The 60,948-nt window shown below is 44.2% G+C and overlaps 2 protein-coding genes across 3 annotated transcripts; both read right to left on the minus strand.

The window, feature by feature from the left end:
- Positions 1-11,854: 11,854 nt before the first annotated feature.
- Positions 11,855-56,039, minus strand: LOC137638710 (uncharacterized). 2 transcript variants are annotated; one of them, XM_068371030.1, is made up of 3 exons: positions 55,768-56,039; positions 44,444-44,560; positions 11,855-13,646 (listed from the first exon to the last, which is right to left on the minus strand). In XM_068371030.1, the coding sequence occupies exons 1-3, from the start codon at positions 55,958-55,960 to the stop codon at positions 12,442-12,444; spliced, it is 1,515 nt and encodes a 504-aa protein (XP_068227131.1). In that variant the 5' UTR covers positions 55,961-56,039; the 3' UTR covers positions 11,855-12,441. The 2 variants fall into 2 exon arrangements, with proteins under 2 accessions (XP_068227131.1, XP_068227130.1); XM_068371029.1 differs by lacking the exon at positions 11,855-13,646 and adding an exon at positions 25,819-27,311 and having other exon boundaries at positions 55,768-56,037.
- Positions 29,791-33,361, minus strand: LOC137637971 (uncharacterized). Its single transcript, XM_068370075.1, has 2 exons — positions 32,160-33,361; positions 29,791-32,050 (listed from the first exon to the last, which is right to left on the minus strand). Exon 2 carries the CDS (start codon positions 31,469-31,471, stop codon positions 30,050-30,052), a length of 1,422 nt encoding a protein of 473 aa, XP_068226176.1. The 5' UTR covers positions 31,472-32,050; positions 32,160-33,361; the 3' UTR covers positions 29,791-30,049.
- Positions 56,040-60,948: the final 4,909 nt, after the last annotated feature.

The following is a 60,948-nucleotide window of genomic DNA, read 5'->3' on the forward strand; positions in this document are numbered from 1 at the left end:
TTCAATTCCGAAAGCTTGTGCCAGACTGAAACCGGTTACTCGTCCTACCCCGGTGACCTGGTTCCTTAATGACGTACTCAAATTGGCTTCTGATACCATTAACAGTTCTTGTGATTACATGCCCCTTTTCAGGAAAACACTTTTCCTGGTGAGCTTGGCTTCCGGGGCAAGAATTTCTGAATTGGCAGCCTTGTCGAGAGACCCGGGTCATATTGACTTTCTGCCTTCAGGAGAGGTCCTTCTTTCTCCTAACAAATTCTTTTTGGCTAAGAATGAAGACCCTCAAAACAGATGGACCTCCTGGAAAATTGTTCCCCTCACGCAAGATCCGTCTCTGTGCCCTGTCACTACTCTTAGGTCTTATTTATCCCGGACCTCCTCTAACTCCTCGGGGCCTCTATTCGTTAGAAAACAAGGCGGTACCATTACTATTAAAGGGATCAGGCAACAAATTTTGTATTTTATTAAACAAGTTAACCCTGACTCTTTTCCTCTTGCACATGATATCAGGGCGGTTGCTACCTCGGTGAACTTCTTTCACCACATGAATTTTACAGACCTTTCCAGGTATACAGGGTGGAAATCACCGTCAGTGTTCAAGAAACACTACCTTAAACATTTGGAAGCCCTAAAATTTTCTACAGTAGCCGCAGGGAGCGTAGTTACTCCCAAGTAACTCACAGGTTAATGCCTTGACTCTTTATCTCTCCCTCTTACCTGCCTCATTTATACCCTATTGTATTCGTTGGTCTCGCACCTGAATACTGTTATTATATTTGTAAATTTTATGCTCCTGAGTATCTGTATATATTATCACTCACGGCATTATTATACCTACCTTATTGGATTTATGTTCATATTTAAGATACCCTTATAATTGTTTTTTGGCACTCATCTCTGATTAAAAGCATCCTGTATTTCCCTTACGCTTATGTTTTTTCCTTTATTTTGCAAGTTTGGTGACATTTTTCTCTTGTATAGATTCACTGGGCGGCACAGGTTCGAGCCCAGAAAAGGGATTATGACGTAGGAAAAATCTATTTCTGGGCGAAGGACCTGTGCCGCCCAGTGAACCCTCCCAGCTCCTCTCCCTTGGAGTCCCCAAACTTTGGGTGCTAAGGAGTTGGGTTCTGAGCGGATGCATTGTTAGTAGTACCGAGTGAGGTTGAACGGCTCTCCTCTATTGGGGTTTTCTGTCGTGGATTAATCTAAATAGTGCGGGACCTCTGGAATATACGCCCAATTTTATACCGACACCAATAGGTGAGCGAGCTAGTTAACCTAGCACTCCTTTACATTTTTTCTCTGGTATATTTAGCAGTAAATTACCTAAGAATAAGTGCTAAATGGAGCTTATTCACTGGGCGGCACAGGTCCTTCGCCCAGAAATAGATTTTTCCTACGTCAAAATCCCTTTTATACAACCCCTACCTCTTCTAAAACCACCCTGTATTTCCAAGATTGCATTCTCTGTTTTATCCTTGATCTTATTAATCAATACTCTACCATACACTTTTCCAACTACGCTTAACAAACTAATACCTCTTGAATTACAACACTCATGCACATCTCCCTTACCCTTATATAGTGGTACAATACATGCACAAACCCAATCTACTGGTACCATTGACAACACAAAACACATATTAAACAATCTCACCAACCATTCAAGTACAGTCACATCCCCCTCCTTCAACATCTCAGCTCTCACACCATCCATACCCGATGCTTTTCCTACTTTCGTTTCATCTGGTGCTCTCCTCACTTCATCTATTGTAATCTCTCTCTCATTCTCATCTCCCATCACTGGCACCTCAACACCTGGAACAGCAATTATATCTGCCTCCCTATTATCCTCAACATTCAGTAAACTTTCAAAATATTCCGCCCATCTTTTCCTTGCCTCCTCTCCTTTTAACAACCTTCCATTTCCATCTTTCACTGTCTCTTCCATTCTTGAGCCAGCCTTCCTTACTCTCTTCACTTCTTTCCAAAACTTCTTCTTATTCTCTTCATATGAATGACCTAATCCCTGACCCCAACTCAGGTCAGCTGCCCTCTTTGCCTCACGTACCTTGCGCTTTACTTCCACATTTTTCTCTTTATATTTTTCATACTTCTCTATACTATTACTCTGCAGCCATTCTTCAAAAGCCCTCTTTTTCTCTTCCACTTTTACCTTCACTCCTTCATTCCACCATTCACTGCCCTTCCTCATGCTGCCTCCAACAACCTTCTTTCCACACACATCACTTGCAATCCTAACAAAATTTTCTTTTACTAACTTCCACTCCTCCTCTAAATTGCCAGTTTCTCTTACTTTCACTTCGTCATATATCATTTTCAACCTTTCCTGATATTTACTTTTTACCCCCGGTTTTATTAGCTCTTCAACCCTCACTACCTCCCTTTTACATCCACCTACTCTATTCCCCCACTCTTTTGCTACAACTAATTTTCCTTCCACCAAAAAATGATCAGACATACCGTTAGCCATACCCCTAAACACGTGCACGTCTTTCAATATTCCAAACATTCTTTTAGTTATCAACACATAATCCATTAATGCCCTTTCTACTACTCTTCCATTTGCCACTCTTACCCATGTATACTTATTTTTATCTTTCTTTTTGAAAAAGCTATTACTTATCACCATCTCTTGCTCAGCACACATATCTACCAGTCTCTCACCACTCTCATTTTCACCTGGTACGCCATACTTCCCAATGACACCTTCTACCTCTCCAGCGCCCACTCTAGCATTTAAGTCACCCATGACAACTACATAATTCCTTCTACCCAGTCCTTCTACACACCTACTTAATTCATTCCAGAACTCATTCCGCTCTTCTTCACTTTTCTCACTACCTGGCCCATACGCACTGACAAACGCCCAACATTCCCTACCCAACCTAACCCTTACCCACATTAACCTAGATGATATCTCCTTCCATTCCACTACTTTACCTGTCATCCATTCACTCAGCAATAAAGCCACACCCTCTCTCGCTCTTCCCCTTTCAATCCCAGACACTCTACCAGACATTTCACCAAACATCACTTCACCCTTTCCTTTTATCTTCGTCTCACACAAGGCTAATACATCCATCCTTCTATTCCTAAACATACTTCCAATTTCACATCTTTTACTCTCTATCGTACTACATCCACGCACATTCAAACACCCCAAAACTAGAGTGCGGGGAGCAGTCACTCTCCCCCCAGCTCCATCTCTTTGTCGATGTCTCACAGGATGTAGATACAGGAGAGGAGGTTCCTAGCCCCCTCGTCCCGTCCCTTTTAGTTGCCTCTTACGACACGCAGAGATAACGTTGGCACTATTCTTGTTTTTATGCCCCTGCGGCCAGTAAATTAGTAGCAGGAGTAATAAGCATTGAGGGACCAGTAAATTAGTAGCAGGAGAAATAAGCATTGATGGACAAGTAAATCAGTAGCAGGAGAATTCTACTTGATACTTTTGGACTTTTATAGAATTTGGGTTGGCCCAGTGCTGGAATACACATTGGCAATGTGATGTGTAATTTAAGAGGCTGGAGAGTACAATGGAAGAGAACAAGAACAGAGGTGAAATAAAATGTCAAAAAGTAGGCAGGGTTAAGAGCCAAAAGGATGCTGCAAAAACCTAAAGTAATGTCAACGGGGCACAGTAAGAAGAGATGCACTGATGGCATTGCTCTCTACATTGTCATTTTGAACAGCTAACATTAGTGTGTAACTAGGTCAAAGTTCCTATTCAAAAGAAGTGGCTCGCATATGAAGAGGGGAGCAGATGGAGGAGACAAGATTGTTAATTCTACTTGTGGATTTCCATACTACAGTGAACCCTCGCTACTTCGCGGTTCGACCATCGCGGATTCACCACTTCGCGGATTTTTTCCATAACCCATATATATACAGTAACATATATATATATATATATATATATATATATATATATATATATATATATATATGTATGTATGCATGTATTTATGTATATATGTAGGTATGTATATGTGTATACATATAAATATATATATATATATATATATATATATATATATATATATATATATATATATATATATATATATATATATATATATATATATATATATATATATATATATATATACACACACATATATATATATATATATATATATATATATATATATATATATATATATATACATACATATATATATATATATATATATATATATATATATATATATATATATATATATATATATATATATATATATATATATATATATATATATATATATATATATATATATATCTATCTAAAGTAGGAAGATGTGATGTAGTTCTAAGGGAATAGTATGGGAAATATGTCTGGGTAATAAGCAAAGCTCTACCTCCAGTTTGTTTCTTCATTATGATCAGAGATAAATGTAAACAAAACATTGGTTGCCATTTTTTAACGTGCTTTTTAGCGTGTTTAGGAAACGCATGATATAAAATTGCATTTAATATTTGTGCCTGTTTTAGTTTAGGGTACTGTAGTACATGCATTAAGTGTTCTGTACATTAAAGGGTAGTTTGTTAACAGTACTACGTACAAGGGAAGGTTTTAAAAGTCTGAATATTCATGTTGAATAAATAGGTAAATATGGTGTCACTACTTCGCGGATTTTCACCTATCGCGGCCGCGTATGGAACCTATCTACCGCGATAAACAAGGGTTCACTGTATAGAGTACATGTACTGTACAGTAATGCCTCGACATACAAGCTTTCCGGGATACAAGCCAGCCTCCAAATTTAGCATTGTGATACGAACAATTTTGAGATACAGTATGAGCACGTTTACAGAGCTAACGCTAAATGGGTGAGCGTTCGCTAAGCCCGCATCACTCGATCAGTTCACGTGGTCGTCAACTTCTGTACACATCTCCCATGTTGTAGTTCCATTATTTTCACTATTTGTCAACATTCTTTGTTATAACTGATAGGTCCTAAGAAAGCGAGTGGTAATGTTGGTAGTGAGAAGAAAAAACGTATGATGAGGACCAAGATGAAGTATGAAAAATGTTATTTTGATAATAAAATAAATTTTTGAATATACTTACCCAGTGATTATAATAGCTGCAACCCTGTTGCCCGACAGACAACTCTACGGTAAAAACTCGCCAGCGATCGCTAAACAGGTTGCGGGTGTGCCCAACAGCGCCATCTGTCGTCCAGATACCCAGTACTCAATGTAAACAAAGAACTCAATTTTCTCCTCGTTCCACTGCGTCTCTATTGGGGAGGAAGGGAGGGTCCTTTAATTTATAATCACCGGGTAAGTATATTCAAAAATTTATTTTATTATCAAAATAACATTTTTCAATATTTAACTTAGCCGGTGATTATAATAGCTGATTCACACCCAGGGGGGTGGGTAGAGACCAGCAATATATGTTTACACTTTTATGAGCTAAGAGTTTTTATTTCATTTTAGAAGTTATCAAAATAACAAAAACAAAATAAATAGGTACCTGGTAAGGAAGTCGACTTGAACAATTTCTCTGCCTTTTAAGTACGTCTTCCTTACGGAGCCTCGCGATCCTCTTAGGATGCTGATCGACCCCTAGGATCTGAAGTATCAAGGGTTGCAACCCATACAACAGGACCTCATCAAAACCCCTAATCTAGGCGTTCTCAAGAAATGACTTTGACCACCCGCCAAATCAACCAGGATGCGAAAGGCTTCTTAGCCTTCCGGACAACCCAAAAAACAACAATAAACATTTCAAGAGAAAGATTAAAAGGGTATGGAATTAGGGAATTGTAGTGGTTGAACCCTCCCCCACTACTGCACTCGCTGCTACGAATGGTCCCAGTGTGTAGCAGTTCTTGTAAAGAGACTGGACATCTTTCAAGTAAAATGACGCGAACACTGACTTGCTTCTCCAATAGGTTGCGTCCATTATACTTTGCAGAGATATATTTTGCTTAAAGGCCACGGAAGTTGTTACAGCTCTAACTTCGTGCGTCTTCACCTTAAGCAAGTTCGGTCTTCCTCACTCAGATGTGAATGAGCTTCTCGTATTAACAATCTGATAAAGTCTGACCAAGCATTCTTTGACAAAGGCAAGGATGGTTTCTTAACTGAACACCATAAAGCTTCAGATTGGCCTTGTAAATGTTTAGTACGCTTTAAATAGAACTTAAGAGCTCTAACAGGGCATAAGACTCTTTCTAGTTCATTGCCTACGATCTCCGATAAGCTGGGGATATCGAAAGATTTAGGCCAAGGCCGAGAAGGCAGCTCATTTTTGGCTAGAAAACCAAGTTGTAGCGAACAAGTGGCTTTTTCTGACGAAAATCCTATGTTCTTGCTGAAGGCATGAATCTCACTGACTCTTTTAGCCGAGGCTAAGCATACCAGGAAAAGAGTCTTAAGAGTGAGATCTTTCAGGGAGGCTGATTGTAACGGCTCCAACCTGTCTGACATGAAGAATCTTAGTACCACGTCTAAATTCCATCCAGGGGTAGCCAAACGACGCTCCTTGGTGGTCTCAAAAGACTAAAGGAGGTCTTACAGATCTTTATGTTTGGAAAGATCTAAGCCTCTATGCCGGAAGACCGATGCCAACATGCTTCTGTAGCCCTTGATAGTGGGAGCTGAAAGGGATCGTCCTTTTCTCAGGTATAAGAGAAAAACAGCTATTTGAGCTACAGAGGTACTGGTCAAGGATACAGAAACTGACTTGCACCAGTCTCGGAAGACTTCCCACTTCGATTGGTAGACTCTAATGGAAGAAGCTCTCCTTGCTCTAGCAATCGCACTGGTTGCTTCCTTCGAAAAGCCTCTAGCTCTCGAGAGTCTTTCGATAGACTGGAGGCAGTCAGACGAAGAGCGTGGAGGCTTTGGAGTACCTTCTTTACGTGTGGCTGACGTAGAAAGTCTACCCTTAGAGGAAGACTACTGGAAACGTCTACTAACCATCGAAGTATCTCGGTGAACCATTCTCTCGCGGGCCAGAGGGAAGCAACTAACGTCAACCTTGTCCCTTCGTGAGAGGCGAACTTCTGCAGTACCTTGTTGACAATCTTGAACGGTGGGAATGCGTAGAGATCCAGATGTGACCAATCTAGGAGGAAAGCATCTATATGTATTGCTGCTGGGTCCGGGACTGGAGAGCAATAGATTGGAAGCCTCTTGGTCAGCGAGGTTGCAAAGAGATCTATGGATGGTTTTACCCCAAGTGGCCCAAAGTCTCTTGCACACATCCTTGTGGAGGGTCCATTCGGTTGGAATTACTTGCCCTTTCCGACCTCGACAATCTGCTATGACGTTCAAGTCGCCTTGGATGAACCTCGTTACTAGGGAGATGTCTTGACCTTTTGACCAGATGAGCAGGTCCCTTGTGATCTCGTACAACGTCAGTGAGTGGGTACCTCCTTGTTTGGAGATGTACGCCAAGGCCGTGGTGATGTCCGAGTTAACTTCCACCACTTTGCCTCGAAGGAGAGACTTGAAGCTTTTCAAGGCCAGATGTACTGCCAACAGCTCCTTGCAGTTGATATGCATGCTCCTCTGACTCGAGTTCCACAGTCCTGAGCATTCCCGACCGTCTAGTGTCGCGCCCCAGCCCACGTCCGATGCGTCCGAGAAGAGAACGTGGTTGGGAGTCTGAACAGCCAGGGGAAGACCCTCTCTTAGGTTGATATTGTCCTTCCACCAAGTCAGACAAGACTTTATCTTTTCGGAAACCGGGATCGAGACCGCTTCTAGCGTCTTGTCCTTTTTCCAGTGAAAAGCTAGATGGTATTGAAGAGGACGGAGGTGTAGTCTTCCTAGTGACACAAATTGTTCCACGGATGACAGCGTCCCTACCAGACTCATCCACAGCCTGACTGAGCAGCGTTCCTTCTTCAGCATCTTCTGGATGGATAGCAGGGCTTGATCTATTCTGGGGGCTGATCGTCTTGTTGTTCAGCAACGTCCTCATCAGAGGGTTCCTCATCCGAAAACTGATGAGGAAACGGCAACGGAGTGGGCAACGTCTGGCTCGCTGAGTCCGGTCGCACTGGTGGATGCGTGACGGAGCCGGACGCAATATCATGGAACTGCTGCACAGTCTGTGAACTGTCAACAACCATGGGTGCGCGAGGAAGCACAGCGTCAACCTGAGACTGTCTAGACCGTCTGGGGTGCAGTCAACACCCTACTGGGTTGCTGAGGTTGACGCACTGCGTCAAAACAAGTCACCTCTGCTGGTTGTTGAACGTCCTGAACGTCAACAACCACCTCCGAGCGTCGCTTAACGTCAACGTGCGGCTGGCAACCCACACTGGGTCGCATCGGTGGAGGAACCACCTCAACTGGCAGACGCGAGTAGGTTACCTCAGCGTCAACAGGGCGCACAACCGACCGGTTGGAAGGTTGTTGGCCAGAAGGTTCGGTAGCAACCTTCTCCGCATTAAAGTCCTCTATCAAGGACGCAAGCTTGGACTGCATGTCTTGCAGCAAAGCCCATTTAGGGTCTACGGGAGCAGGTGTGGCAACAGACGGGGTTAGCGACTGAGGCGGTACCGTTTACCATCCCTGAAAGCCTTGTTATGCGTGACATAATTGTACAGCAAAACTTCAAAGGCTCGAAAACAGCTGTGAAGTTGACCTGTAAACAACTTGGAGCGTCTCCTGGCCAGGCGCCAGGGAGAGTCTACGAGAATTGAGAAGTCTATCTGGGCAGAGGCATGAACTCCCAAGCCGAGAACTTCTCTCGTGTCATATCAGACTCTCGCTCTATAAACAGTTTAAAAGAAGGGAAAGCAAAGGCTGTATCCCCCAAACTTCTCCTGGTGAAAAACCAGTCGCCTAGCCAACGTAAAGCTCTCTAGGAGAGCGAGAGAGCACTAGCTTAAAAACAACGGCTTCGAAGTAGCTAGGCCTAGTGTAAGTTCTGACGTTTAGGCGAACGAGGAGCAGCAGTTACAAAAAGATCCGGACAAAGATCCTTAAAAAAAACCATCATGATTTAATTAAAGTCCATAGGAGGCTAAGCAGCTTTAGGCTCCTCTCCATCTGACAGAGTCCTCAAGGGAATATCAGTAGGAGGGGGAACAGCAACTTCCTCATCTACAGGAACCTTGTCCGATAAAAGCTGAGTCTCAAGCAAGGGAGAGAGCTACCGTGGTGGCAATGCTTTACAAGCAGAGTCCACACTCACTGGTGCATTAGTAGCGGACCAGAACGCAATGTCATGTAACTGCTTGACAGTCTGTGAACTGTCAACAACTGAACTGTCAACCACAACAGGTGCGTGAGGACGCACAGCGTCCACTCGAGACTGTTTTGACTGCCTAGACTGAGCAGTCAAAACAACTCTAGAATGCGGAGGTTGACGCACAGCGTCAAAACATGTCAACTCCGATTGTTAGTGAACGTCTTGAACGTCAACAGGAGCATCAGCAAGTGGCCTAACGTCCAAATGCGGCTGAAAAACCACACGAGACCGCATCGAGTGTGGTTCTAAACAACCTGACTGACGTGACTAAGCTACGCCAACGTCAACAGTAAGCACAAAGGAACGTTAGGTTGGCTGAAAGCCAGGATATCAATGAGATAAACGGCTAGACTCAACGGACTAATCGGCAGAATAGTCTTCCATAAGGGAGGCAAGCATATACTGCATGTCTTGCCATACAACCCATAGAGGATCAACGGAAATGGTTGTGGTAAGAGACGAGGGTAACGTCTGTGACCGCAACACTTTGCCTACAAAAAAAAGACTCTCAGAGTCTGTGTTACGCTTTTGTTAGGCGGCGAGCAGTTATCCGATGACTGCATAGGGTCAGAGCTGTCCTAATGGTTGTAACCAGGACGCTGGACCTGTCCTGAAAGGACTGACTTTCGCTTAAGGGCTTCGAAACCTTGTGACAGGTTTCTTATGCGAAAAGCCTTCGGATGACGAGGAGAAACAACGTCTCTCTCGTCTTATGGTAGGGGAGATCTTGGTAAGATACACCCGATACCATAGAGGGAAAACGTCTGTTCGTTGGTCAAGGCCTCTCGAACCCATAAGTCGTTTGACATTACTTCTCCCCTGGGCTTGGGAGCATGTAAGAGGTCCCGGACTAGGTGAACGACAGGCACGAACAGACGAACCCTCGGACGCAACACTGTAACACTTTGCGCATATCACTTTATCACTTCGATTTTCTGTTTTGCACTTATTTCACTGAAATCGAAACTTTTACTGATTTCTACCTGAAACACGCAATTCTACCCTTCATTAAAAGGTAGTAATTGCGAAATCAGTCGTATAATGCAAGCTCATTAATACCAGCAAAAAACAGAAAACAAATTTTAAGATAAAAAAATCAGTGGCTGGGAAAGAGACTAAACACTAGTTCATATAACTACGTTTTCAATCTCTCACCGCACATAGCCTGGGGACGAGAATAAAAAACTAAAACGTTTTATCCTTCCTCCCCGTACAGCGACTAGGGACGAGAGTAACTCGAGAACAACGTTACCCGCTTGAACAGAACGTTTTCTCTACTCTCTCTCCCTCCGTCTCTATCTCTCTCTCTCTTTCTCTCTTGATTTCGCACCTAAGAGAAGAGCCCAATTATATTTCGTCAGAAAAACATGTTATTTGACTAAAGGAAAAAACTGAAAGGTTTTTCAAATAAAAAGTTCCTTTAAAATAGAATTTAAAACATTTAAGCTAAGAAAGAATGAACAAAACGTTAGAATCGATTTACTCTTACTGCAAAGTGAAACCGTGATACACTCTCTCTCTATCGTAACGATAGAGCGCATGTTGAACGTCCTGAACGTCAACAACTGCGTAGCATAAATAAACTAAACGTTAGTTCATCTTTGAAAACAGTACAAAGACTATCAAAGAAATTCTTTCATAAAATATTACCTTTAAAAAGTTTTAAATCCTTAGCTCTTTAAAAGCTAATTACGATATAAAGGGCTCAACGTTGATTAACTTCGGTTTCCAAGTTAGGACCGCCTACTCTCAGGAAAGGTCTATATAAACAAAACATTAAAATTATTTTTTATATGTTTATAATAAATGGAAAGTTAATCGAAGAGGCCTAATAAAGGCGGAGAGATATAAAATATATAGAGGAAAATCTATAACGTGATATAATTACTAAAAGCCTAAACACACTTCCGTCTAAGGGAAGGGTCGGCCATTTAAAAGTGAAAGAAAGTCCATACTCTCCTTGTCACCATAATTAAATCTATCCAAAACGAGTTCAAGATTTAAGATGAAGATAAAACACCTGCATAGCGAAAGCTCAAAACTAGAATAAAGTACTTCACCAATTAGTTGTGAAAAAACTCCAGTTTAGCACAGCGAGTAAGTACGTCTTGTCGATAGCTCGACAGAGAGAAAATTGAGTTCTTTGTTTACATTGAGTACTGGGTATCTGGACGACAGATGGCGCTGTTGGGCACACCCGCAACCTGTGTAGCGATCGCTGGCGAGTTTTTACCGTAGAGTTGTCTGTCGGGCAACAGAGTTGCAGCTATTATAATCACCGGCTAAGTTAAATATTGAAAATTATCGAGAAACAAGAGCATGGTGTCCGGGTGAACAAGTTGACACACCATCATGAGTGGAGTACATCGACGATCGAAAAAATTAATAAAAAGTCGAAAATAATAATAATAAAAAAAAAAGCCAATATTCACTTACTTTAATTTTAAGTTTAAGAGCTACACTGCTGTACAGTATGCGTAAGGAACATTATCAATACGGTACCGTCAACTCTCCTTCCCTTCCTCCCCCTCTGCACATACCAGTGTTAGCTGCTATCGTCTGTCTCGAAGGTAAGAACTCATAATAAAACCACATTCTATTTCATATCACAGTAATCATTTATTATACTGTATCATTGTGTGTGCGCGTGTGTGGACAGTATGTCTAAACAGTATAGCAATTAAAAACATTTTTTTTTCATTATTATTATCATTGATTTTGGTGTTTTTAGAGGGCCGGAACGGATTGAATATTTGTCCGTTATTTTATATGGGAAAAATTGAATTGCGATATGAGCAAATTGAATTACAGTACACATTCAAGCTTGGTCCAAGAAGAATATTCGTATCTCAAGGTATTATTGTATAGCACCAAAAGAATAAAATCCACTTGGAAATTAATTTTAATCAAATTATATGCTAAGGTAATGATAATAATAAAAGCACAGATGTATGAGTAAATAAAAACAAAACAGATTATATAACAATTTCATAAAAAAATTACCTAGTAAAAAACAGTACAGAAATATGTTTTTTTCAATATTTATAAAAATCAAATAATCTTTCGGTAACAATTTTTAAATTTGAATAAATTCATTTAAACATCTATTGACAGCTTGATAAAATTCAAAACCCAATGTAAGGTTAAAATTCAAGCCAAAAAATAAAGTGATATAATATTTTTGGAAATTAAAATTATTTGTCTTCTTTGACTACTGAAAGATATTCCTTATAGTTCCAAACTTTATTTGTCATGTTGTAAATGGCACACACAACCTGAAGTATCTTATCCCAAGTGCAAAATCCATCACTATCATTATCTCTGACCCAGTTTTGCAATATATTAGCTTCAATTATCTGAAAGGATCTCTTCATTGAAGAAACGACACTTCTCACACTAGCGAGAGTAGCACTATCACCTGTTATGTCCTTTGCTAATTCTAGAATAGCACCCTTCATATCCACTTCGTTTTCAATGGCATGCCCTCGCTCTGTCACTACAACGTCTTCAGGAGCAATATGACTGTAGAAACCACTATCAGCAGCTAAGACTTTTTCACTGACATCACCTGTTGCACCTTGAGAAATAAAAATGATTGTCCCTTGTGGTGCTACAGACATGAGAAACTTCCTCTTCCTTATGTCTATAAGACTGTTCGAAAAATATGTATCTAAATTATCTAACTTTTCCTTAACACTGTGTGACGTACAGCCCCGTACTTCAACGTCCAGCTCAAAGCAGTCGACAGAGTACAAACAGTTCTCACAATCTTCAAAATATGGTGGAATAAGAAATCTCAGGTCATCTCTTGATGGCCAAAAAACCAATAGAGGTACAATTTTCCTAAACAGTAAATCAATTGTAAACCTAAAGGCCCGTGATATAGTGGTAAGGCTAATATTGAATAAAATTCCTAAAAATGGCATTGGTAAGTTCAACTTAATTTTGATAAGTGTTATCATAAGTTGTTGGAATTTACTGAGCTTACCTTGCTCTCTTTGAAAAGGACTGATGTATTCACTAAGCACTTTTAACATGTCAAATGATGAGAGCCCTGTGAGGTATTTAACTTTCATATCACAGTTCTTAAACATATTTAATTCCATGTCCCTAAATATATCTTTTTCCTTTATCAAGGACAACTCATTCTTGAGCTTGTAATATTCATCTTCAAGGCTCTTCAAATAGCTGTCCAACAATAACGTTTGTGTATCTTGATCCTTAAAATCTTGGCTGTTGATATCCTTTGTATTCTCACAGAAGTAACCGTCCTCAGCTGATTCTTCATCACTATCTCTTTCTTTACATGTTCCATATTCTTCTGCTTCATCATCTCTATTTGTTTCTTCTACCAGTGAGAGCAAGGTTGTGGCAATATCAATTTTGCTGACCTTTTCAACTGAACAAAAAAAAGGGCATGATAGAAGTATTAACTTATAAACTGTACTACAATAATTTTTAAAGTAACATACATAAAGAATCAGAATTTAACATACATTATGTATCAAAATAAGTATACTACATGCACTGGGGATTATCAAATTTGGCATCAAAGTAATGCCTTTCAAGAAAAAAATAACTTCAAAAACCTTTCTATTTCTCTGAAAGGATTTAGAAGTTTATATATTATTTCATATTTCATATTGCTGGAAACATCCGCACAATAGAGAACCTTCATATTTTCATTTTTAACCCAACCATTTTTAGCACCATGGGGTCCTGGGAAAAAGCGAACAAAAGGTTTCAGAGTGATAACACTGGACACCAGAATTATTTGTGGAGGGATACTTTTTAGAGCTGAGGCCATCCACAGAATTTTTCCTCATTTGAAATAGCAGAGGTTATTAACAGTATCTGGGCTTTGCCATACAAATGAGGGGTACAATAAACATCAATTCTATTCATCATTTTTTTGGGGGGGGGAGGGAATAACAATAAAAATCAACACACAGAAATAAGATTATGGGAAAGAAAACATTAGACTGTCTGACATCCTTAAAAAGACCCCACTAGCCTTTCATGGAATTAATTCCTCTATTTACAACACCTGTGGGTGGATGGATGGTGTGAAGAAAGCTCTGGGTGATAGGAGGATAGATGTGAGAGAGGCAAGAGAGCGTGCTAGAAATAGGAATGAATGGCGAGCGATTGTGACGCAGTTCCGGTAGGCCCTGCTGCTTCCTCCGGTGCCTTAGATGACCGTGGAGGTAGCAGCAGTAGGGGATTCAGCATTATGAAGCTTCATCTGAGGTGGATAATGTGGGAGGTTGGGCTGTGGCACCCTAGCAGTACCAGCTGAACTCGGCTGAGTCCCTGGTTAGGCTGGAGGAACGTAGAGAGTAGAAGTCCCCTTTTTTGTTTTGTTTCATTGGTGATGTCGGCTACCCCCCAAAATTGGGGGAAGTGCCTTTGGTATATGGATGGACAACACCTGTGAGAGCTGACTCCCAAGGGACGGTACAACTATGATAAGAGGGGCTCAAGTATGAGCTGAACCTGCTTGATAGGACTGAGAGCATTTCCACTTTAATCATAGTGGAAGGCAAACTGAACAGCATGCTGAGAGTCCTATTTGTATGAAACCAGCCCATTCCTGGGATGCGATGGCAAAATTTCTGCACGAAAATAGTTCCACGTTCCAATTTGGTAATACTCAAACTCGTCTACTCCAAACATTACTGGGTAGTTCACAGGTCCACCGCACCACCTGCAGCTGATTTTAAAAAATACTTTAATCCTAGTAATGGTATCCCTTCATATAAATTTAGACAGTGAAAAGGGAACAGTTTTGACAAGGTTGGAGACATTATTATTATTATTATTATTATTATCATTATTATTACAACCTACAGTTTTGACAAGGTTGGAGACATTATTATTATTATTATTATTATCATTATTATTACAACCTAAGCTACAACCCTACTTGGAAAAGCAGGTTACTATAAGCCCAAGGGCTCCAACAGGGAAAAATGCCCCAATGAGGAAAGGAAATAAGGAAATCAATAAATAAAAAGAGATGTAATGAACAATTAATATAACACATTTTAAGATGAGAAACAACATTAAAATAGATCTTTCATAAATGAATTAAGAAAAAGATACTTATGTCAACCTGTTCAAACTGAAAACCTCCACTGCAAGTTTGAACATTTGAAGTTGATAAAATACGAAGGGGGTTGAGGTAATAATACATAATATAGAAAGTACGAGAGGAATTTTGAGTCAAACTGAGGAAAAAGTTACTCCTCAGTTCAAGAGCTCTCTTCCTTGTCACAAGGCTTCAACATGGAAATGATATTACGAGCTGAAGCCGTATAACTACATCAAGGCATGTTGTTAAGAGGGCCCTAGCATAGTAAATACTTCATTACTCTCAGGAGTCAGACCAGGAAACTTTTTCAACATATTAACCATTGCTTTTTGGGCAAATATCTTCAGAAACACTAATACCCGGATAATAAACTTACATTTTGCAATCCCTACATTCTTTAAAAAGTTCTATCAGGAGTTCTAACCCCTCTCCTTGCTGGTTGCCTTTAACACTAACCTTCTCAAGATCCGAGGCAACATATATGCTAATATATATACAGTATATATACATATATACATATATATATATATATATATATATATATATATATATATATATATATATATATATATATATATATATATATATATATATATATATATACATATATAAAATCATGAATGTTTACGATGTAAGACTTCAAGTGGGAATATTCACTAAGATGCTTTTTGATAGCTTATGGAGGGTGCTTCTTGGCTCATACAAGTTCTACCAAGAGCCACAAAGACCAAATGAATGACAAATACCAAAACTAATCTTCTTGTCAAAGTGTGGCAAATACTTTATTTGACAGATGTATTATTATTTTTGGGCTCAAGCCATGGCGTCCTGATGGAAGGTTCCTTTTTGGTAGCTTCCTTGGGTAAATAACTACTAAGATATTCCCAGAGAATTTAACCACAGGTTATCACAGAATTCTAACTTCTGGAGCGAGTATCCTAAAGGTTTCCCTTTTAAGACATCGTATATCAACAGGGGACGCATGTATTAACGCGCCACATAGCTATCTACACGCCGAACAGATCTAACACTTCGGTGTGTAAGAGCGGAGAATAGCTGGGAGCCGTTCCACAGCTAATTTCGTCCGTGGCTACTTTTGGTACTCGAGACGTAAACAAACGGGCGCCATTGCTAAATGACGTCACGTCCGTCCTCATCCTTCGCATAGTAGCTCGCCTTACTAAGACGGATTTTCCCTGTGCTTACTTTATCGACTTGCATCTTCATCATGTCGCTACCTTCGGCCTCGCCTTCTTCTGGAAAGTTGAGTACAAGGTTCCAGTATTGTTTAGTTAAGCTCTGACCGTAAAGTAAATTTTACTTTTCGAGATATTTGATGTTTTGTGGCAGAGCTGTGCCTCAACCGGACCCGCCATTTTATGGCGTCGTTGTTGTTCTGCATGCCTTATTTAGTTAGCCTCAACAACGCTTCCGGCCTTATTAACTAATTGATACTATTAGTTTATTTAGTCTTCATAGCTAGGAACTTTTATATCGTGTTTTGACGCTTTTTTATCGGTCATCGATTGACCCCATACCAGTTGGCTACTATAGCCCCCCGGCCAGAGCGCCTATATCAGTGTTCATGCATGATATTTATCAGTGATCCTAGGCTTATTTATGAAGATAGTGGCATTATTTTACAATACTATTGACTGTGATGCAAGTGTTTTCGCCTTCAGGGACCATATAGGGGACAGGTTAGATAGTGTGTCTTTCTAACCTAACCTACATGTAGGACCCCTATATGCTTCCTTCATCCCCCTGCCTTAGGGCATTCCCTCTGTGTAGCCTTGCTCCCCCTACCACATAAGGGGATCAAGCTCATATCAGAGTATTTTATCGCCTCTCTGTCCTCCCTAAGGGAATGATCCCCCCTTAGGGTTGCGCCCGAGAGTGAGGAACGGCTAGTCCTTCCTCTATTGCTAGGGCTAGGTCTCCGACTTTTCCTGCAATAGCGATATGTCTTCCATCCTTCCTAGTTCAGGACGTACATCCCTGCTCTAGGTTAGGTTTTGGAGGGGTTAATTCTGTTCCTTGCTGAAACTATACCCATGCACCGTTTTCAGTCAAGCTGCCTTACCTTAGGCTAGGGAGTGTCCTCCCTTCCTCAGTGGCCGCTCTGGTACAGAACCCCCTCCATGGAAGACCCTTCTCTTCTCCCCTCCCCACCTATCTCTTGTATGGCCTAGCCTATACTTAGGTTAGTCTATACCCATCTGTCCCCTGTCCTACAACTCCTCCTTAGGGTGGAGTGATAGGGCTACCTTGAGCTTCTGTGTGCAGTCCGCTCTGGTACATATACCCTTCATAGTGTCCTATGGGGTTAGCCACTGGATGTGTTCTGTATGCAGGGGTCTCCCCCCCCCTGCTCTTGGGTATCCCCTAGCCCTCCATTGGGCTACCTTAGCTCCCGGTCCTCTGCGGCCCCTGCTTCTGGGTGATAGAGTCAGCCTCTATCATGGGTACACCCTCTCAGGGGGGATGTCTGGGGGTCCGTGGCCGGACCCCTACATCCCTCCCTCTGTCTCTTTCACTATCCGGGTGCTGGTCCCTTGCCGCCTCCACTGTCGGTGATACCCACCTCCTACCTTGGTGACTCATCCCTTATCCTCTCGGCCGCCAGTCCTCCGTGTGCCGGGGGACTGCCGCCTGCTGCCGGCTTCCAGCCGATGGCTCTCCCTCCTTCCTCATAGCTTGGTCGTCCGCCGGCCGGCCGGCCCCCGGAGTGCCGGCATCCACTGCCGGCAGTCCGGTTCTGCTATAACCATCCTTGTTCCTGTCACCAAGCCGGGAACCTCCGGCTGCCGGAGTCGCCGCTCCCTCTGCCGGCGTGCCGCCGCTGTGCCGGCGGCCGCCACCCTGGTATTACTCTTGACTTCTATATTGTCTGTCCTAATGCCAGAAACTCTGCTGGAGCAGCCTCCGGCGTCCCGGCGGTCTGCCGGAACCTTCCGGAGGCGTCAAGGCGACTTGCACTCCCTTCTACTAGCTATCATCTGATATTGATAGCCCTACACTGCAACCAGATGGCTTGTTTACGTAAATGGATCAGTATCTTATTACTGTTCTATTGGTAATCATGCTGTCTTCTTGCATATCATAGATTTCCAGCATGCTGCGTGTATCTTAGCGCGGCTGGTTGCCGGAAGCCGTTACCCTATGGGATCTTTTAGTCCCCTAATTTGGAACAGAGTGGCCTCAGTCCCAACCTTATATCCTTGACAATTCCCATAGAATTCTATCTGCCCTATGGACTTCTACTTGAATTCTATCCTGTGCCTTCGGTCACCTCGGATTGTCCAAGGATGAAGGTTACGGTAACCAGCCGGGCGGGATGCACGAAGTATGTTCCTATCCTATCTCAACCCTTCCTCTGTGCATCACACCCTTTATCAAGTTAAAATTAATGATTAATATTAACTTAGTTGAAGAGTCATTCTTATGACTCCCCCCATACTCATTTTCTCTTTCTTTTACAGGAGGAGCAGATGAAGTGTGATTACGACTTCTGCGCTGTGAAACGCCCGCACTTCTACGGGCATACGGCGTGTAGGACTCACGCCCCTTGTGCCAACAAGAAAGGGGACTTGAAGTTCTGGGACCCGCAGAGCTGTATGGTCTGCCAGGATCGCCTAGTCGATGCCTTCCATAATCCTCCCTCAGCGGAGGTCAGGGACACTTCTCGGGATAAGCTACGCAAGTGGGTGCGTGGCTTCCAGAAGAATGCTACTGGACCATACCTGGCCACTGAAGAATTGAAGTCCCTTCTGTTCCCAAAGGCCTCCCCCGATTCTGTGGTGCCCAAAGAACTAATCCCCACTGTCCAAATTACGGTGGAACCAGACGTAGTCATGGCCCAGTCATTGCACGAGTGCCACCTGGATTCCGAGAACGACGAACATATGTCGGATATTTCGGAGGGCACGGAGAAGACCCTTATGGCCCAAGGTGCGGAAGATGAAGAGGACCAGGTGGAATACACCGAGTCGGAGAAAGAGGTCGCTCCTCCTTCCATCACCGCCCCTACTCCTATACCGACGGAAGTGTCTCTCCCGTCTACCTCCGCTACCCCGGAACCCATTCCATCCGCCCAAGAGATGTTCCGGATGATCAAAGCCATTATGGACGACAGGCTGAAAGAAACTCAAGAGTTCATCAGGTCCATGAAGGGGTCCAAAGAACTGAAGATCTCGGTTAAGGATCTCCCTGCATGCTCACATGCCAACCCCTGGAGGTATGCCGAGCATATGGTTATCGCGACCGGCAGGATCTTTGTCAGCGATAAGATCGGCACGGTCCCCCTGGAAGATGTGGAGTTCTTCCCAAACTTTGAGGCTTACCCGGACTGTTACGTCCGGCTTCGTTCTGAACCTGCCTCTAAAGAAGAGACCGAACCCAAGGAGGAGATAGTGTTCGATCTCTCGAAGGCCCAGGCTAAGCTAGCCACTGCATTTAAAAGTAGGGGTTTTACCTACTCTAAGCTTCCGGCCCTGAGCAAGAAGCACCCTACTTACGTCGCACCCGACGATGCAGTCCTTCCCTTCATGGAAAAGGCCTTCGCTGCGTGCCTCAAGGCTGTGGAAGAAGGAAAACCCTGCCCTGCACTGGAGGAGTGCAGACCCTTCTCCATAGTAACTCCCCCCGACGCTCGACACTGGAAGGATATCCAGCATACTTTCGTGGTGGGAAAGCTAGATCCTGACGTAGCCGGACGTCAGTTTAACGAAGACCTCCCGAAACTCAACGACCACCTCCTTCGTCGGGAACAAGATACGAAGGAGAGGCTTGCAGCATCCATGTCCCACCAGGTCCAACTTGACATCATGGCTTGTGACACCAGAGTCCCAGACCACTACATGGTACTCGCCAAATCCCACATGGCAACCCTGGTGAAGGATTTGTATCACTTCATGAAGGCTCGGAGAGCCTGTCGAGAATTCGTGTTCTCAGGTGCCACTGTGAAACACGAACCCCGGAGGCTGATTTCCTCCAACATCTGGGGTAAGCACCTCTTTCCCTTTAACCTCGTGAAAGAGATCACCGACAAGGCCGCCACGGAGAACAGGAACCTTCTCCACAAGTGGGGCATGTCAAAGAAGAGGAAATCCTCCCAGGACGACGGACCTCAACCTAAGAGGAAATTCCCCAAGCAGAAACCCCAGCAACGTCAACAGAGACGGCAGTTTCCGGGACCCGCTACTCCCCAAGTGGCAGCTCAATCACAGCAGACCTTTCAGCTGGTCACCCAACCGGTCTTGTCACAGTCACCGGTTTTCACCCCTGCTTTCGAGCAACAGACGACTACCTTTCGTCCCAAAGGTAGAGGCTCAAGCAGAGGTGCAGGCAGAGACGCGTCTCGCCGTCCCTCCAGAGGCAGAGGAGGAAAGGGAGCTAGCGGCCGAGGCAGTAAGCCCTCGGGACACCAGAAGCAATGAAGTGCTTCCGGTGGGAGGAAGACTCCGCCAATTCCAGGATCGTTGGACCTTCGATCCCTGGGCACACAGCATCGTCAAGAAGGGTCTAGGCTGGAGTTGGACTCAACCACCCCCAACCTTCCAGCAATTCTTCCAACAATCAACCCCCCTTCTGGAAGAATATGTCCTAGATCTCTTGAACAAGAAGGTGATAAGGAAGGTAAAGTCCACCAGGTTCCAAGGGAGACTGTTTTGTGTCCCCAAGAAAGACTCCGACAAACTCAGAGTCATTCTGGACTTATCCCCCCTCAACAAGTTCATAGCGAACGACAAGTTCAAGATGCTGACTCTTCAACAGATAAGGACCCTTCTGCCTCGAGGTTCTTACACGGTCTCCATAGACCTGGCGGATGCCTACTGGCACGTTCCAATGAACCATCACGCTTCCTCCTACCTAGGATTTCGACTCCAAAGGAAAAGCTACGCCTTCAGGGCCATGCCCTTCGGCCTCAATGTGGCCCCTCGGATCTTCACAAAGCTGGCGGACGCCATAGTACAACAGCTCCGCCTCCGAGACGTCCAGGTGATGGCCTACCTCGACGATTGGCTAGTCTGGGCTCCATCGCCCGAGGATTGTTTAAAATCCTGCAGCAAAGTCACCCAGTACCTAGAACACCTGGGATTCAAGATAAACGTGAAGAAATCTCGCCTCTCTCCAGCTCAGAAGTTCCAATGGCTAGGAATCCAATGGAACCTTCAGTCACACCGCCTTTCCATCCCCCAGAAGAAAAGGAAGGAAATAGCAGGGTCTGTCAAGCGACTACTGAAATCCAAGCGGATCTCAAGACGCCAGCAGGAACGAGTTCTAGGCTCTCTACAGTTCGCCTCAGTAACAAACCCGGTGCTTCGTGCACAGCTAAAGGATGCCGCGGGAGTCTGGAGACGTTCTGCATCCATCGCTCGAAGAGACCTCAAGAGACGGCTCCCAAACAGACTTCGACTTCTCCTCAAGCCGTGGTCGGAAGCAAAGGCCCTGAAAAGGTCCATTCCTCTTCAACACCCACCTCCATCACTCAACATCCACACGGACGCTTCGCTGGAGGGTTGGGGAGGTCACTCCCACCAAAAACAGGCTCAAGGCACATGGTCTCCCCTGTTCAAGACGTTTCACATCAACATCTTGGAGGCCATGGCGGTCCTTCTAACTCTGAAGAAACTCTCCCCGCCTCCCTCGATCCATATTCGTCTAACCCTAGACAACTCGGTGGTAGTTCGATGTCTCAATCGCCAAGGCTCAAGATCGCCCCAGATAAATCAGGTGCTTCTGACAATCTTCCGTCTGGCAGAGAGGAAGAAATGGCACCTGTCTGCAGTTCACCTACAAGGATTCCGCAACGTGACAGCGGACGCTCTATCTCGGACAAGCCCGATAGAGTCGGAATGGTCTCTAGACGCAAGATCATTCTCCTTCATCTCTCACCAAGTCCCAGAACTTCAGATCGATCTCTTCGCAACGAGCGACAACAATCAACTTCCTCGGTATGTGGCCCCGTACGAGGACCCCAAGGCAGAAGCAGTGGATGCCATGTCACTGGACTGGAACAGATGGTCCAAGATCTACCTGTTCCCTCCCACCAACCTTCTGCTGAAAGTCCTCTCCAAGCTGAGAACCTTCAAAGGGACAGCGGCCCTAGTGGCTCCCAAGTGGCCCCGGAGCAACTGGTACCCCCTGGTCCTGGAGCTGCAGCCCAAGCTGATCCCTCTCCCGGGCCCAGTTCTCTCCCAACAAGTACAGAAGTCGACTGTCTTCGCTTCATCATCGAAAATCAAGGACCTTCATCTCATGATTTTCTCTCCCTAGCCGCAAAGAAGAGGTTTGAGATCTCGAAGAAAAGTCTAGACTTCCTCGAGGAATACAAGACCGAATCCACAAGACGGCAATACGAATCATCTTGGAGAAAATGGGTCTCCTTCGTCAAGGCAAAAAATCCTAAAGAAATCACCATTGATTTCTGCATGTCCTTCTTCATTCACCTTCATGGACAGGGATTAGCAGCCAATACGATCTCGACTTGCAAATCGGCCTTGACTAGACCACTGTTGTATGCCTTCCAAATTGATCTGTCCAGCGACATCTTCAATAAACTGCCGAAAGCATGCGCTCGTCTACGCCCAGCACCCCCACCGAAACCGATCTCCTGGTCATTGGACAAGGTGCTCCATTTCGCCTCCAACTTGGATAATGATTCATGCCCTCTAAAGGATCTGACTCAGAAAGTTATATTTCTCTTTGCTCTTGCTTCAGGAGCCCGAGTCAGCGAAATAGTGGCATTGTCAAGAGAAGAGGGTCACATCCTGTTTACTGATTCAGGAGACATTACCCTCTCACCGGATCCGACGTTTCTCGCCAAAAACGAATTACCCACCAAAAGATGGGGCCCCTGGAGAATATGCCCCCTGAAGGAAGATGCCTCTCTATGCCCAGTAGAGAGCCTCAAGGTCTATCTTCGCAGAACTTCGAACTTTGGTGGAGGCCAACTCTTCAAAGGAGAAACATCGGGCAGCGACCTGTCACTAAAACAACTAAGAGCGAAAATCACCTACTTCATTCGCAGAGCGGATCCTGACAGTACACCCGCCGGTCACGATCCTAGAAAAGTTGCATCGTCTCTGAATTTCTTTCAGAGTATGGACTTCGAAAGCCTTAAAAGCTTCACAGGCTGGAAGTCCTCGCGTGTTTTCTTCAAACATTATGCGAAACAAGTGCACGAAGTCAAACATTTTGTGGTAGCCGCAGGTAGTGTTATGAAACCTGCACCTAACTCTGCATAGAACAGCGAGTTATTTGGGACTAACTCTTCGGGTGCCTATGTTGACCCTCGAGCGATACGTAGTGATGTCGAAAACACTTAGTGCTTTCTTATAACTGTTCTTATCCTAGGTGAAATGTCATAGTCGTCACACAAGTGCCGCATGCCTAGAGCATGATGTGTTTTAATTAAAGACTGACGTTCCTCGAGAACGAGTGCCTACTAATAAATTTGAAATTCCCTTTCAGATTCAAGAGCAAGTCTTTATTACTATGTACATTATAATTTACTGTAAATTAAATTTACTTATTACTGAAATTCATTTATTTTTCTGCAATTGTGAAATAAAATTCTTATTTTATTACTTGGGCGTCTCAATCCGCTCCTACTTATACTATGAAATACATGCCTGTCATAGTTTTATTATCCCTTCCCTATGGTTCATTGAGATACTAAGGTCCTAACCCTTATTATATATTCACCTTCGCAATGTAATATTCCAATACGAATACTTACTCTTCATACCCTAAAGACGAAACTCTCCTTCTCGACACACAGTGTCCAACCACCACTTGTCTGCCTTCGAGAATGTTCCGATACGAATGCCAACCATTCAGTCTCGTCTCCAAGTTCTTCAGGTTCTTCTAGCAAGGTGAATAGCCCTTCGATAACCACTTTGATCTCGGCATGGCCCGTGGGAACTTCACTGCCAAGGGGGGCAGGAAGATTCTTCCCTACGGTTCTTTTATTAAGATTACTATGCTACATTGTTCAAAGCCCATGGCACTTACCTAATAGGGGAAAATCTACCACGATACATTGATTCTCTGGTATTCTTCCATCAGGACGCCATGGCTTGAGCCCAAAAAACGGATTTTGAGCGAAGCGAAAAATCTATTTTTGGGTGAGATAGCCATGGCGTCCTGATGGACCCTCCCTGCTACTTCGTCCAGTTTTTAGGTCCCACCCTGCTCTGCTGTATCATGGTGATCGGCAAGCAACTGGCTTCAGGATGAGGACGGACGTGACGTCATTTAGCAATGGCGCCCGTTTGTTTACGTCTCGAGTACCAAAAGTAGCCACGGACGAAATTAGCTGTGGAACGGCTCCCAGCTATTCTCCGCTCTTACACACCGAAGTGTTAAATCTGTTCGGCGTGTAGATAGCTATGTGGCGCGTTAATACATGCGTCCCCTGTTGATATACGATGTCTTAAAAGGGAAACCTTTAGGATACTCGCTCCAGAAGTTAGAATTCTGTGATAACCTGTGGTTAAATTCTCTGGGAATATCTTAGTAGTTATTTACCCAAGGAAGCTACCAAAAAGGAACCTTCCATCAGGACGCCATGGCTATCTCACCCAAAAATAGATTTTTCGCTTCGCTCAAAATCCGTTTATCATTACTTCCTAAACTACAACCCAAGTTGGAAAAGCAGGTTGCTATTAGGCCAAGGTCTCCAACAGGGAAAAAATCCCAGTGAGGAAAGGAAATAAAGTAAACAGATAGAATAGTATGCCTGAGTGTACCCTCAAGCAAGAGAACTCAACTGAGGTATGATTGCATTAGCTTTTGCAGGAATTACTAATGTGATTTACAAAATTGTAATTGCACAATGTTATGAACAAAGTGTCTTGAAGGATACTATACAGAATGACCTCTTCACCTACTTTCTAAATAATTCATGTTTATTCATTCTACACATTTAGGTTAATCACAAAACAAATAAAAAAATATATTTTCATTACTGTAGAACAAGAGAAAATTATGAACATAAGGCCAAGCTATATAAGTAACTAGTCAGATAAATAAAATGCCTACTCTCTTTTTCCATCTGTATACAAAGCTGATCATGCCAAGTAATGTTTCTTATCAAAACCTTGGATTGCTGATTTTTCCCACCTACTGTATTTGCAACATTATACAGTATGATGATATGAGATTACAGAATTTTTCTTTCTCGTGTGTTTATGACCACTATTGGGGGAGATATATTTCTTTTATTGTGCAATTTCAACAAGTTACTAAATATCATACATTAGTTATCCTACTCTTGCTTTTTATTCATACTTTAGTTTTCTCCCTGACTCTATTTTCTAGCAATCACAGGTGAATTTTTCAAAATGCTTTGTAAAATTTTTCTTTATAAGATTTCATGTTTTTTTTTTTCCATTATTTTATACTGTATAATGATACAGTATCCACATCATCAATAATGATGATACTGTACAGTATAATGAGAAAAATTAAATGCATTGTGTTGTAAAATTTATTTGAATGAATTGACTAAGTAAACAGCAACTTACAAGTGTCAAACAAAGTTAATTAAAAAGTCAACATTGTATAAATACCTAAATATGTATGTATATATCAATAAAAAATGTTGTATTCATATATTACTACTATCATTCATTTAACACACACTTGCTTTACCAGATCAAAGAAATCTGTCAAAAGTCCATATTTTGTTTGTCATATTTAAGAGAGCACATGAAATATGAACTATTTTGTCTAGAGTTGTATAACACCCACTGTCAATACTGTCCATCCATTTCAAGGGAATTTCACCATCCAGAATTTGAAATTTCTGCTTCAAAGAATGAACTACCCACTTGATGCGTACCAACCCACGCGAACCATCCTCAATTTCACTCGCACCCTTGGATTTCACATTACTCGACATCTTAACCGACGCTCCTCTGACGTCTATTTCATCCTCTATATTCAGTTCTCTTTCTGTGATGAGTGCATCCCCCACTGCAATATTGACAAGAAATCCACTTTCAATAATAAGAGTTCTGTACTTGACATCCTTGTCTCTTCCTTTAGAAATGAATATAATTGACCCTTGAGGCGCCATTGCTGTAAAATATCGCCTGATACACAGGGCCCTATCGGAACCACATCTGTTCAAGCTATCACTGTCGTCGTTCTGAAATGCAGCATCATCGGTTGTTCCTATCACAGAGATTTCAAAGCAATCAACAACATATAAACAATTTTCACAGTCGATAAATTCTTCAGGGATAACTTTCTTCATCTCACTGGTGTTTGGCCAAGTAATCATACGTGGAACTACTTTGCTGAACAACAATTCAACTGTGCAAATAAAGAGTTTTTCCACTGCAGCTGCTTCGACATCAAATAAAATAGCGAGAAAAGGAATCGTCAAACCAAGTCTCATCTTCATTAAAGTCATGAGAAGTTGCTGGAAACCAGTCATCTTAAACATTTCACTCTGATAACATTCTACAGTGTCATTGAGAACTTTCAGCATTCTATAGGATTCTAAGCCAGTTAAATACCTTACTTTATCATCTGCATCCACAAGTTTCTCAATTGTTATATTCTTGAAAACATATTTACCCCGAAAATATGACATTTCACTTCTCAAATTACTACACTCCTGTTCCAGACTCTTAATATAATCATGCGGCAACAAAGTCTGGGTGCCTTTCTCATTTTTCAGCAACCTGATTTTCTTGGAATAGTTTGTAAGTATTTTTTCTATTTCCACTGATGACAAGATACCTCTCTCAGAATCAAGTTGTCTTCTTGGATCCACAAACTGTCCACCGACATATAAAACAGCTGGTTTGAGATCTAGGTCTTCGGTGTCGTTATCACTGTCCCCGATAAATTCACTGCACGTCTTCCCTCCTGCTTTAATGCCGCAATTAATCAATTCCTCCTTTACAATTGACAGCATACTGGTCGCAGTATTGATTTTCTTTGTTGTTTCAGCTAGGTAAAGAAAGATCATCATTACAATTGCAACGAAATAACAGAAATATTATGCTATAAAATTAAATTAATCATTTTTGTCACTTAATGACATCAACTTGGTCGAAAGCAAAAACCACTTACACTCACATGTCAGAGGAGCAATTTCATAGAAATGAAATCAAGAAAGTGTGATATCCCTTCACGAAAACCTTTTTCGAAAATGAATGGGAGTAATGGTATAAAATATGCTGCTGTTAGGACTTATAAACTACCCTATACCACTATACAAAAATCTCTGTACTGTAATCATCATCATCATCTCCTCCTCCACCTATTGGTGCAAAAGGGCCTCGGTTATATTTCGCCAGTCGTCTCTATCTTGAGCTTTTAAATCAATACTTCTCCATTCATCATCTCCTCCTTCACACTTCATAGTCCTCAGCCACGTAGGCATGGTCTTCTTACTCTTCTAGTGCCTTGTACAGCCAAGCTAAATTTTTGGTACTAATCTCTCTAGGGGAGTGGGAAGAGCATGCCCAAATCATCTCAATCAATCCCTCATCATGACCTCATCCACACATGGCACTTGAGTAATCTATCTTATAGTTTCATTTCTAATCCTGTCCTTCCATTTAACTCCCAATACAAAAATAAATTATATACATAAAAATGTAAACATTACAGTATTTACTTGTGTCTGAAAAGGCTGTTTGGCTGATCAACTTAGGTATTTGAAAGTCATGAAGCTCGAACAATTCAGTTTTTGACCAAAAACGAAAAATTTTTCGGTACTCGACCAGAGAGAGTAAAAGCCCACCAAGCTGAACACCATCAGTTACGCATTGGTCGTTGTTTTGGATGAACGTAAACAAATGTCTGCCTCATTTTCGGGTTACACTGTGCTATATGTATCTTTTTTTATGCATACTTTTCTATTATGATTCATTAGCACTTAAATATGGGTCCAAAGAAGAATAACAGAGAAAGTTGTCAAGTAAAAAGGAAAACAGTGCGAACAACTATTGAACCAAACAAAGAAATCATCGTAAGGCACGAAAATGGAATATCTGCTTTGAATTTTGCTCTCGAATACTCTATGACTAAGTCAACAATACTGACTATTTTAAAGAATACTGTAAATAAATAATAAAGGAAGCTAATGTTGCTAAAGGAGTGACTACTGTGATGAAGGAAAGGCCTCAAACACTTGAGAATGTGGAGAAGTTATTAGTTATTTTTATAAATGAGAAACAGTTACAAGGTGATAGCATTAGCAAGGCATTTATTTGTGAAAAGGCTCTAGAAATCTATGAAGATTTCGTGAAGAAAACCCCTGCTAAAAATACAAGTGATTTTGTATTCAAGGTTAGTAGGATGTAGTTTGAAAAGTTTAAGAACAAAAATGGAATACACAGTATAATAACGCATGGTGAGACAGCATGTTCAGATAAGGAAGCAGTCAACAAATTTATTGCCGAGTTTGGTAAACTTATATCTGTAGAAGGTTATACGCCCCAAAAGGTGTTCAACGCCGACAAAACTGGGTTGTTTTGGAAGAAAAAGCTGAAGAGAACCTGTATTACAAAACGAGAAAAAGCATTACTAGGGCACAAGCTAATGAAAGATAGGCTTACTCTTCTGCTATGCAACAATGCAAGAGGAGATTTTAAGGTTAAGTCATAAAGAATACATTGCCTGTTATGTGGCATGCTAATTCAAAGGCCTGGGTGACCTGGCAATTTTTTTTTACTGATTGGGTGTATGAAGTTTTTGCACAGTGTGTGAAAAGGGATTTTGACGAAGGAAAAATCTATTTCTGTGACGCCCGGTGAAAAGGTCCTTCTTTACACTTTTCTAATATAAATCTTCCAAATATACTAGAGAAAGATAAAAGCATGGAATGCAGAGGTTACTACCCTCGCGCGATCACCTTGTGGGTGTCGTGTATACAACAAGGGCGTGTGAAAACCACTATTCACAGGCTGTCTTCCATTTAGATAATCCCTTCATTAATGGGGAGGGCCGTGACAGGCCCTAGAGAACACAGTTGGACTACCCCACCGACACCTACCACGCGCGCCCTTCAGGACATCCTTCTGCAAGAACATATGGCTTGGCAAGGAAAAAAGGGGGTGGGTCCGTACCAAACAACCGGGAAGGGTTTCACCGGGCGTCACAGGCCTCTTCCCAGAAATAGATTTTTTCTTCGTCAAAATCCCTTTTCTGGGGCGGCCTGTGACGGCCGGTGAAAATGTACCAGAGAATGCCTTCCAAGCCCAATACAATAATAACATAATAAGGAGAAAACAAACACCATGTAAGCCAATAATATAATACTGTAAGTAAACATAAAATTACGAACTAGCCAAAGATCGATAGAGGTGGTGACGGCCCCACGGGGAAGTAAGGTCCGTACCTGAGAGATAGTCAACATCCGGAACCTGTCGCAGAGGATGTAAGAATTTAGCTTTGACAAGTCCAGGACCACTCTCAATACCGACGAGCCTTTCTTCGGAACTGTGAAACGGCGGTCTTGGAACTTCAGCGATCGAACCCGTTTGATTGCTTTTTTCTTTAGTAACTCTGTGGTGTACTCTCTCAGTATGGTAGTGGGTTTCTGGAAGAAGGCCACTGGTGGAGGAGGAGAACCTTGTGACCATTTCCACCCCAAACCTTTGGACACTATGCTGTGAGTCCACGGACTGAAGGTCCAATGGTCTCGAAAGTGGTAAAGTCTCCCCCCTACCGGGACTATATCATTGCGAGGGAGTGAGTCTAGGTCCTTTCCCTCCTCGAGAACCCCTTGTCCTAGGTCCGCCTCGTTGACGGAACTGTCCTCTACCCCTGTAGCTACCTCTATGGTGTCCACGAAAGGGACATGAGGGTTCGTAGCTAGGGTTGTATGCGGGTGAGGGCATCCAAACGGGGTTGGGTTGGGTACCTGGGGGAGCAGTGAGGTAGACCACCTGTTGAGGGTGCTTCGGTTGTAGAGTCGACGAAGCAGCGGGAGACTGTGATGACGAGTGGGTAACAGACGATTGATGGTAGTGACCTCGGCTCGTCTTGTAAGGGGCAAACCTCTGTTTCTTCCTGAAGAAGGTTTGCTTTTGAGCTTCAACCTTCCTTTTGGCAGCGAGGCCCCACCTCACTTGCAAATTTTGGTTTGCTCTCGCAGCGTCTTGTAGTACCTTGTTCACCTCCTCCTGAGGAAAAAGGTTCTTACCCCAGCAGGGGGAAGCTATCAGTCTGTTCGGTTCATGCCTGATCGAGGCCTCAGATAGAACGTGTTTCCTGCAACTAACCCGAGCCGAACAAAACTCGTGTAGGTCGATTTGGAAGGACAGAGACAGGTTCTTTGTGAATACCCGGAACAAGGTCTCAGTCGGATAAAGCGAGGCTAGAGACTCCACGGAGGTAATGGAGTGGAGAGACCTAGCTAACCTATTCCGTGCCTCAAACTCAGTCTTGAGAAGATTTTCTGGTAATTTGGGAAGCTTCTCGGAAAACAGATTAGAGGCGCAGTCTGGGTCTAACTTCCCTACTGTGAAAGTAGAGGAAGCATCGTCCCAGATAGTAGAGGTACTCGGGATGAGCATGGAGGTGGGGTCCGTCTCTTTAAGAGCCGGCATGGCAGATCCTTCTTTGACAGCCTGAAAAGTAAGACCTGCCACTTTATCCGTAATAGGTAAGGTAATAACTGGAGAAGCTGTAAATATGGTGTAGGCTCCTTTGTGTGGGGTGAGCTTGGAATTAGTGCACCCCCAGTCCGACAACGTCCTGGCCCAGAGAGCTTGGGCCTGCTCTTTAGGAAATATTACCGTTTCCTTCGGTACCTTGTCTAACCTAACCAAGGCATGTTCTTTCAATCGGATGAAGCCGTTGAATGGGAATTCTAGTCCCGGAGGGTAAAATTCTAGGTCCTCTAGAGGGCGGGTGCCTATGCCCTCCAGATTTATGGCACCATCTATATATGGAGCATGTAAGGCAAACCTCCATAGGTTGTTTTTATCGAAGGGGGGTAACTTCGATGCGTCTGGGGCTGAAGGAGGAGGCATCTGAGTTCCGGAACGGATCAGATTCGCCACCATATCTTTGAGCTCCATCATAGCTCCTTGGTTTGTCCTAGAATGTTGTTGTAGATGCTGTTGCATCTGCTCTTTCACAATATCCCTGACCATGGTAGCGGATAAGGCGGGCTCCCGAGCCCGATCCGCTGACGAAGCCCTGGACTTAGCGGACTTCGTCTTTTTAGTAGTCACGGTTTTAGGTACAGTAATATGAACATCAGGATCCTTTGAGGGTCCCGGGACCGGTGACACTGATAATGGTAAAGCTGAAGGCTTAAAGGTACGTAGTGGCTTCACCTTGGGTCATACAGGAACGGAGGGACCTCGAGGAGAAGCCGTAGGTTTATCAAAGCCGTGAAAGGAAGCAGTAGAGGAAGGAGTGCGGGGTGAAAGGGGGTCCACCAACTCATCACCACCTACCAGCTCATCCATGGGTTCGTCGTCCAGATCTAGAAAAGACGCGTCCTCCGTCAATAAAACCTCTTCCTCCGTTAGAATGGTTGCTCTAACCACCTCAATTAACGGGGCCGCTGTCTCCGGTGGAACTGCTGCAGTAGTAGAGCCTGGGAATAGGCGAGAAGCCATGTCTCCATCAAGGAGATAGGGTGCGCCAGACGGCGCATTCCTCCCAAAACCTGACACCCAAGGACGGAGAGTAGCTCTTGCCTCCCGGAGAGATTCATCATCAGCCTGAAAGAGGAGAGGGGATTAATGATGAAACAAAAACCGATTTAAGTTAATAAAGACCAATTAATTCCTCGCAAAGGATATTAACAGGAACAAACTAGAACCAACTTACCTCCTCGCTCAGGAGTAGGGATGACAGGTCATAGCAGAGCATGCATGACTCCGGGAACCATATCATGTAGGGGGCTTGTCCCGGTTCCCGAGAGAAGGATATGGCGCAATGGGCATGGGACCGGCATAGATCATGGCCCATGGGATCAGTAAAGGCAGTGGAGCAGCCCTTGGCAGCGCAGCGGACTTTCTGTAAAAGAAAGAAGACATAAGTCTGGATGTTCCTTGAGACTCTGGTCAGTGACATATGAATCCACAGAAAACAATTAATTTTAATTATGTGTGAGTAAAATATTAGCTAACAAATTAATATATTAAGAAAATATATTAATAACCAGTAACCACGTAACATGAAACTATAAACTTCATCGGTATCAAATTGTTAACTCCAGTTCTGATCGTCTGATTGATCTCTGTTTGTACCGGAGATCCGGTGACAAAGGTCCGTCATCGTGAAATCGTGAGTGACCCTCAGCGGTACGATAACATTAACCTCAATGCTGAATGTCTGTGTTATCTCCAGTGAAGCCGGAGATTCGATGAAAAAAGGACCGTAATAATGTAATTGTGATCAATCATGACAAAGGTTCGTGTGCAAAAGGCCGCAGCCGGAGTCTGAGTGCCGGATTTCACCGTTGCACTCCAAATATCTGACTAGTTCTCACCCAATGAGTATCCATTATAGCGGAGTATAACTCAAGGCGGAGCTAAGGGTGTCGGCATAAAGCGATCCCACCTAATGACTCATACACTAACGTAACCTATTAATAGTGCTAGCTATATTAACAGTAACCACATCAATAAAAGGTGAATATCATTAAACGTAATATCATCAACTCGGAGAATAAGAGGAGGCAGGAATAACTCGTGATCGTATAAAACGGAAAACGGGAAATCCACCTCCCTTACTCGAGCTTAATAAAGAAAACGAGAGAAGGGGTAACTCGTAACTGTAGAAACAGAAAACGAGCACTCTATGCTCACGCTCTCAAGGTTACATAATAAAGAACCAACATCACACAATAATATGATAAGAAAAATAATAAATTTGATTGCTTTTTTCTTAGTAATTGTAATAACCAAGAACGAAGAATAACGACAACGTAACAAATAAACATAAAGATATAGTCTAAAACGAGCACCTTCCTGAGGCGTGTACATAACTATAACAAAGACTAAATCGCTATTCTTCGTAGATCCAAATTGGACTTGCTAGCAAATAAATACCATAGTAAAAACCAATAATAAATAATGATAATAAAATTGGTCATAAAACGTAAGTGATATAACCTAGATGACAGAGTACGTACCACATGGGCAATATTAACTTGAAAAACTACCGAAGCGAACAAAACCCAAAATGGCTGCCGATACCGAGGCAGGCCAACCGCTTCCAAAACTAAAATCCACAAAACTGGAAAAAGAACAAATGCCCGGTACTGAAATAAACTGTCAAAACAAACTATGGTACTTAACATTGGTAAAGGTGAAGTAGCAACGTCAGTCATGATGAATTAACGACAATCATTTGTGAAAAACACCGAACAAAGCACTTATCGACTTAGCGGGCAAGTCCAAAACAGAAGGATGTCCTGGAGGGCGCGCGTGGTAGGTGTCGGTGGGGTAGTCCAACTGTGTTCTCTAGGGCCTGTCACGGCCCTCCCCATTGATGAAGGGATTATCTAAATGGAAGACAGCCTGTGAATAGTGGTTTTCACACGCCCTTGTTGTATACACGACACCCACAAGGTGATCGCGCGAGGGTAGTAACCTCTGCATTCCATGCTTTTATCTTTCTCTAGTATATTTGGAAGATTTATATTAGAAAAGTGTAAAGAAGGACCTTTTCACCGGCCGTCACAGGCCGCCCCAAAAAGCATATTTGCAAGAAAAGAATTTGCCCCTAAAATGCCTTCTCTTGTTACATAATGCTCCTGCTCACCCTCCAGACCTGGATGAGGATTTAGTCGATCAGTTAGGCTTTAATCAAGTTAAATATCTACCGCCTAACACAACTTCTCTGCTACAATCCATGGATAAACAGGTCATTTCTAATTCTAAGAAATTATATACTAAAGCCTTGTTTCAGAAGCGTTTTTGCAGTCATTAATGACACTCGGCTAACTTTGGAAGAGTTTTGGAAGAATTATTTTCACATTCTTAATTGCATTAACCCTACTGATAATGTGTGGAACCAAGTGACCTACCACACTATGAATAAAGCCTGGAGAAAACTCTGGCCTAATTGTGTACCAGAGCGAGATTTTGAGGGCTTCAGTACTAATGACGAAATTATGAATGAAATTGTTTCCCTAGGACGAAGCATGGGCATGGAGGTCAACAATGACGATGTCAATTAGTTATTGGAAGACCACAATAACGAGTTTATTTACAGGAGAGTTGGAACACCTTCAAAATGAACAACAAAAGACTTTGGCTAAGGATATGTCTTCTGGGGAGAAGGAAGGGAAGGTGGATACCCCAAGTTCAATTATTAAAGAAAGGTATGCAAAGTGGGAGGAAGTTCAAACTTTTGTTGAAGACACCCATCCTGATACCATAGTAACCAATAGGATTATAAAACTTCAATGATAATGTTGTCACATTACCGTAACATTCTGCAAAAAAGGCAAAAGCAACAAACATTGGATCAGTTTTTAATTAAAGAAAAACCTGCCCCAAAGCGACAGAAAAGGGAAGAATCCCCCTAACTTCAATTACCAGAGGTTTATATGAAAGGGGATTCCCTCTCCCGACAACAACTCCCTTCCTCTCCACACCACCATCCACTTACGTCATCACATCGCAACAAAAAAGGTAAGTTTTTTATGTTAATATCATTTTTAATGCCCTTATTTTTATTGAGAGTTTCACATGTGTTATTATTATTATTATTATTATTATTATTATTATTATTATTATTAATATTATTATTACTTGCTAAGCTACAACCCTAGTTGGAAAAGCAGGATGCTATAATCCCAGGGGCCCCAACAGGGAAAATAGCCCAGTGAGGAAAGGAAACAGGAAAAATAAGATAATCCAAGAAAAGCAACATCAAAACAATTATTTATATATAAACTATAAAAACTTCAACAAAACAAGTGGAAGAGAAACAAGACAGAACAGTGTGCCCGAATGTACCCTCAAGCAAGAGAACTCTAACCCAAGACAGTGGAAGACCATGGTATAGAGGCTATGGCACTACCCAAGACTAGAAAACACTCGTTTGATTTTGGAGTATCCTTCTCCTAGAAAAGCTGCTTACCATAGCTAAAGGGTCTCTTCTATCCTTACCAAGAAGAAAGTGGCCACTGAACAATAACAGAGCAGTAGTTAACCCCTTGATAGAAGAATTGTTTGGTAATCTCAGTGTTGTCAGGTGTATGAGGACAGAGGAAAATCTGTAATGAATATGCCAGACTATTCAGTGTATGTGTAGGCAAAGGAAAAATGAACCATAACCAGAGAGAAGGATCCAATGTAGCACTGTCTGGCCAGTTAAAGGACCCCATAACTCTCTAGTGGTTGTATCTCAACAGGTGGCTGGTGCCCTGGCCAACCTACTACCTGTATTTAAAGCTTGTGTAAAAAAATACATAACTGCATCACTTTTCTATGCTAATATATCATGCTACTAGCAAATAATCTGTGGCTTGGAATGTTTTTTTCACTTCTACATAAATTGAAAAAAAATTTAAGGGGTCAGTGTATTAATGCTCAAATTTTTTTATGATATATTTCTTTTGTAATTTACAAAAAAATTCAATCACATTGAAAAACTATGAACCCTCTTTATACAAAAATTTATTCAGGATCAAAATGGAAAAATTTTCAAATTAATATCAATTGTAATTTTTTTTACAAATATTTTTCTACACACGAGAAACATATTTTTGCCGCATATTTTTTTTCTTACACATATCTAAGAATTTATTATAGATAGACATAATGTCTTCTATTGGAATTCTGATTATTGTCATAAAAAAATAACCATTTAGAAAATAAATGAAACAAAAATTAATGTTATAGCTAAAAATGTTATTTTCATTAGTAAAATAAATTTTTGAATATACTTACCCGATAATCATGTAGCTGTCAACTCTGTTGCCGACAGAAATCTACGGTAGGGATACGCCAGCGATCGCTATACAGGTGGAGGTGAACACCACAGCGCCATCTGTGGTCAGGTACTCTAGTACTTCTTGTCAACACCACCTCAATTTTTTCCTCGGTCCACTGGTTCTCTATGGGGAGGAAGGGTGGGTCAATTAAATCATGATTATCGGGTAAGTATATTCAAAAATTTATTTTACTAATGAAAATAACATTTTTCAATATTAATCTTACCCGATAATCATGTAGCTGATTCACACCCAGGGTGGTGGGTGGAGACCAGCATACATGTTAACACAGAAGCTAAGTATCCCGTATTTTATTTTATTAGTTATTCAAAAATAACATAAAATAAATAAGTACCTGGTAAGGAAGACGACTTGAACCATTACTCTGCCTTTATTAAGTACGTCTTTCTTACTGAGCGTAGCGGTCCTCTTAGGATGCTGAACGACTCTTAGGTGCTGAAGTATAAAGGGCTGCAACCCATACTAAAGGACTTCATCACAACCTTTAACCTCGGCGCTTCTCAAGAAAGAATTGACCACCCGCCAAATCAACAAGGATGTGGAAGGCTTCTTAGCCAACCGTACAACCCATAAAAAGTATTCAAGAGAAAGGTTAAAAAGGTTATGGGATTATGGGAATGTAGTGGCTGAGCCCCCGCCTACTACTGCATTCGTTGCTACGAATGGTCCCAGGGTGTAGCAGTTCTCGTAAAGAGACTGGACATCTTTGAGATAGAATGATGCGAACACTGACTTGCTTCTCCAATAGGTTGCATCCATAACACTCTGCAGAGAACGGTTCTGTTTGAGGGCCACTGAAGTAGCCACAGCTCTCACTTCATGTGTCCTTACCTTCAGCAAAGCAAGGTCTTCTTCCTTCAGATGAGAATGTGCTTCCCTAATTAGGAGCCTGAATAGGTAAGAAACTGAGTTCTTAGACCTTGGAAGAGAAGGCTTCTTGATAGCCCACCATAAGGCTTCTGATTGTCCTCGTAAAGGTTATGACCTTTTTAGATAGTACCTAAGAGCTCTAACTGGGCAAAGTACTCTCTCCAGTTCGTCCCCCACCAAGTTGGACAGGCTTGGGATCTCGAACGACTTAGGCCAAGGACGTGAAGGAAGCTCGTTTTAGCAAAAAACCGAGCTGCAAGGAACATGTAGCCGTTTCAGATGTGAAAACTATGTTCCTGCTGAAGGCGTGGATCTCACTTACTCTTTTAGCTGTTGTCAAGCACACGAGGAAAAGAGTTTTTAATGTGAGGTCCTTAAAAGAGGCTGATTGGAGAGGTTCAAATCTTGATGACATAAGGAACCTTAGGACCACGTCTAGATTCCAGCCTGGAGTGGACAACCGACGTTCCTTTGAGGTCTTAAAAGACCTAAGGAGGTCCTGTAGATCTTTGTTGGTGGAAAGATCCAAGCCTCTGTGGCGGAAGACCGCTGCCAACATACTTCTGTAACCCTTAATCGTAGGAGCTGAAAGGGATCTTACGTTCCTTAGATGTAACAGGAAGTCAGCAATCTGGGTTACAGTGGTACTGGATGAGGAAACTGCATTGGCTTTGTACCAGCTTCGGAAGACTTCCCCTTTAGACTGATAGACTCTGAGAGTGGATGTCCTCCTTGCTCTGGCAATCGCTCTGGCTGCCTCCTTCGAAAAGCCCCTAGCTCTTGAGAGTCTTTCGAAAGTCTGAAGGCAGTCAGACGAAGAGCGTGGAGGTTTGGATGTACCTTCTTTACGTGAGGTAGACGTAGAAGGTCCACTCCTAGAGGAAGAGTCCTGGGAATGTCGACCAGCCATTGCAGTACCTCTATGAACCATTCTCTCGCGGGCCAGAGCGGAGCCAACCAACGTCAGCCGTGTCCCTTTGCGAGAGGCGAACTTCTGAAGTACCCTGTTGACAATCTTGAACGGCGGGAATGCATACAGGTCGAGATGGGACCAATCCAGCAGAAAAGCATCCACGTGAACTGCTGCTGGGTCTGGAATCGGAGAACAATACAACGGGAGCCTCTAGGTTATCGAGGTAGCGAACAGATCTATGGTTGGCTGACCCCACAGGGCCCAAAGTCTGCTGCAAACATTCTTGTGAAGGGTCCACTCTGTGGGGATGACCTGACCCTTCCGGCTAAGGCGATCTGCCATGACATTCATATCGCCCTGAATGAACCTCGTTACCAGCGTGAGCTTTCGATCTTTTAACCAGATGAGGAGGTCCCTTGCGATCTAGAACAACTTCCACGAATGAGTCCCTCCCTGCTTGGAGATGTAAGCCAAGGCTGTGGTGTTGTCAGAGTCCACCTCCACCACCTTGTTAAGCTGGAGGGACTTGAAGTTTATCAAGGTCAGATGAACCGCCAACAGCTCCTTGCAATAGATGTGAAGTGTCCTTAGCTCCTGATTCCATGTTCCCGAGCATTCCTGTCCGTCCAAAGTCGCACCCCAGCCCGTGTCTGATGCGTCAGAGAAGAGACGGCGGTCGGGTTTCTGAACAGCCAAAGGTAGACTTCCTTGAGAAGAAAGCTGTTCTTTCACCACGTGAGAGTAGACCTCCTCTCTTCGGAAACAGGAACTGAGATCGTCTCTAGCGTCATGTCCTTTATCCAGTGAGCCGCTAGATGATACTGAAGGGGGGGAGGTGGGGTCTCCCTAACTCGATGAACAGTGCCAGCGATGAAAGTGTCCCTGTTACTCATCCACTACCTGACTGAGCATCGGTTCCTTCTCAGCATGCTCTGGATGCAATCTAGGGCTTAGTATATCTTTGGGGTCGACGGAAAAGCCCGAAAAGCTCGACTCTGAAGATCCATACCCAGGTAGACAATGGTCTGGGATGGGACGAGCTGGGACTCCTCAAAATTGACCAGGAGGCCCAGTTCCTTGGTCAGATCCATAGTCCATCTGAGAATCTCCAGACAGCGACGACTTGTGGGAGCTCTTAAAAGCTAGTCGTCTGACGGAGCCGGACACAAGATCATGGTACTGCTGCACAGTCTGTGAACTGTCAACCATGGGGAAGCGAGGAAGTACAGTGACAACCCGAAGCTGTCTAGACTGTCTGGGTCGTACAGACAACTCCTTATCGGGTTGCTGAGGTTGCCGCACTGCGTCACAACAAGACACTTCTGCTGGTTGTTGAACGTCTTCCCAGTGACACACTGACTCCGTAAACAAAAAATCCTCTAACAAGGACTAAGCTTGGACTGCATGTCTTGCAACACAGCTCAAGGTCTATGGGAGCAGGTGTGGTAACAGACGGGGTTAGCGACTGAAGTGGAACCATTACCCTCCCTGGAAGCATGCTATGCTTAAATAAAAGTCCATAGGAGGCTAAGCAGCTAAAGGCTCCTCTCCAAATTACAGAGTCCTCAAGGGAAAATCAGAAGGAGGGAGAATAGCACTTTCTCATCTACAGGAACCATATCCGAGAAAAGCTAAGTTCTCTCAGTGAGGGTTTCACTGGTGCAAAAGCAGCAGACTAGAAGGCAACGTTATGAAACTGCTTGACAGTCTAGTGAGTTGGCAACAACCAAAGATGTGTGACTGAGAAGCATGCGGTAAGGTATGCAGAGCATGCTGTATGTAGAGCAGGCTGTAAGGTAAGCAGAGCATGTTGCATGGCGTGCGGCTTATGCTGCATGGGATGAGGCTCATGCTGCATGGGATGAGGCTCATGCTGCATGGTATGAGACTCATGCTGTATGGGATGAGGCTCAAGCTGCAAGGGATGAGGCTTATGCCGCAAGCGTTGAGGAGGATGCCGCATAGTATGAGGCTCCTGCCTCATGGGTTGAGGCGGTTGCCGCATAGCATGAGGCTTTTGCCTCATGGTTTGAGGAGGATGCCGCATAGCATGAGGCTCCTCATAAGCATGAGGCTGCCTGATGGGTAGAGGAGGATTTTTTAAAGAAATCTGAACCTGACACTAATCTAGCTGTCCGAGGATTTACCTGGTGAGACATCAGTCTCTTTACCAGCGAGTTTTACCAGATTTCCCCGGGCCACCACGTGACACAATTGGTAGTAATTCATTCAAATTACCCCTAATGAGTCAATATGTATAAATATCAACACAACATCGTGTTCAAATAGAAATAAATTTCTACCTCATACTTGGGATCGAACGCTAGCCCCTTCTAATGAAAGGCCAGGTCGAAACCAACCATGCCACGAGAGCCCATTCAAGAGTTGAGGTTCTTGCCTCAAGAGTGGAGGTGGCTGCCGCAAGAGTTGAGGTTGCTGCCTCAAGGATGGTGGAGGTTGCCTCAAGGATGGTGGAGGTTGCCGCAACGCAAGAGGTTGCTGCATAGCGCTGGTATCTGGCAACTCCCAATGCGGCAACTCACGCGTGGAGGTAGGTTGAGGAACCTCAACATCATACGTCTGGCAGGGTGGACTGCGCAGAGGTGGAGTTGAGGTTGCTGCCTCGAGGATGGTGGAGGTTGTCGCACCGCAAGAGGTAGCTGCCTCGAGGATGGAGGAGGTAGTCGCAACGCAAGAGGCTCCTACCTCAAGGGTAGAGGAGGTTGCTGCAAAGCATAAGGCTCCTGCCTCAAGTGTTGAGGAGGTTGCCGCGTGGCAAGAGGCTCCTGCCTCAAGGAAAGGGGAGGTTGCTGCACAGAGCTGGTATCTGGCAACTCCCAACGCGGCAGCTCACGCATGGAGGTAGCTTGAGGAACCTCAACATCATACGTCTGGCAGGCTGGACTGCGTAGAGGTGGAGGAGCGCTCGCAGGAGGAGGTGTGTTAACCTTCTCTGCCTGAAACTCCTGCATCAACACCGCAAGCTGAGACTGCATTGTCAGCAGCATAGACCACTAGAGTTTAAGAAAGACAACAACAAACGGAGCTACTGTCCGTTGAAACTGAGGGTCTAAAACAGCTGGTGCGGCAACAGACGGAGTTACTGTCTGTTGCGATACCACCTTGCCTCTCTGGGAGGTGTGCAGTTGTCGTACTGCAGCAAGTCCGAACTGACCCAGTGCTAATGGCACCACCTAGGAGTTGGACTTGCGCGGAAGGGACCGACTTGCACTTAAAAGCTGCAAGATTTGGTCCATGGTTTCTGCGAGAAACCTCTTCCGCAGACGAGGAATAAATGGGCTCTCTCGTCTTTGTGTGGGTGGGGTGATCACGTCGGCTACGTGAGTTGGTTACACCCGAAACCACGGAGGGAAACGTCTGTTCGTCGATCAAGGCCTGCTGAACCCATAAGTCCTTCGACATTACTTCTCCCCTGGGCTTGGGAGCTTGTAAGAGGTCCCAGACTAGGCGAACAACTGGCACGAACAGACGAACCCTCGAACGCAACACTGTAACACTATGCGCTTATCACTTTATCACTTTTGATTTTCTGTTTGCACTTATTTCACTGAACTCAAAACTTTAAGTGGTTTGTACCTGAAACACGCAATTCTATCCTTCATTAAAAGTTAGTAATTGCGAAAACAGTATTACAATGTAACAGAAAAACATAATGAAAGATAAATAATTCAGTGGCTGGAAAAGAGATTAAACACTAGATCAAATAAACTACGTTTAAAATCTCTCACCGCATAAAGTCTGAGAACAAGAATAAAACTCTAGAAACGTTTACCTTCTTCCCCTAAAGAGACTAGGGAGAAGAGCAAAAACGATAACAACGTTACCCGCTTGAACGAAACGTTTACCCTCCTCTCTCTCCCTCCGTCTCTATCTCTCTCTCTCTCTCTCTCTCTTGACTTAGCACCTGAGAGAAGAGCCCAATTATATATATCGTTAAAACATATTATTGTTAAAGGAAAAAAACTGAAAGGTTTCCCAAATAAAAAGTTCCTTTATTAGAATAGAACCATTTAAGCTAAGAAAGAATGAACAAAACGCTAGAATCAGTTTACTCTTACTGCAACGTGACACCGTGAATACTCTCTCTCTATCGTAACGATAGAGCGCAAGTTGAACGTTCTGAACGTCAACAACTGCAGAGACGAAACAAAACGTTAGTTCAACTTTGAAAACAGTACAAGACTATCAAAGAAATTCTTTCAAAAACATTAAAATGGCATAATATGTTAACAGGTAAAAACGAAATGACGGGCTCAAAGTTAATTAACTTCGGTTCCAAGAAAAGACCGCCTACTATTAGGAAAGGTCGAATATAAACAAATATAAAAATTAATTTTAATAAGTTTATAATAAAAGGAAGTTAATCAAAGAGGCCTATAAAAGGCGGAGAGATATAAAATAAATCTATAACTTTGTTAAGCAAAATTAAGAGAGTCTATACTCTCTTCAACACCAACACTTCCGTCTAAGGGAAGGGTCGGCCATTTAAAAGTGAAAGAGAGTTCATACTCTCTTCGTACCAAAATTAAATAAAAAATTAAATCAAATTAATTCCAAAAACTTGCTAAGCTAATGATATAGCTTCCTGAATAGCGAAGGCTAAACTCTAGAGCAAATACATCACCAAATCGTGAGCAATAACTCCAGAATCAACAGCGTATCCATGTAGGTCTAGCCGGAGGCACGACAGAGGAAAAATTGAGGTGGTGTTGACAAGAAGTACTGGAGTACCTGACCACAGATGGCGCTGTGGTGTTCACCCCCACCTGTATAGCAATCGCTGGCGTATCCCTACCGTAGATTTCTGTCGGCAACAGAGTTGACAGCTACATGATTATCGGGTAAGATTAATATTGAAAAAACTATGATTGCTATGGTAATTTGTAAAAAGAAACATTTCTTTCTAGTTTCTTGCTAGTGCTCAGGAGCTCATTCCTGCGGTGGCCAATGTCGTTACGTCCCTAACTGGTGAACGCCAAACTGGAGCATGAGTTCCACTCAAACTTGTTAGTTCCTTTAGTCGCTGCAACCTCACCATCCTTGTGAGCCAAGGATTGGGGATTTGGGGAAGCCTATGGGTCTACCTGCTGAGTCATCAGCAGCCATTGCCTGGCCCTCCTTGGTCATAGCTTAGGTGGAGAAGAGGCTTGGGTGCTGATAACATGTATATATGGTCAGTCTCTAGGTCACTGTCCTGCTTGATAGGGGAATGTCATTGTCCCTTGCCTCTGACATTCATGAGCAGCCTTTAAATGAACAACACTAATTAACTGTGCAATTGTCAGAGTTGAAACGCAATAAAACTGTAAATAGTCTCAAGGGGATATTCAATTTACTAAAATACCAAAGACTGACACAGTTTTGTTGCTTTCCAATAACTGATAGAGGGTCTCGTTACTCTACTAGGGGCAAGTTTCCATTGAAAAGAAACTAGAATGTTCTGCATTTACAAATATTTGGTGTTACAAACACAAATTCAATTGAAATCATAAATCTCAGATAATGTATCAAAAGTTCATATACTGTAGTAGGATAATGAAATGCTGTAATAATACAGCATCATATAATCTAATACAGTACTGTACGCAAAACAGCATCTGAAAAACGATCTAGGCCAAATTTTAACAAAATTTTACATACAAACAATTCAACTTGAAAAACAGCTTCTTGGAACCAATTAAGTTGTAGTTGAGGACCATCTGTTCAAGAGGTTTATCTATTCTAAACTTTAGGAGTAAATGTAAAAAAAAGTCAAGCTTCGGGAAGAGAAGCAATATGAACATCGGGGCAGATTCATAGAAATCATAAATTTCCTTACTAAATCTCTGCTTTTTTTGGCTACCTTATATCCTAGGGTAAGTTTCTAATCTAATAACTTATGTGCTCTATAACATTTACCCCAAAAGCAACCACGATGTAGCTCTTTACATAGGACAGATCCAAAGAAGAGAGTAAATTTTAGATATTCCTTAACTGTTTATAAAATCTCAGGCAATAATGCCGTGACCCTGATAAAGCGATACTTTACTATTGCGAGACATTACTCTTTTTATACTTTGTAATGTTAGCGGCGCCCGGTTAAAAAGAACGAGGGATGTAAACAGTATCCAAAGTAGGCGGCCAAGAAGAGAATAGTAACGTTATGTGTAAAAGTAATATGTGTCGTCTGTAACACCGAGAAGGAACAATAAATAGGTGAGCACTATCCACGAAGCGTGTATCTAATCCACCTTAGCTCTACGGAAGTGTTATGTCAAATATAATTAGAAATTGCTTACAATAAAACTTTAAGGAATGCAACACTGCATACTATAAAATTTACTATGGTGGACTTACCAACTTCTCTGTTGTGAATGTCAAACTGCCTTAAGAGTTTTCTCTTCTCACTGACAGTTGTATGACTGAAGATGCATGGGACGAAATTTGGAGACAATTTGTTATCACTCTTCTCACCTGTGTAGAAAAATAAACATTTATCATCATACATGTTTTCAAAACATATCCATAACAACTTGAGTAACTTACTATTTAGTTATGGCAATAGATGTAATGAAAAATGTATACTTTTGAGATAAACTGTATTTTATTGTTTGTTTGTTTTATGAAATCAAGTTCAATCAGGGAAGGCACTGCCAAGAGATTATACAGTATACTGTACAATAGTTACAAGTACTGTATTCAGCACCATCATATCAGGATGTTGACAATATATAAATATAAATTAAAGGGACAAATCTAATTGGATGTATCTTAAAATTATGAAAATTTAGGTATAGGGTTTATTTTCAAATTATGAAAACTTAAGAGGGATTTTTAACAATTAACTCAAGCAGCCAACCCTGCAGTACAATGGGATTAATTTAGCCATATTAATATCTAAATAACCTCTAGTATTTTAGCTAAAATGACAAATTCGGAGATAATTTGTATTTTTCCTAACCATACAAACCTTAGCTATTTACATTGGGTTTACCTTTCGACGTAGCTGAAATTGACGAGCCAATAGATTTTAACGAAGGTTAACTACCCCCGCGCTAGTTAGCTGGGGTAGGGGAAGGGGTAGCTTGCTACCCCTCCCCCCCACACACCGGTGATTTGCTTCACTTCACTTAGAGGTAGGACTTGACTTGGGGGACAGGGCTGGCAGGCAAATATGTGTAAATAGCTAAGGTTTGTATGGTTAGGAAAAATACAAATTATCTCCGAATTTGTCATTTGTTCCGTAACCGAAATACAAACCACGCTATTTACATTGGGTGACTTACCCCTTAGGAAGGGTGGAAAGTCCCCAGCCTTACTGACTTTGGCTCTACCCGGGGACTCCGACTCCAAGTGAGCAGCACTAGAGAAAAGGAGTCCCTGCACCTCACAAGTTCCTTGCTTCGCAAGGAACGTGTGGCCTACATAAGTTGTGTGTGGAGGAAGAGCGTGCCTCGTCCTATGAAGTTGACCTTGAGACCTTTAGATAGGAATCCAGGATAGGACGTTCCCAATACCACCTCGCCAGGGTATGGGGGACGCGACAATATTAAGGTTAATACTAGGAACACAAGGAAGCATGGTTTACCTGCAGAGGTTGAGGTCAGCTATGCGGAGACCAGGATGCTGCTTCCCCAAGAGAGGGGAGGATGAAGAAAGAAGTAAGGGTGAGACATACTCTTTCATTCACGCAGACTAAAACCGGGTAACAACGCCCTCAACCTACTGCTACTTGTCCATAAAGGAGCCTGAGGTTAGACCAGCTGTTGTGCAGCCACCACAGGGCCGATAGAAAAAGTATCGAGGCTCCTGTGGGTCACGTCCTGCAGGTAGTGGGCTGTGAAGGTCGTCTGACGCTTCCAGACCCCAGCTTGAAGTACCTGCGTCACAGAGAAGTTTCTCTTGAAGGCCAGGGACGTAGCGATGCCCCTGACGTCGTGTGCCCTAGGGCGACGTAACGGAGGAGGGTCCGGATTCAAGGCGTGATGGATAACCCTTCGAATCCAAGCCGAGATGGTGTTCTTGGTGACCCTCCTCTTCGTCCTGTCTGTGCTAACAAACAATGCTTCCACCTGAGGACGAACTGCAGCTGTTCTCTTCATGTAACACCTCAGACTCCTCACTGGACATAATAGCAGCACGTCTGGGTCGCTTGTTACAGAACGGAGACTCGCGACCCTGAAAGAATCGAACCGTGGGTCAGGCACTCCAGGGTTCTGAGTCTTGGCAACAAACTCAGGGACGAACCTGAACGTTACCTCCCCCCATCCCCTTGAATGGGCGACGTCGTACGAGAGACCATGAAGTTCACTAACTCGCTTGGCAGAGGCCAAAGCGAGCAGGAAAGCCATCTTCCAAGACAGGTGGCGATCAGAGGCCTGGCGTAATGGTTCGAAGGGAGATCTCTTAAGAGCCCTGAAGACCCGAACCACGTTCCAAGGAGGTCTCACTTCCGAATGAGGGCAGGTAAGCTCATAGCTACGTATGAGTAAAGAGAGTTCCAGCGAGGAAGAAATGTCCACTCCTTTCAGCCTAAAAGCCAAGCTTAAGGCTGAGCGATAGCCTTTCACCACCGAGACCGAAAGGCGCATTTCCTCCCGCAAATAAACGAGAAACTCCGCTATTGCTGGAATAGTGGCATCGAGTGGAGAGATACCCCTCCCACGACACCAACCACAGATGACTCTCCACTTCGCCTGGTAGACTCCCTCTGAGGACTTTCGCAGGTGCCGAGACATTCTCTCCGCAACCTGTTGCGAAAAGCCTCTCTCCGTGAGGAGACGCTGGACAGTCTCCAGGCGTGAAGCCGAAGCGATGCTACGGCTCTATGGAAGATGTTGCAATGTGGTTGTCTGAGTAGCTCGTGTCGTGGGGGAAGTTCTCTCGGGAGCTCCGTCAGGAGCTGCAGAAGGTCCGGGAACCATTCCGCGTGATGCCACAGCGGAGCTATCAGAGTCATCGACAAGTTGACCAATAGTCTGGTCCTGTTGAGCACCCTTCTCATCAGACAGAACGATGGGAAGGCGTACACGTCGATGTTGTCCCACCGTTGTTGGAAAGCATCTTGCCAGAGTGCCTTGGGGTCCGGGACTGGGGAGCAGTACAGGGGCAGTTTGAAATTCAACGCTGTCGCGAACAGATCCACGGTCGGGGAACCCCACAAAGTCAGGACTTTGTTGGCTATCTGAGGATCCAAAGACCACTCGGTACTCACTATCTGCGAAGCCCTGCTCAGACTGTCGGCGAGCACATTCCTCTTGCCAGGAATGAAGCGAGCTGATAGTGTTATCAAGTGGACTTCGGTCCACCTCAGAATCTCTACTGCAAGATGGGATAGCTGCTGCGAAAAGGTACCTCCATGCTTGTTGATATAAGCCACTACCGTGGTGTTGTCGCTCATCACCACCACGGAGTGAACCCCCAGGGTCCGTTGGAACTGTTGAAGAGCCAGGAAAACGGCCTTCATTTCTAGCAGGTTGATGTGCAGGTACTTTTCTGATTCTGACCAAAGGCCTGAGGTCCTCTGGTTCAGAATGTGCGCCCCCCACCCTTCTTTTGACGCGTCCGAAAACTGTGTCAATTCCGGGGGGAGGACGAGAAGATCCACTCCCTTTCGCAGGTTCTCGTCGACCAGCCACCACCGCAGGTCCGCCTGTTCCAAAGGTCCTATCGGGACCAGGAAGTCCGGGGAATCGGATCCTTGATTCCACCGGGACTTGAGCCGCCACTGCAGGGATCTCATCCTGAGACGGCCGTTTGGAACCAGACGGGCCAGGGAGGACAGGTGACCTAAGAGACGCAACCACGATTGGGCAGGAAGCTCTTCTCGCCTGAGGAAGGGTTCTGCCACCCTCCTCAGCCTTGCTATCCTGTCGTCTGATGGAAAGGCTTTGTGGAGATTGGTGTCTAACAACATGCCTAGATAAACCAGTCGTTGGGATGGCTGCAGAGAGGAATTCTCGAGATTTACCACGATCCCCAGATCTTGGCAAAGTCCCAGAAGCCTGTCTCGGTGTCGAAGAAGGGCCGACTCCGAGCTTGCTAGGATCAGCCAGTCGTCCAAATAACGGAGGAGACGGATGCCGTTCCTGTGCGCCCACGACGAAATCAGGATAAACACTCTGGTGAATACCTGAGGTGCTGTGGAGAGACCGAAGCACAGCACCTTGAACTGGTAGGTCTTGCTGTCTAGGCTGAATCTCAAGTACTTCTTGGAAGACGGATGGATTGGGTTCTGGAAGTACGCGTCCTTCAGATCCAGTGTGCACATGAAGTCTTGTGGTCTCACCGCAAGTCTGACCGTGTCCGCTGTCTCCATGCTGAACGGAGTTTGCTTGACAAACTTGTTCAGAGCTGAGAGGTCGATGACGGGTCTCCAGCCTCCAGACGCCTTCTTTACAAGAAAGAGTCGACTGAAGAAGCCTGGGGAGCCGTCGACGACCTCCTGGAGAGCATCCTTCTTGAGCATGGTCTCGACTTCTGCCCGAAGGGCTAGCCCCTTTACCGATCCCATGGCATAGGAGCTCAACGACACTGGATTCGCTGTCAGGGGAGGTTGAGATGTCGTGAATGGGACACAATACCCTTGGCCGATCACGGAGACCGTCCAAGCATCGGCCCCATGTTGCTGCCACCTGTGTACGCAACTTTGAAGGCATCCCCCCACAGGTGGACAGGCGGGGGGACTGCCACTCCTAGCGCTTGCGGCCGCGGCCGCTCCCTCTAGGAGTCTTGCCTCCCCTGGAGGACTTACCGCCCCTCTTGTCCTTGGCAGGAAAGGGCTGGGGCTTAGACACCACTTTCTTAGCTGCTGGCGCCTGCTTCGGTGTCTTGCGAGGCTGCTGCTGATGTTGCTGCGGAGCTGGAGGCTTGTAGGGCCGAGATGCAAGGGCCCTTTGGAGGAGGGAGTCCTGACTCGACTTCCTCCACCTCTCAGCTGTACGTTCCATGTCCTGGGGCTCAAACAAATTCCCCCCGAGGAGGGAGGCGTGTCTGAGCCTGTTGATGTCCACGGCGGGGATCTTCGCATCGATCTTCTCGGTCACCGCAACACGACGCTTGGGCACCGAGTTGGCCCAAAGGTTGGTAACCTGATGCGCCAGGAACTCGATGAAGCTAGTGCCCGAGAGGAGGAAGGTCTCCAAGGCCTTCATATTGCTCTCCTTAGACAGATCCTCAGAGCGCAATAGGATGCCCAGAGAACCTAGCCAGACATCCAGCCACGAAGTGGCCTGCATGGCGCACTTCGTGACCTCCTCATGGCTTAGAATCTCCGACGCCGAGAATGTCACCTGCCGGGCGGAGAGCTTCTCAAGAGGAACTCCCCTAGTAAGCTCTTCTACCGAATGGTGGAGGGGAAGAACGAGGCTAGACTCCCCCATGATCTGAAAATACCTCCTCTGCTGGAGACGAGGAGGCGGGAGGAGTTTGTTCCCGGCAGAGGAACGACTGGAGGTAGCGAGTACTGCGAGCTGAGCATTAGCCCTGGCTCTGGCACTCTTCAGCCCCTGGGACCAGGGCAGAGCCGCGCTGGCCTTTGAGGGCTTCTGAGTCCCATAAACCTGATCCAGCACCACGAAGTGGCCTGCATGGCGCACTTCGTGACCTCCTCATGGCTTAGAATCTCCGACGCCGAGAATGTCACCTGCCGGGCGGAGAGCTTCTCAAGAGGAACTCCCCTAGTAAGCTCTTCTACCGAATGGTGGAGGGGAAGAACGAGGCTAGACTCCCCCATGATCTGAAAATACCTCCTCTGCTGGAGACGAGGAGGCGGGAGGAGTTTGTTCCCGGCAGAGGAACGACTGGAGGTAGCGAGTACTGCGAGCTGAGCATTAGCCCTGGCTCTGGCACTCTTCAGCCCCTGGGACCAGGGCAGAGCCGCGCTGGCCTTTGAGGGCTTCTGAGTCCCATAAACCTGATCCAGCACCGTGCCCTTGCCTTCACGGGGGGCGATCACAGGGTCCATGAACCCGTTGAGCTGTCTCATCAGGTCCAGGACCTGCCAGAAGGCATGCTCAGACTCTTGCTGCTCTCCTCCCTGCGGACTGGCAGCTAAGTCTCCTGTCCCCGGAAGTTCTTCCTGGGAAGACACTTGGACGTTCTCCCGGGGTCTAGCTGGTTCCTGACGAATACGTACAGAAGACTTCGGCAACGTCTTGGAGTCTTTGGGTTCCGACCTGGGTGGGATACAAGACTCCAGCAAAGTGGTCTGGTAGGCACCTTCCGCGCGAGACGATTCTCCTCCACGAGGAGGTGACTCCCCCCTTGGTGCCGAGGGAGAGACCACCGCCTCACTGGACTCTCCCGAGGACGGAAAAGCCTCGTCTGCAGGAGAAGGAGAAAACGACTGCGAAGTCCACTCCTCTCCTTCTCTTCAGCGGGGGCGAGGCCGTCGCTGGCTTGTGTCCTAGATCGGCGAGTGCCGGCTTCATAGCCTTCACTAACGCCCGCATCAAAAGACCAAACCAGGACTGCCGAGACACGGACACAGAGTCCGAAATTCCCGCTGGAGGGAAGGGGATCGGGCGATCCTTTGGAGTGGACACCACTGAACCTGCCTGTAAAAAAGAAGGGGAAGAAAGTTGCCTTGACCTCTCCGAAGGTTCTTCCTTGTCCTGCAAAAGAGACCTGCGCTTAGGTGGAGGCGATCCCGGCTGCGACCTGGCGACACGCATCCCTGCTGCTGCCGCGAGCTGCGGAACCCGACGCGAACGGGGGTCGTGCTGACGCTCGCGCGAGGGTGACACGAAAGATTCGCGCATGAGGGCCTGTTGGAGCGCAATCGCGCGGAGACAAACGAGCGCGGGAGCGATTGCGAGCGGGCGAACGGGCGCGTGGGCACGTAGGCGAGTGAGCGAGCGGGCGAGCAAGCGCGTTGGCGAGTGAACGCGTTGGCGCATGGGCGAACGAGAGCGCTCAGGAGACCGCTGAAGGCCCGGGGACCGATAGTGTCCTGGAGACCTGTGACGCGTGGGCGAGCAATGGCAAGTCGGCGATCGATGGCGCGTTGGCGAACGCTGGCGCGTTGGAGCGTGGGCGAGCGATAGCGCGTAGAACGCTCAGGCGAGCGACACCGCGTGGGCGAGCTGATCGCAGGGGACCAATGTTTCTCTGGATCTGCTGGGCGCTGACGCGTAGGAGAGGGCTTGCGCGCAGGCGATGGATCACGCGGAGGGTCTGGAGATCGCCGGCGCTCAGGGGAACGCTGACGCGCTGGAGATCGTTGATGCGCAGGAGATCGCTGACGAGAACGAGAACGTTGACGCGTCGGAGATCGCTGTCACGCTGGAGAACGCTGGCGAGCAGGGAGACGGCGCGTAGAAGGCTGCGCAGGAACTGTCGGCGCGACGCACAAAGGCGAACGCTCACGAGTGGGCTCAGGAAGAGGAGGCGCGTGGGCGTGCAGGAACTCTAGATGTATGCGCAGGAGACCGCGGGCGTTGCTGGGCAGGAGAAAGCTGACGAGCAGGATCGCGAGGGCGAGGAGAAGTTGAGTCCTTGCCCAAGTCCTGAACCGGAGTTCTAGGGCGCGTGTCAGGAACTGGAAGCGCAGGTGCGCGTTGACTGGCAGGAGATCTAGTGCGCTCAGGAGACCGTTGGCGCGCTGGGCGCGCAGCAGGAACAGGAGGATGTTCGTTATCCTTAGGAGAGCGCTGGCGAGCAGTAGGGCGTTGATCATCAGAAGAGCGCTGGCGAGCAGGAGAGCGCTGGCGATCAGGAGAGCGCTGACGAGCAGGAGAGCGCTGACGAGAAGGAGAGCGTTGGTGTGCAACTAGGCGTGAACGCGCAGAAGGGCGCGTAGGGGAACCCTGACGCGCAAGGGAAGTGCCCACACCGTGGGCGACATCCCTTTGCCCCGAAGGGACCGGTGCGCGTCGGCTGACGAGATCAGGCTGCTGGCCGTCTGCACAGGAAGTAGAAGGTCTGGAAGGCGTAGGAGAACGTGAACGATCCCCGGAGAGGTCTAAGGACGTGGCTGCTACAGACTGCTTCTGGTGAGGAGAGTCCCCATCGGAGGACGCAGGAGGAGAAGACTCGAAAAGGCGCCTCTTGACACCCTTATAGGGAGACGGGAGGCCCTTGCGGCTAAGCGGACGATGAGCCTTACGGCGAAGGCGGCCACGAGGGAGGTCGTCAGGATCATCAGTCCTCCGAAGAGGAGTCTCAGTCAGAGTGCTCCCCCGAGGGGGAGACTTAGCCGCAGGAGAGCCCGTAGGACCCCCTTCCCCCTCCGAAGGATGTACAGAAGGGGGAGGAGAGCCTTCAGCAACGTCATCACCATCAGGCGCCGCAGAGGTTTGACCAGACTCGTCGGAAGCCTCTGCCACCACGACGTCGACGATAGACAGAGGATCTACCTCTGCTATCACCGGCGACTGCTTGACAGCGGCCCCCAACTGAATAAGGTCAAACAGGGCTTCCTTGGAGGGCAGGCCCTTAAGCCCCAAGGAACCCCAAAGCTGAAAAAGATCATCATTATACATGGAGTTAACATTATCAAAATCCTCCCCCGGAGGAGGAGGGGGAACCGCCCCGCTATGGGAGGCGACGCCCTCTCCCGCACCCCGAGGTCAGGAAACAGAACTAGGGCCTGCGCTCCCACTCGGCGGCCTCTCAACAGGAGCCGGACTAGGGGGAGCTTCGCAGGAGGTTTGGGCGGCGGAAGAAGAGTCCCGAGAGCCTTCCTCCTTCAAGGCAACCCTCGAAGGAGAACGGTCTCTCTTGGACTTCTTACGCCGGCGGGCAAACCTCTCCCACTGGGAGGCAGACCACTCCCTACACTCACTACAAGTATTTTCACTATCACACCGTCGGCCTCGACACTGCGGGCAAAGGGTGTGAGGATCAGTATCCACCGCAGACATGAAGGTACCGCAAGGGCGGCCGGCAATCCCAGGGCACTTGCGCATGATGAACAGCAAAGGGCGAGGCCAACTTCAAACACACAAAGTCTGAGGAAAAGCAAAAAAAAGATTAAGGCTGTCAAAAAACGAGGATGATAGACAGAGACGTCTGTTCATCGTCCGAGCCAAAAGTGAAGTGAAGCAAATCACCGGTGTGTGGGGGGGAGGGGTAGCAAGCTACCCCTTCCCCTACCCCCGCTAACTAGCGCGGGGGTAGTTAACCCTCGTTAAAATCTATTGGCTCGTCAATTTCAGCTACGCCGAAAGGTAAACCCAATGTAAATAGCGTGGTTTGTATTTCGGTTACGGAACAATGAATAATTCTGACAGAAAAAAATTATAACTGTCATACAACTGGGTCAATACTAGTTCAAGATTTTAAATTAGTATCATAACATCACACCAATGATCCATCACCTTCCCGAGTTTAACATTGTTCAAATTAACACATTTCCTTTGTAGCCAAGAATTCTGAGAAATTACAATGGAATTGTAGTAGAGTGTTGTGGGTCGTTGACTTTCATGAAAATCATACACAGTAATGTAATTTGATACAGAATTTCTTGTTTTTTTCCTTTTAACAAAATATGACAAATTTAAAAGTAATTTGGATGTTTCATAACTATACAAACATGGGGTCTTTATTATCATTATTATTATCATCATTAATATTACTTGCTAAGCTACAACCCTAGTAGGAAAAGCAGGATGCTATAAGCCCACGGGCTCCAACAGGGAAAAAATAAAATATTTTAAGAACAGTAAGAACATTAAATTAAATGTTTCCTATATAAACTATAAAAACTTTAACAAAACAAGAGGAAGAGAAATAAGATAGAATAGTGTGCCAGAGTGTACCCTCAAGTAAGAGAAGTCTATTCCAAGACAGTGGAAGACCATGGTACAGAGGCTATGGCACTACCCAAGACTCGAGAATAATGGTTTGATTTTGGAGCATGATTCTTCTAGAAGAGCTGCTGACCATAGTTAAAGTTTCTTCTACCCTTACAAAGAGGAAAGTGGCATTACTGGAGAATGGATAACAGCGAAGCTGAAATACGGCAATTAAAAATCATAACGAGGTGTCAGCAACCAGCCGGTAGTTACCTGCTTATAGCAGGTGTTACCTTGCCAGGAATGGAGACAGTTGGGAAGAAAATACAGGGTTGAGATTTAGTTTGTGTTCAAAAAATATACAATTCACAAATAGTGATACTTTTGAGTAATTACTCTATTTTTAATTTAGTATATATTTTGATATATCAAATGTACGCTGGCATCATGAACATCTGTTTGGTTGACTATGATCGTGAAGTCAGTTCCAGGTCGTTCAGTGAAGAAACCAGGCCAGTTCTTTTTATAATTCTAACTTGTTTTGCATGTGGGAAATTGTTTTAAATTATGAAAAAGTAATAGAGGAAAACAAGAGATTTGCACACTTTGGCAGTACCTGTATATGGAGAACGTGGTCTTGTAAACAAATACCAAAAATCATAACAAGGTGTCAGAAACCAGCCGGTAGTTACCTGCTTATACCAGGTGTAACCTTGCCAGGAATAGAACTGGTTGGGAAGCAAATACAGGGTTGGGATTTAGTCTAAGGGTATGGTTATGGTACGGCAGTCTAAAGGGGGGTTTGGTCGCCAGTAAATTAGGTGGGGAACCTGAGGTTAAGGGGTAATCTTGTATTTGTTTCCCTTTTAAAAAGTTTTTTAGTCAGATTTTGGGATTTTAAAATCTAAAATTTGAAAAATATGAGTTTCTCCTTACTTACATTAGTATAGTTCAAAGTATCTATGCATAAAATAGGAACACTTATTCTTTTCTTTAGGAAATACTGTTCTATAATAGATATTCATTCTCATTAAAATTACCTATTTGGCCTCTCCCGTCCAACTACATATCCTCCTAAATTACCTATTAATAAACCAGGAACACATCTTATTTTCTTCATTAGAGATATTGGACTACACTGTAATCTTATTTAACCATTAGTTAATTTTGCAAATTTACTTGAAAATACTCTTACAATATAATTTTTCACTCATATTACAACAAATGGTGCACAGGTATAAATTTAGCAAATTTATTGCTATGCTTGGTCGTAAACTACAAATGGCACACAGGTATATATTAACCAAATTTATTGCTATGCTTAGTGGTAAACAACAAATGTCACATAGGTACAAATTTACGGAGACTTTGTATATTAGCAACCAGTTCCTCTAACATAAACTTTCACCCCTAACCTAACCTACAAGTCGTGTCCTTACCTACTTACCCCAGTGAACCCCCTTACACTGCCATATTCTTACTTGCCCATCATCATATATATACAGGTGGCCGCTATCATACATACACCCCAAATTTACCAAATTTATTACTATGCTTACTAGTGAACAACAAATGGCACACAGGTATAAATCTAAGAAATTTATTGCTATGTTTACCAGTAAGAAACAAATGGTGCATATGTATAAATTAACACCATCTCCTGCTATACCTACTCGTAAACACCAAATGGTGCACAGGTATAAATTCACCAAATCACTGGTAACACTATCATGTACCCCCGTCATACCTGACAGTAATTCTCTTGTAATATCACTCGCATAAATATTATACAGTAGGAAGCAGCCAAAGGAAACTTCCATCAGGACGACATGGTTCGAGCCCAAAAATAGATTTTTCCTACATCAAAATCCCTTTTATTGCTATGCTTAAACTACCATATATAAGATTTGAAGGTACACACAGGGCTATTTAGAATTGACCTACCAAGTACGAAATGATCACTGCAAACTCTACTGAAGGCAGTTGGCTTCCAGTCTGCACCCCGTCCAATGGCCTTTATCCATTTAGCCCTTCTTTCCAGGTTGAATTTTGGAATTCTGTAAAACCTTACTATTTGATGGTTGCCTTGTTTAATACGTTTATTTTTGCAACTTGGGACACAGCAAGTAGAAACCATATTAGCTCTAAAGAGTCAACAGTTCTTCAGGAGTCACGTTTTGTTATTGTTATTGTTTACTATAGACTTATATGGAAGATGAGACACTTAAGGGAATTGACATATGTATTCAAACTTTGAGTAGAGCAATCAACAGATGGCACTACTGCTGCCCATTTTATTGTTTGCCATGTTTTTGCAGGGGCCTGCATAATGGATTAAAAATTCAAAGGAAAAAAAAAAAGAAAAAAAAACAATATATACATCAAAATGATTTATTACTATATGAGGAAGATTAGTGATGAATGTTGGGAGTCATTTGGGATAACGGGAGCTTGTATCTAGTTCCACAGAAACCAGCAGAATAAGTTTGCGAGAACTCTATCACTTATTATCATTATTATTATTAAACTACAACCCTACTTGGAAAAGCAGGATGCTATAAGCCCAGGGCCCCCAACAGGGAAAATAGCCCAGTGAGGAAAGGAAACAGGGGAAAATAAAATATTTTAAGAACAGTAACATTAAAATAAATATTTCATATATAAACTTTAAATAATTTAACAAAACAAGAGGAAGAGAAATTAGATAGAATAGTGTGCCCGAGTGTACCCTCAAGCAAGAGAATTCTAACCCAAGACAGTGGAAGACCATGGTACAGGGGCTATGGTACTACCCGAGACTAGAGAATAATAGTTTGATTTTTGTCCTTCTCCTAGAAGAGCTGCTTACCATAGCTAAAGGGTCTCTTCTACCATTACCAGGAGGAGAGTAGCCACTGAACAATTACAGCGCAGTGCAGTAACCCCCCGGGTGAAGAAGAATTGTTTGGTAATCTCAGTGTTGTCAAGTGTATGAGGACAGAGGAGAATCTGTAAAAAATAGGCCAGACTATTCGGTGTCTGTGTAGGCAAAGGGAAAGAACCGTAACCAGAGAGAAGGATCCAGTGTAGTACTGTCTGACCATAACTCTCTAGCAGTAGTATCTCATATTCATGGCTTAACTTAAATATACCACAAGTTCTGTATAAGCTTCCTTTTTCGTAGGTTACACACGCCAGCTTTGTTTTCACCCTGAAATTTGATTTTCTCCGATACAAGGGTGTGCTATTTCCTTCTATGGATGTCATTTATCTTTCATCTCATTTTCTTCAATAGTTCCTCTTATCTGATCCATAATTACGCCTCTAATAATGAAGCGATTTGAGTTCATCTCTTTTATATATTTCTCCAAATCAGGACTAAAGTGTCTTTTTTTTTTCTTTCATACATTACTTTCACCAAATGAAACTTATCCTATTTTCAAATACTCTTCGTGAGGTTGTTGTAGCTTAATTACTTAGTTTTTTCTATACTCCTGATAAATAACAAAATTAGGATTTAAATCTTCCTTATTTTCACAAGAATTGTTATACAGTTTACATTTATTCTTTTATCTTTTTATAATGTTTAGTTTTAACGTATTTCCTTGCTCTAATGTGCATTACTGATGCAAATGTCTCATCATATATTCTTCTTTAAATACGCTTTCCACTTTTTGTATATGTCTAAGCTTACTTTACAATTCAATCATTCTTTCCAGGTTTCAGTGTCCCACTTTCTGGTTTCTGACTTTATTTAGTTTTTTTTTTTGGGGGGGGGTTATTCCACAATCTTCCTCCTTTTCCTTATACATCTAAGATTATTGCTCTGTCTTGTGGAAATGCCACCTTGTTCAATAACTTGGCGGGTATCCCCACCCCAAACAGCTGGTAAGTTAGGGGAATTGCCGTCCCTTTCGGCCACCATGGTATTCTTCACTCTTTCGGGAGGAGTGACCCTGCAAAAAAAAAAAAAAAAAATGAGAATTCTGGTTTCTCATGCTGAGGAAGGTCTCTATCGGGTTACGGGTAGCAGATGACATCAAGGCGCCTGCTTTAGTAGGGAAATATGAGGCTTAGCTGGAGGAGTGGGAAAATGTAATGAAGCTGCTCTCCTGAACAAGGTAGCCTGGCTATTTTAATCCCAGCAGCGGTAACAAGGTCAGGTGTTGAGTGATGGTTATGTTGCATAAAGCTAGTCTCTACAGTGCTTTCCATCTCTAACAGCTGCATCCCCACTCTTAAGAATGCAGTTGCCCCAGAAAAAAAAAAAAACACGGATGAAACAGAAACTCCAGGCCTTTAGCTCTGAAGGAAACAAGATCTTTGTATTGTATTCATACAGTAGGATCTGAAAGGTTTTCAGAAACTGCAAAAAAGGGCACTGCTCGTGATCAGTGGCCCAGCCAAAATAAGAGGTCATCTCTAAGTTAGCTTGGCAAGAGAAAACAGCTGATTGCGAGTCAGAGTTGCATCGTCTGTGTCGATGGGCAAAGGGGTGGGGTGCGCTTCTTCTGGTACGTAAAACTTACCTTACTCGGCCATGGAAGAACAAATGGCAACAGGTCCAGTGATATTGCAGCTCTGAGACCTGCTTCACTTGTTGTAAGGTGTCAAGAACCTGTTTTGGACCACGGAATGTCCAGATTATGCCGTGAACTCTGAACTCTTGAGTACAGGGCACTTCCAAATTAATTATATTTATTATTATTACTAGTTAAGTTACAACCCTACTTGGAAAAGCAAGATGCTAAAAGCCCAAGGGCTCAAATGGTAAATATCCCAGGAAACAAGGAAATGTAAGACTGTAGATGCTCCGCTGAGCCCGAACTGACTTTTGGTTGGTGCTTTGAAAGTGATACAATTAGTTGATCTTTATGTGCCCGAGATGACGACCGTTTAGGGCGAAGGAATCAGCAATTCTCTATCCGGATAAGTAAGACCCATGGTACTCGAGGGGTAAGAGGCACTTCTCACTTCATCAAAAACTGAAGGGTGGGTTCCCAACAACGGAAATGGAGGAACTTAAGGCGAGTGTGGAGATGGTTGGCGTATAACAGCAAGGTGCACAATTGTGTATTCCTAGCCAGGTTGCGAGTAGCACGCAGAGGAGAGATTTAAGGATTGTACTCCGAACTACTGAGAAACCACATCAGCAATTAAGAGCTGCTAAGAGGAGCTAAGAATGCTCGTAGAGGGAGATGGAAAGCAAGAAGAATGAGGAATATCAGCTGATAACCGGCAAGCATCAGTCAGAGCAAGCTGGCTGAAACTAAAGGATCAATGACAAAGGTAGAATCCTTGGCTTCACATTGGAGGGCAGGAGGAACTATGTTGTTAAAATCCATACTAACCACTTGGTCACCATCCTACATTACTGTGTCCTGGGTAAGAGCCGATAACGAAAGATCAGACAGAGGGAAGATCTGGGCTAGAAAGGGGAGATATGGACTTCTTACTCTCCTTCCAAAGCCAAAAGCAATCGAAGGAGAGTGATCGGTTTTAACCTTCTCCTTTGGTCAACCATGGAACATCTCTCATTGGGAGGATGAACACTCCCTTCACACACACACACACATCAAGAGGACTCAGATAAGCATGTGTCCTCCACACATAGGAGAGGGGCATCACTTGATACCAGGACAAGTGCACATGAAACACTTGGCACTCATTATGTAACAGAAAAAAAGGAAGATTAAACAATGCAAGAAATCTGGAGGCCAGTTACAGACATCCAATCACTGCAGCACCCAGAATTACAGTGGAAGACAATGGTACAGAGGCTGTGAGACTATACAAGACTAGAGAACAATGACTTGATTTTGGAGTGTCTTAGAAAAGCTGCTTACCATGGCTAAGGTGTCTTCTACCCTTACCAGGTGGAAAATCACCACTGAACAATTTTAGGGTAGTAATTAATCACTAGAGTGGATTAGAACTTTCAAGTCATCTTAATGTTAGGTATAAATGTATAGTGGGAGGAAAGCAAAGAATGTGTAAAAAATAAGTCAGACTATTTGGTGTATGTGTAGGCAAAGGAAACATGAGCCATAACCAGATATCACAAACCTAAACTCACTCACTCTCTGGTACTCATCAACAACCACCTTGCAATCTATTTCTTTAAAATTCAATAATGATGATAAGAAAACACACACCAACTAAGTGTTTGATTTCGAAAACAAGGGTCTCATGATTATCAAGGTTAAAGGAAGTAAAAGATCAAAATAAATTATACAAACTTCCTGACCACAATCAGGGATTTCTTTACGGCATTGGAGATTGTAAGAAGGGCATCACATGCTTCACATGCTTCAAGGCCTTGGCCAAAGCCAAATTGCACACTAGGGAACAGATGAATACCTCCAGCTTAACTATTTAGAAGTTTTTTCAAAAAGACACTATAACACCATAGATAACATGGGATATATGGAAATTTAGTGGTATCAGCTGGGCTTTTGAGCTGTCACTAATGCATTTACATAATGGAGTAACATCAGCAAATCCTCCAAGATATGAGAAAGGACCTTGTTAACATGCAGGAAATAACACCTCAGGCACTAAGAAATCGGCTCTTTATGAATAAAATGACAAATTCGAAGATAATTTGTATTTTTCCTAACCATACAAACCTTAGCTATTTACAAAGGGTTATTACTTTTAGCGTAGCTGAAATGGCGAGCCATTAGAATTTAACGAGGGTGTATTACCCCCGCGCTAGTTAGCGGGGGGGTAGGGGAGTGGTAGCTAGCTACCCCTCCTCCCCCTCACACACAGGTGAATACTCACTTTCACTTAGAGGTAGGACTTGTCTTGGGGGACAGGGCTGGCGGGCAAATATGTGTAAATAGCTAAGGTTTGTATGGTTAGGAAAAATACAAATTATCTTCGAATTTGTCATTTGTTCCGTAACCGAAATACAAACCACGCTATTTACAAAGGGTGACTTATCCCTTAGGAAGGGTGGAAAGTCCCCAGCCATACTGGCTTTGGCTTTACCCGGGGACTCAGAATCCGAGTGAGTCGCACTCGAGAAAAGGAGTCCCTGCACCTCACAAGTTCCTTGCACCGCAAGGAACCATGTGGCCTATGTAAGCTTGTGTGTGAAGGAAGAAGTGTGACCCGTCTTAGGCAGTTGACCTGGAGTTC

This window comes from Palaemon carinicauda, chromosome 3, assembly GCF_036898095.1.
Source record: "Palaemon carinicauda isolate YSFRI2023 chromosome 3, ASM3689809v2, whole genome shotgun sequence".
In the NCBI taxonomy this organism is placed as follows: Eukaryota; Metazoa; Arthropoda; class Malacostraca; order Decapoda; family Palaemonidae; genus Palaemon; species Palaemon carinicauda.

Coding starts and splice junctions, on each gene's coding strand:
- LOC137637971 (XM_068370075.1), bottom strand. CDS start 31,471: ATGGTCAGGGATATTGTGAAAGAGCAGATGCAACAGCATCTACAACAA.
- LOC137638710 (XM_068371029.1), bottom strand. CDS start 55,960: ATGGTTTCTACTTGCTGTGTCCCAAGTTGCAAAAATAAACGTATTAAA. Junction 44,561..55,767: donor CAGTGATCATTTCGTACTTG/GTAGGTCAATTC, acceptor TTTTCTACACAG/GTGAGAAGAGTGATAACAAA. Junction 27,312..44,443: donor CATTCACAACAGAGAAGTTG/GTAAGTCCACCA, acceptor TTCTTTACCTAG/CTGAAACAACAAAGAAAATC.